Here is a 72089-nt window from a genome sequence, read left to right on the forward strand (position 1 = left end):
AAAATCAATAAGGAAACAAGGCTCTGAATGACAAATTGGATCAGATGGACTTAACAGATATATTCAGAACATTTCATCCAAAAGCAGCAGAATACACATTATTCTCAATTTCACATGGAATATTCTCCAAAATAGATCACATAACTGCCTTCAACAAGTATAAACTAATTGAAATCATATCACACATGTTGTCAGATCACAACACAATGAAACTTGAAATTGACCATAAGAAAAAATTTGGAAAGCCCCCAAATACATGGAGGTTAAAGAACATCCTACTGAAGACTAAATGAGTCAGTCAGAAAATTAAAGAAGAAATTAGAATATATATATTTAATTTCTATATATATAGAGAAGCAAATGCAAATGGAAACACTACAGTCCAAACCCTTTGGGATACAGCAAAGGCAGTCCTAAGAGGAAAATACATTGCAATATAGGCCTATCTCAAGAAGCAAGATAGGTCCCAAATACACAAGTTGACCTTACACCTAAAGGAGCTAGAAAGGCAGCATCAAAGAAAGCACAAAGCCAGCAGAAAAAGAGAAATAATAAAGATTAGAACAGAAATAAACAATATAGAATCCAAAAAAAAAAAAAAAAAGTAGAACAGATCAATGAATCTAACAGCAGATTTTTTGAAACAATAAACAAAATTGATAAATCCCTAAAGAAACTTCTCAAAAAGAAAAGAAAGAGGGCCCAAACACATAAAATCACAAATGAAAGAGGAGAGATCACAACAAATACCACAGAAATACAAACAATTATTAAAGAATACTGTGAAAAATTCTATGCCAATAAACTGGATAATCTGGAAGAAACAGACAAATTCCTAGACACTCAACACACTACCAAAACTCAAATGGCAAGAAATATAAAATTTGAACAGACCCATAACCATCAAAGAAATTGAATCCACTATCAAAAATCTCCCAACAAATAAGAGTCTTGGGCCATATGACTTCCCCAAAAAATCCTATCAGACATTTAAAGCAGAGTTAATACCTATTCTTCTCAAGCTGTTCCAAAAAAAACAGAAACAGAAGAAAGCTTAAAGACTCACTCTAGAATCAGGGAAGATGGCAGCGTAGGAGGACGCAGGGCTCACCGCACGACCTGCTGATCACTTAGATTCCACCTACACCTGCCTAAATAACCCAGAAAACCACCAGAGGATTAGCAGAACGGAGTCTCCGGAGCCAAACGCAGACGAGAGGCCCACGGAAGAGGGTAGGAAGGGCTGCGAGGCGGTGCGCGCTCCACAGACTGGCGGGAGGGAGCCGGGGCTGAGGGGCAGCCTGCCGGCCAAGCAGAGCCCCCGAGTCTGGCTGGCAAAAGCGGAGGGGCCGGAGGAAGTGCGTTCCGACAGCAAGCACGACTTAGCGTCTGGGAGGTCATAAGTTAACAGCTCTGCTCAGAAAGTGGGAAGGCTGGAGGACAAAGGGAGGGAGAGCTGCTGAGCCCCCGGACGACAGAGCTCAGTTTGGTGGGGAACAAAGGTGCTCGCCAGCGCCATCTCCCCCGCCCATCCCCCAGCCAAAATCCCAAAGGGAACCAGTTCCTGCCAGGGAACTTGCTGGCTCCTCGAAAACACCCAACTCTGTGCTTTTGTGGAGCCAAACCTCCGGCAGCGGCTCTGACTCCCTCCTGCTGCCACAGGGCCCCTCCTGAAGTGGATCACCTAAGGAGAAGCGAGCTAAGCCTGCCCCTCCTGCCCCTGTGCACCTTGCCTACCCACCCCAGCTAATACGCCAGATCCCCAGCAACACAAGCCTGGCAGTGTGCAAGTAGCCCAGACGGGCCACGCCACCCCACAGTGAATCCCGCCCCTAGGAGAGGGGAAGAGAAGGCACACACCAGTCTGACTGCGGCCCCAGTGGTGGGCTGGGGGCAGACATCAGGTCGGACTGCGGCCCCGCCCACCAACTCCAGTTATACACCACAGCACAGGGGAAGTGCCCTACAGGTCCTCACCACTCCAGGGACTACCCAAAATGACCAAACGGAAGAATTCCCCTCAGAAGAATCTCCAGGAAATAACAACAACTAATGAACTGATCAAAAAGGATTTAAATAATATAACAGAAAGTGAATTTAGAATAATAGTCATAAAATTAAACGCTGGGCTTGAAAACAGTATACAGGACAGCAGAGAATCTCTTGCTACAGAGATCAAGGGACTAAGGAACAGTCACGAGGAGCTGAAAAACGCTTTAAACGAAATGCAGAACAAAATGGAAACGACGACGGCTCGGATTGAAGAGGCAGAGGAGAGAATAGGTGAACTAGAAGATAAAGTTATGGAAAAAGAGGAAGCTGAGAGAAAGATAAAAAAATCCAGGAGTATGAGGGGAAAATTAGAGAACTAAGTGATACACTAAAAAGAAATAATATATGCATAATTGGTATCCCAGAGGAGGAAGAGAGAGGGAAAGGTGCTGAAGGGGTACTTGAAGAAATAATAGCTGAGAACTTCCCTGAACTGGGGAAGGAAAAAGGCATTGAAATCCAAGAGGCACAGACAACTCCCTTCAGACGTAACTTGAATCGATCTTCTGCACGACATATCATAGTGAAACTGGCAAAATACAAGGATAAAGAGAAAATTCTGAAAGCAGCAAGGGATAAACGTGCCCTCATATATAAAGGGAGACCTATAAGACTTGTGACGGATCTCTCCTTTGAAACTTGGCAGGCCAGAAGGCTTGGCACGATATCTTCAGTGTGCTAAACAGAAAAAAATATGCAGCCGAGAATCCTTTATCCAGCAAGTCTGTCATTCAGAATAGAAGGAGAGATAAAGGTCTTCCCAAACAAACAAAAACTGAAGGAATTTGTCACCACGAAACCAGCCCTACAAGAGATCCTAAGGGGACCCTGTGAGACAAAGTACCAGAGACATCACTACAAGCATAAAACATACAGACATCACAATGACTCTAAACCAGTATCTTTCTATAATAACACTGAATGTAAATGGATTAAATGCGCCAACCAAAAGACATAGGGTATCAGAATGGATAAAAAAGCAAGACCCATCTATTTGCTGTCTACAAGAGACTCATTTTAGACCTGAGGACACCTTTAGATTGAGAGTGAGGGGATGGAGAACTATTTATCATGCTACTGGAAGTCAAAAGAAAGCTGGAGTAGCCATATTTATATCAGACAAACTAGACTTTAAATTAAAGGCTGTAACAAGAGATGAAGAAGGGCATTATATAATAATTACAGGGTCTATCCATCAGGAAGAGCTAACTATTATAAATGTCTATGCGCCGAATACCGGAGCCCCCAGATATATAAAACAATTACTCATAAACATAAGCAACCTTATTGATAAGAATGTGGTAATTGCAGGGGACTTTAACACTCCACTTACAGAAATGGATAGATCATCTAGACACACGATCAATAAAGAAACAAGGGCCCTGAATGATACATTGGATCAGATGGACTTGACAGATATATTTAGAACTCTGCATCCCAAAGCAACAGAATATACTTTCTTCTCGAGTGCACATGGAACATTCTCCAAGATAGATCATATACTGGGTCACAAAACAGCCCTTCATAAGTTTACAAGAATTGAAATTATACCGTGCATACTTTCAGACCACAATGCTATGAAGCTTGAAATCAACCACAGGAAAAAGTCTGGAAAACCTCCAAAAGCATGGAGGTTAAAGAACACCCTACTACAGAATGAATGGGTCAACCAGGCAATTAGAGAAGAAGTTAAAAAATATATGGAAACAAACGAAAATGAAAATATAAGAATCCAAACGCTTTGGGATGCAGCAAAGGCAGTCCTGAGAGGAAAATACATTGCAATCCAGGCCTATCTCAAGAAACAAGAAAAATCTCAAATACAAAATCTAACAGCACACCTAAAGGAAATAGAAGCAGAACAGCAAAGGCAGCCTAAACCCAGCAGAAGAGAAATCATAAAGATCAGAGCAGAAATAAACAATATAGAATCTAAAAAACTGTAGAGCAGATCAACGAAACCAAGAGTTGGTGTTTTGAAAAAATAAACACAATTGATAAACCTCTAGACAGGCTTCTCAAAAAGAAAAGGGAGATGACCCAAATAGATAAAATCATGAATGAAAATGGAATTATTACAACCAATCTCTCAGAGAAACAAACAATTATCAGGGAATACTATGAAAAATTATATGCCAAAAAATTGGACAACCTGGAAGAAATGGACAAATTCCTAAACACCCACACTCTTCCAAAACTCAATCAGGAGGAAATAGAAAGCTTGAACAGACCCATAACCAGCGAAGAAATTGAATCGGTTATCAAAAATCTCCCAACAAATAAGAGTCCAGGACCAGATGGCTTCCCAGGGGAGTTCTACCAGACGTTTAAAGCAGAGATAATACCTATCCTTCTCAAGCTATTCCAAGAAATAGAAAGGGAAGGAAAACTTCCAGACTCATTCTATGAAGCCAGTATTACTTTGATTCCTAAACCAGAGACTCAGTAAAAAAAGAGAACTACAGGCCAATATCCCTGATGAATATGGATGCAAAAATTCTCAATAAGATACTAGAAATCGAATTCAACGGCATATAAAAAGAATTATTCACCATGATCAGGTGAGATTCATTCCTGGGATGCAGGGCTGGTTCAACATTTGCAAATCAATCAACGTGATACAGCACATTAATAAAAAAAAAGAGAAGAACCATATGATCCTGTCCATCGATGCAGAAAAGGCCTTTGACAAAATCCAGCACCCTTTCTTAATAAAAACCCTTGAGAAAGTCGGGATAGAAGGAAAATACTTAAAGATCATAAAAGCCATTTATGAAAAGCCCACAGCTAACATCATCCTCAATGGGGAAAAACTGAGAGCTTTTTCCCTGAGATCAGGAACACGACAGGGATGCCCACTCTCACCGCTGTTGTTTAACATAGTGTTGGAAGTTATAGCATCAGCAATCAGACAACAAAAGGAAATCAAAGGCATCAAAATTGGCAAAGATGAAGTCAAGCTTTCGCTTTTTGCAGATGACATGATATTATACATGGAAAATCCAATAGACTCCACCAAAAGTCTGCTAGAACTGATACATGAATTCAGCAAAGTTGCAGGATACAAAATCAATGTACAGAAATCAGTTGCATTCTTATACACTAACAATGAAGCAACAGAAAGACAAATGAAGAAACTGATCCCATTCACAATTGCACCAAGAAGCATAAAATACCTAGGAATCAATCTAACCAAAGATGTAAAAGATCTGTATGCTGAAAACTATAGAAAGCTTATGAAGGTAATTGAAGAAGATATAAAGAAATGGAAAGACATTCCCTGCTCATGGATTGGAAGAATAAATATTGTCAAAATGTCAATACTACCCAAAGCTATCTACACATTCAATGCAATCCCAATCAAAATTGCACCAGCATTCTTCTCAAAACTAGAACAAGCAATCCTAAACTTCATATGGAACCACAAAAGGCCCCGAATAGCCAAAGTAATTTTGAAGAAGAAGACCAAAGCAGGAGGCATCACAATCCCAGACTTTAGCCTCTACTACAAAGCTGTCATCATCAAGACAGCATGGTATTGGCACAAAAACAGACACATAGACCAAGGGAATAGAATAGAAACCCCAGAACTAGACCCACAAACGTATGGCCAACTCATCTTTGACAAAGCAGGAAAGAACATCCAATGGAAAAAAGACAGTCTCTTTAACAAATGGTGCTGGGAGAACTGGACAGCAACATGCAGAAGGTTGAAACTAGACCACTTTCTCACACCATTCACAAAAATAAACTCAAAATGGATAAAGGACCTGAATGTGAGACAGGAAACCATCAAAACCTTAGAGGAGAAAGCAGGAAAAGACCTCTCTGACCTCAGCTGTAGCAATCTCTTACTTGACACATCCCCAAAGGCAAGGGAATCAAAAGCAAAAGTGAATTACTGGGACCTTATGAAGATAAAAAGCTTCTGCACAGCAAAGGAAACAACCAACAAAACTAAAAGGCAACCAACGGAATGGGAAAAGATATTTGCAAATGACATATCGGACAAAGGGCTAGTATCCAAAATCTATAAAGAGCTCACCAAACTCCACACCCGAAAAACAAGTAACCCAGTGAAGAAATGGGCAGAAAACATGAATAGACACTTCTCTAAAGAAGACATCCGGATGGCCAACAGGCACATGAAAAGATGTTCAACGTCACTCCTTATTAGGGAAATACAAATCAAAACCACACTCAGATATCACCTCACGCCAGTCAGAGTGGCCAAAATGAACAAATCAGGAGACTATAGATGCTGGAGAGGATGTGGAGAAACGGGAACCCTCTTGCACTGTTGGTGGGAATGCAAATTGGTGCAGCCGCTCTGGAAAGCAGTGTGGAGGTTCCTCAGAAAATTAAAAATAGACCTACCCTATGACCCAGCAATAGCACTGCTAGGAATTTATCCAAGGGATACAGGAGTACTGATGCATAGGGGCACTTGTACCCCAATGTTTATAGCAGCACTCTCCACAATAGCCAAATTATGGAAAGAGCCTAAGTGTCCATCAACTGATGAGTGGATAAAGAAATTGTGGTTTATATACACAATGGAATACTACGTGGCAATGAGAAAGAATGAAATATGGCCTTTTGTAGCAACGTGGATGGAACTGGAGAGTGTGATGCTAAGTGAAATAAGCCATACAGAGAAAGACAGATACCATATGGTTTCACTCTTATGTGGATCCTGAGAAACTTAACAGAAACCCATGGGGGAGTGGAAGGAAAAAAAAAAAAAAGAGTTTTGAGTGGGAGAGAGCCAAAGCATTAGAGACTGTTAAAAACTGAGAACAAACTGAGGGTTGATGGGGGGTAGGAGGGAGGGGAGGTTGGGTGATGGGTATTGAGGAGGGCACCTTTTGGGATGAGCACTGGGTTTTGTATGGAAACCAATTTGACAATAAATTTCATATATTGAAAAAAAAAAGAGTCACTCTAAGAAGCCAGCTTACCTTTAATTCCAAACTAGAAAAAAAAAAAACCAATAAAAAGGAGAATTACAGGCCAATATCTTGGATGAACATAGATGCAAAAATTCTATGGGCACCTGGGTGGCTCAGTTGGTTAAGCTTCTGACTTTGTCTCAGGTCATGATCTCAGGGTTCATAAGTTTAGAGCCTTGTGGCAGACTCTGTGCTGACAACTCAGAGCCTGGAGCCTGCTTTGGATTCTGTCTCTGTCTCTCTCTCTCTCTCTCTTCCCCTTACCCACTCGTGCTCTATCTCTCACTCTCAAAAACAAATAAATGTTAAAATTTTTTTTAAAAAAGTTCTCAACAAGATACTAGCAAATAGAATTCAACAGTATAAAAAAATAATTATTCACCATGATCAAGTAGGATTCATTCCTGGGCTGCAGGGCTGTTTCAATATTCTCAAATCAACCATCACAATACATCATATTAATAGAAGAATTGATAAGAACCATATGACCCTGTCAATAGGTGCAGAAAAAACACTTGACAAAATATAGCATCCTTTCTTAATAAAAATCCTCAAGAAAGTCAGGATAGTAGTAATATACCTTAATATCATAAAAGCCATACGTAAAAGGCCCACAGAGAATATCATCCTCAGTGGGGAAAAACTGAGAGCTTTTCCCCTGAGATCAGGAACATGACAGGGATGTCCTCTCTCACCACTGTTATTTAACATAGTGTTGGAAGTCCTAGCATCAGCAATCAGACCACAAAACAAAATAAAAGGCATACAAATTGGCAAAGAATAAGTCAAACTTTCACTCTTCACAGATGACATGATACTCTACATGGAAAACTCAAAAGACTCCACCAAAAAATTGCTAGAGATGATACATGAAATCTGCAAAGTCATAGGACATAAAATCAATGTACAGAAATCAGTTGCATTTCTATACACCAAAATGAAGCAACAGAAAGAGATATCAAGGAATCAATCCCATTTACAATTGCACCAAATCCCATAAAATACCTATGAATAAACCTAACCAAAGAGGTAAAAGATTTGTTTGCTGAAAACTATAGAAAGCCGATAAAAGAAATTGAAGAAGACACAAAGAAATGGAAAAATTTTCCATGGTTATGGATTGGAAGAACAAATATTGTTAAAATGTCAATTCTACCCAAAGCAATCTACACATTCAATGCAATCCAAATCAAAATAGCACCAGCATTCTTCACAGAGCTAGAACAAATAATCCTAAAATGTGTATGGAAGCACAAAGGACCCTGAATAGCCAAAGTAATGTTGAAAAAGAAAACCAAAGCTAGAGGCATCCCAATCCTGGACTTCAGCCTGTATTACAAAGATGTACTCATCAAGACAGTATGGTATTGTCACAGAAACAAACATATAGACCAATGAAATAAAATAGAGAATCCAGAAATGGACCCACAAATGTATGGCCAACTAATCTTCAACAAAGCAAGAAAGAGTATCCAATGGAAAAAAGTCTCTTTAGCAAATGCTGCTGGGAGGACTGGACAGCAACATGCAGGAGAATGAAACTGGACCACTTTTTTACACCTTACACAAAAATAAACTCAAAATGGGAATAAGAACTACATGTGAGACAGGAAATCATCAAAATCATAGGGGAGAACACAGGCAACAACCCATTTGTCCTCAGTTGCAGCAACTTCTTCCTTGACATGTCTCCAGAGGCAAGGGAAATAAAAGCAAAAATTAACTATTGGGACCTCATCAAGATAAAAGGCTTCTGCACAGTGAAGGAAACAGTCAACAAACTAAAAGGAAATTGGCAGAAGATATTTGGAAATGACATATTGGATAAAGGGTTAGTGTCCAAAATCTATAAAGAACTTTCCAAACTCAATACCTGAAAAACAAATAACCCAGTGAAGAAATGGGCAGAAGACATGAATAGACACTTCTCCAAAGAAGATATCCAGGTGGCCAACAGACACATGAAAAGATGCTCAACATCACTCATCATCAGTGAAATACAAATCAAATGTTGGCAAGGATGTGGACAAAGAGGAATCCTCTTGCACTGCTGGTGGAAATGCAAACTGCTGTGCAGGCAATCTGGAAAACATTGTGGACATTTCTCAAAAAATTAAAAATAAAATTACCCAATGACCCAGCAATAGCACTACTAGGACTTTATCCAAAGGATACTCTATTGATCTGAAGGGGCATGTGCACCCCAATGTTTATAGCAGTGCTAACAACAATAGCCAAATTATGGAAAGAGTCCAAATGTCTATCAGCTGAGGAATGGGTAAAGAAGAAGTGGTATGTATATATATATATATATATATATATATATATATATATATATATATATATATGGTGGACATATATATATATATGGTGGACTACTACTCAGTGATGAAAAAGAATGAAATCTTCCCGTTTGCAACAACGTGGATGGAACTGGAGAGTATTATGCTAGGTGAAATAAGTCATTAAGAGAAATACAGATATATGATTTCATTCATGTGTGGAATTTGAGAAACTTAACAAATGACCATAGGAGAAGGGAAGGAAAAATAAGATAAAAACAGAGAAAAGGAGGCAAACCATAAAAGCCTCTTATATACAGAGAACAAACTGAGGGTTGATGGGGGTGGGAGGGTTAGGAGGGTGGGGAAAACAGGTGATGGGCATTGAGGTGGGCACTTCTTGGGATGAGCACTGGGTGTTGTATGTGAGTGATGAATCACGGGAATCTACTCCTGAAGGCAAGATTATACAGTATGTTAGCTAAATTGACAATAAATAAAATAAATGAATAAATAAACAAGTAAATACATACATACATACATACATACATACATACATACATACATACAAAGATTTTTAAAAGCAATAGAGTTAGAACTATAGATGCTGGGCATGTCAGGGTGAATTTGAAAGATGTAAAAACTTTCACGAAATCAGAAAGTGTACTCAACTTGACTAGATGCCAAACTAGGGCACCATGTTGGAATATCAGTTCTTTCTCAAACCCTGGAAAAATATAAATATATACATCAAAACAAAATAAACTTTCTGCATAACTTTAGGGAATTTAAATATTCTTGATGTTTATATATGGCCCTCAACATGAGAGTATTCTACATTATCTAGAAATAGAAACTTTCGAGGAATAAAAAAATGTGTATCTGTCTTCATTGTTTTCAAATTAAATTTCTTAATATTACCACAAATAAGTTTCTTCTGTTTCTGTTAGGTTTATACACAAAAATACTAACACACAGACATGGAAGAATGCCCATACATTCTAGGAAAAATAGTAAAAGCTTTTTTAATAAGTCATTTTAAGAAGCTACCATACCCTTCTCATTTTGTGTTTTTGTATATGTGTATGTGTATTTTGGACAGCAGTTTTGGGAGATTTTAAAAATTTCTTGCCTCCAACTATCCATTCACCATCTAAGATGCTGAAATGTAGAATTATATCTGTGTAGAGTTTCAAAAAAAAAAAAGGAAAAAAGAAATGTCTTAGAGATTTATTAGCCAAAATTTCTGCTCTTTGTTACATGTGTGCACACCTCCCATCGAATGTAATGAGTTATGAAAGTGCTACTGCCTTGCATTTGAAGCTTCTGTTGTGCTATTTTCTGTGTTCAACTTACCAACATCAGCAATAACAGGATAGATACTGCCTTAGTAAGAGCTAGCAATTGGAACTTTCATTGTATGTTTGCTGTGCAATGAATAATATGTGTCACACCAATCAGAGCTATTTCTAACTAATAAATACTGAATACCAAGTCATTTGAACATTTAAAATATTATTTTCAAACATACAAAAAATAAAAATGGAAACAAAAAGAGGGAACCTGGGTGGCTCAGTTGGTTGAGCATCCAACATCAGCTCAGGTCATGATTTCACAGTCCATGGGTTCCAGTGCCGCATTAGGCTCTGTGCTGACAGCTCAGAGCCTGGAGCCTGCTTCAGATTCTGTGTCTCCCCCTCTCTCTGCCCCTCCCCTGTTCACACTCTGTCTCTCTCTCTCAAAAATAAATAAACATAAAAATTTTATATAAATAAACATTGTTTTCATTCTTTAGATCATAAGCATTTAGGATAAAATAAAATATACTGCATATAAGCTGCATCATACCTCTGAAACAATTAAAAGTTGTTCTTTTAACAATTAAAAGTGAAAACTATTTCACTCATCTATGGTTATAATAAAACCTAATTAAAAGTAGGTACAAGATACTCTGCCCACATATGCATAGGTGTAATGTAGCAAAAAGATCCTCATTTAAAATTTAACATTCTTTTTAAGTTGTCTTCTGTATCTCTGTAAGGGAAAGAAAGAAGGAAGGAAGGAAGGAAGGAAGGAAGGAAGGAAGGAAGGAAGGAAGGAAGAAGGAAGGAAGGAGGGAAGGAAGGAAGGATAGAAAGAAGGGAAGATAGAAAGAAGGGAGGGAAGGAGGGAGGAAATAAGAGATAGAGGAAATAAGGGAGAGAAAAGAAAGAAGACAACAGGGGACAAAAAAAGAGCAGGCCTTATTTCTATCAGTTAGTTGATGTTCCATGAAAGATTAATACAGTTAAAGATTCAGGATGTTGGAACTTTTCCTTAAAATTGGTGGTTTATTTTATAAATATATAAAATTAAGAAAACAAGTATTTGTTTTTTTATTACTATAATAGAACTTCATGGAACTCTATTACAATATTTTTAATTTTCCAAGTTTTTACTTTTTTTCATTTAAAGGAATTTTATTCATAGGGCGCCTGGAAAGCGCCAGTTAAGTGTCCAACTTTGGCTCAAGTCATGATCTCAGGGTTCATGAGTTTGAGCGCTACATCAGGTTGGTTCTCTGCTATCAGTGCAGAGCCCATTTTGGATCCTCTGTCTGTCTGTCTCTGCCCCTCCTCTGCTCACATGTGTATTCTTTTGCTCTCTCAAAAATAAGCAAGATTTAAAAAAATTATTTATTCCCTCAAGAAAATATTAAATATGAAGTATTACTTAAGAGCAGCTTAGTTTTTAATCATATTTGCCAATAATCATGTATTAATAGTTAAAACACTCAGTATTTTCTAAAGACCTACCTACTAACACACAGTCTCACCACCAGCCTAACTAAAAAACATTTATGTTAAAAATGTTACTATCACACTCTTTCCAAAAGAAATTCATTGTGTTAGTCTCGTATAAATAACTCAAGGTTCATCTCAAGATAGGACATATATTCCTTTCTTTCTTAAAGCTAGTAAAATTCTGTGAGAAAGGATGAGGAAAACTACACAGCTTTACCTATAGTTTAAGGAATATTCAATACAGCAATGATATGTAAAAAATATTACAAACTGTGATGGCTAATTTTATGTGTCAACATGGCTGGCCACAATATCCATATATTTGGTCAAACACCAGTCTAGATGTTGCTGTAAAGGTATATTTTAGATGAGATTAACATTTAAATCAGTAGTTTGAGTAAAGCAAATTACCCTCCATAATGTAGGTGGGCCTCATGCAATCAGCTTGAGAAGACTAAGGTCCCTTGAGGAAGAGGGAATTCTGCCTCCAGACTGCCTTTGGACCCCAAGCTGCAAAATCAACTGTCCCCTAGGTTTCCAGTCTGTCACTTTACCCTGCAGATTTTGGAATGGCCAGTCTCCATAATCACATGAGCCAATTCTTTAAAACAAATATTTTATGAACATGTACACATTCTAATTGGCTCTGTTTCTCTAAAACTCTTGGCTAATATATAAATACTTTTGCATGTTATGTCCAAAAAATTCATCTGGCAAAATTCACAACAAAGCCAATTAAAAATTTCAAAAACTAGTAAATTAATAACTAGATGACTAAATGAGCATTGCAAATGATACATTCAAAATTTTTCCTATGATTATTCTTCATGTCATTTATTTCTCAAATATTTGAAATATTTTTCTACATCAAATTGTTGTATATTACTTACCTTGTTTTATGTGACACAACACCCATATATTTCACATAAATTACACATAAAATGATGAATAGTCAACCATAGGAATTCAGCAAATTGGGTAACAAAGCTTTCTTTTCCCAGTTTTTTTTTCTTTTGAAGCAGAAAAATCTTAACATATACATTCACAAATTCAGAACTAATTAAAAACTATACAAAGCTTCCCACCTTTATATTTCAAACAATATAAAATGATTATGTATCTATGATAAACTGTAAAAAATGTTAGTCAGTATTAACTCTCAATGAATAGAATTACAATTATGTGTATTAAATATGAGCACTTTAAAAATTATATTCCACAGTAGTTACTTTGTTTCAATCACAATTAGATAGAGATGCATCTCTTTATTACTTAATATATTAAAAAATGTTGGTATTAAAGAATAAAAAAATAATTTTTTAAACATTTTAAAACATCTACCACTACTATGCAAAAGTAACAGGAGTCACAATATACATAGCCAAATATGTTAATAAAAATTTATTCCTTCAAAAGACATTCTTCTGGATAGGATCTTTGGAAAGTACTTATAAATTTAGAATGCTATGGCATTAATGGTGTTTAATATAATAAATACCATATTGCTTTTTAATAATATATCTGCCACTTTTGAGATATAATCATTTTTAAAGGAAATTTGAAGATGTATTCTTCTGGGACCAGTAAAGAGAGAGACCAATATTCATGTAAGGAACTTCTTCTCTAATTTCCATATATTTTATAAATTTTCCCTTTACTTTTGCTCTAAGAAAGTTCAGATAAGATATTTAGTTATGTAGCAGCACCTGGGTGGCTGAGTGAGTTAGGTGCCTGACTCTTGATTTCCGCTCAGGTCATGATCTCACAGTTCGTGGGATGGAGCCGTGTGTCAGGCTCCAGGCTGATAAGGTGGAGTCGGGTTGGGATTCTCCCTCTCCCTCTCTCTCTTTTCCCCTATCCTCTCTCTCAAAATAAATAAACTTAAAAAAAAAGATACTTAGTCATGTATTAAAACTTAATTTAGAAACTAAATGATTGAATACTTTCATAGCTACATTATCTAGCTAATTAATGTCAATGACCTCTAACCAAAGACTAAAGGAATACAGCTGTAGTTACAGTTAGGAACTACACACACACTAGAATGAACTGTCCAACATCCCAATAAGAGGGTACTCAAATAAACTTACTATAGGTTTGGATTTATGTTTTGTGACTTTAGGGAGAGGTTAGGAAGCAAGGCTTTGCTCTTTGATTGGATTGGTTTTAATGTCAGGAAGTGAGGGGAATGTGTGACTCCAGTGAGGCTAAAACTATTCAGTAGAGGCAGGAGTCACTCGTTTTAGCCAGGATAAGGTGAAGTTTGGTTATTTTTATGGTTTGGATAATGTCCTTTGTTTGTATTCAGACATGAGTACAGAGTGGTCTTGTTTTTATCTTGAACCATTATGGTCAGAGTAACTTTACTGATGTTGGTACTCTGTGAAATTGTTTATGTGCCACAGAACACCAAGACCTAGCTATCACGTCTCAGATATCAGGGGTTACTTTTCTATTTCTCAGTAATCTGCATAAAATTTCTATTAATCTATATATCTCTATCCATTGTCAATCTCCTAACTTGCTCTCTGCTTTTTAATCTTACTCTTTTCTCATTCAGCCTTTACAGTGATTTTAGGAAACACACTCTGATCATTCCCATTTCTCTTATTACTCTTCAGTGACATCCCTCTACCTTCAGAACATGGTCCAACCTCCTTAACAAGGATTAGAAAGATCCTCAGTGCCTTGGCCCAGCCAATTTATCCACAAGGATTTGAGAAAAAACAAAGCTGGAGAAGTTTTACTTCATCAACCTGACTTAGCTAACACTCTGATATAGAAAACTGGCATTTACTCATTTTATGAAAAGGGCAAAGCAAATATATCCTCCTGCTTTTCTTTCCAGATTCTTGCTCTTAAACTAAGACCTCCAGTACAAATGAAGGTGCACCCGTGTATGAGTGTCACATGCATACACGCACAGGTACACACACTATCACCCCATCCTCTTCCAATTGTTATATAATTATTTCATTTCTCCTAATATGACATTCTTTCCTTTGCCTCAGAGAATTAGTTCATCATTTACAATAGATTAGAGTATTCACTGCTATTGCCCTTGTTCTACTGCCCCACCCCTCCTCCAAACTCGGGATATTCTGACTCAACATTCATAGCTCAGTTTAGAAGTCACTCCCTTCTATTTGTGGAACAAACTACCATAACAGGTCTTTCTCCTTGATTAATTTGGAAGCTTATTCAGAGCCCATGACATTTATGCCTTTGTATTTTCAATATCCAGAACTGCATTTGACCTGTAGAAGGGGTAGTTAATAAAGTTAGTTTAATATTAGTAAGACTTTAGAGTCCTGAGAAAACACAAAGTGAAATTATTTTCACCTATTTCCAACCTACAGTTATTAACATATTTCATGGAGGGATGTACAATAATTATACCTTTATTTTATTGATTTAGCTTATCTGTTCAATGTAACATATCTAAGTATTGTTCTGTGCTCACATTGGTCAATCAACATTAATCTTTATATTTTCCGAGTTAATGATAATCAGGGATCATGGCTCCTTTATTTTGGCTCACATCAGTTTCCTTTCTTTGTGAAACATAAATACATAAACCTATATCATTTTTAAAAAATGAAATTTGGAAGAAAAATATAGGAAATTTCCCAAAAGTCTTGTCACTAAAATACGGGCGAAATATTTTTGGTCACTGCAAAAATTATCCATAATATGAAATAAAAAAAAGATGTCTTTCACAACCTTACTTTATCTGTTTTTTTTTTTTTAATTATTTTTGGTAGTAAAATTAGTCTGCTTTCCACAAAAGAAATCAATTGACAAAAGAAGTTATCTTTTTGAAAAAAGCAGAGAACAACAGTGTAATATTTAAGTCTCTGCTTCAGGTTCCAGAAAAGTTTGTTAAAATCATAATTATTAGAAGAAGAGTGATAGTAAATTTCAAAAGCAATCTAAGCTGTTAAAAAGATTATAGGAATCCTTTCCCCACCCACTCCCCCCAAAAGAACAGCCAGGTTTTTTGCCCCTAACAATAAAAATACATTCTTCACTAGTTTAAATAATAAATTTAAATAGAAATGAAGACAATATGCTCATTGGTTACAAGTAAATTTAATACACTTTATATCTCAAACAAAGGTCTTCAGGCAAAATCATAGTATATACATACCTCAACATTTTATTTTACTTTATGCATATGTATGTGTGTGGATGTATATAATACTGAAATGTGTATACTGATATGTATATATATACATACATGTCTGTGTATATTCAAAAAGGCCCCCTTTTTTTTTTTAATTCTTTTTAACGTTTATTTATTTTTGAGACAGAGAGAGACAGAGCATGAACGGGGGAGGGTCAGAGAAAGGGAGACACAGAATCTGAAGCAGGATCCAGGCTCTGAGCTGTCAGCACAGAGCCCGATGCGGGGCTTGAACTCACAGACCGTGAGATCATGACCTGAGCCGAAGTCGGCCGCTTAACCGACTGAGCCACCCAGGCGCCCCAAAAAGGCCCCTTTTTAAGTCAAGTTCCGCATTGTCTAGTTTTTAAACATCACGTACTAAACATGATACATCCTAACGTATCATGTACATATTCTTGTCTGGGTACCTTTGAAGTGACAAAAGAGTTAAAAAAATGCTCTGAGAGTTTGAATGCAGAATCTTTCTAAGTTTTTATTATAATTTTCTTAGTATTTCTTGGTTAAAGTATTTACACCCACAACTTTTGTTGAAATCTCACATTATATTTACATTAATATGGATCAACTATTTAGTTTAATGCATATCAAGGACTCTACCAATTCCTTACCAAGTTTGAAAACTTGCAAAAGTTTGGAAAGGAGAGATCAAGACCAATTTCCTTTGATAATGTTACCATAATTATCTTCCTCTTTCAGATCATACTTGGCAAACTGCTTGGCCTTCTCATTCGGTTTCTTTTGTAAAATGAAGTGTTGGACTATATGACATTTATAAACATTTATGTCTCCAAAATTCTATAATACAACATTTACAATACCTTTCCTTCAACATTCCATATTTGGATTGAAATAATTTATGGGATTCATTTATTTATTGATTTTTACTTTAGTTTTAGTTTCCTCTTGTGAGTATCTTCAAACTAGGAATCTTTTCTACTGGATTTTCCCAGTCCTGCTGTTGAATGAACAATTCAGTAAGAACCTTCTTAAAAGCTAAAGGAATTGGATGTGTAATGTGGAATCTCAATATCCAAGGAAAAAAAGAGAAGTTCATAGCAGGAGAATCAATAAGGAACAAAAAAGTATAAAAAAGTGTGAATACAGTCCCAGGGAGAGGAATCAAAGTGGCTCACACAAAGACACAGCACTGACCACATTAATCAACTGGAAAAGGTTCAGAGAAAAGACTTCACAATTCTCATAATAAAGGTAGAAGTTCAGAAAAGGCTTTAAGAAAATACTCTGAGGTTCGTTGATCTCCCAGAGGGCATAAGACAGCTAAATGTGGAAGTGTTCATAAAACAAAGAGATAAAAGAAAACACAGTCTGAAAGATCTCTCTACTGCACACTGACCCAACTTACCACCTTGGAAGTTTTGTTCGAACATTGATTTTAAATAGCTAAATAGAGGGAAAGGGACATTATACTAAGCTAAGTCTAAAAAAAACAAGACTACTGAGGCTGCGGAGAGCTCTTCAGGTATACCAAGATTTATTTTATACTTAGAGCTATATGGTTATACTTTATAGAATTTTGAAATGTGTACCACACTCTTGCTATTAAAATAGTAAGAAGCTCTTTGTGAATTGATAAATATCTTGCTCTTTTCTCAAGCCTAACAATGCTTTGAAATTCATAGAACCTAAAAAAAAAAAGGAAAACAAAATAAAAAACAAGAACCTGATTTTGTAATGTTAAAGGAACAAAAGATAAAACATGATTGAAATATCTAAATTGTATGATCCATTTATTTTAAAAATCCAGACTGGGAACCACCAGGGAATGTATAAACACAGACCTATTTTAATGTAGATGGATAAAGACAGACATGCAGAGATAAGAAAAGATTTGGTAAAACTCAAGGGAATGTTATTTCTGTCTCAACTTTAAAAAACACACAAAATGTCCCTTTTCTAAATTTACAGAGTTTCTATTGTTTAAGGAGTTGAAAAAGATTCATGGTTGGCATCAAAACTGAATGTCCTATAATCTCATTGAGAAGGGGAGGGAGTAAGAGGAGAGGAAGGAAAGAAGGGAGGAGCAGAGGGAGGGAAGGAGAGAGGGAGACAGACATAAAGAGAAAAAGAGAGAGGGGGAATTATTTGAGATGAACAAAGGTATCCTATGATGGGCAGAAAATAATGTGGTAGATTCCCTATAAATGAAAATCAATACTTCAGCAGGGATACTTATAGTTTAAAATTTAAGAGAACTCATATCCTCCCAAAGTCACCCTACAGGGTACATTTTGTTTTGAGAGAGGCCAATTTAAGTCTCCAATTTAGCCAGTTCATAAATAAGATTCATGAATATTCATTAAAATTTAAGGTAGTATGTTTTTCAGTAAGAGTTAATATTTATTTTGCAATGGACACTTGAGTTTAGAGTGCTTACTATTGTAAACCTTAAGAAAGGACTGCAATTTAAATAAAAAATACAAAGATAAATGTTAAATACATAGAATTCACTTTCATACTGGAAATGTTAGACAAAGTAAAACCAGCTTAATCTTGATACATGACCCTAATTATAAACAGTTTGAACACTCTTTAAGTTTGAAAAAGATTAAAATTATAGACATTTATTTACATTGTATAATGGATGAATAGCAGAATTAACTCATTGAGCTACAATTAAGTTGTCTTTAGAGAATATGGCAATAAGAATGATAAAAGGAATAATAAATTGGCCTATGGTTTTCATTCCACATGAATAGTTAGCTATGAGGTGTCATGAAGATGCCAAGAAATTCTCAAAATCCAATTCATTTTAATTAAAAGAAATAATACATTACTAGGAACTTTTTAGAAGGCTGTAAAAGGATAGTGTATCTAAACAAAGAAAGGGTATTGCAGTGTCTAATACTGAAAAAAATCAGGAAACAATGCTTTAATTGAATTTGTACTTATTGTTTTAATTAGTTAAATAGGATCATATTAGTCTACAGCTATATACTTTGTGGATGCATTTTTTTTTTTCAGTTGAAACACATGCTGAGTAGCTTAAGGACAAAAATAGGAATAAGAAAGGTTTTATTCTTGAACTTTGTATCTTTTCTTTCCTTTTAAATAATTTTTAAAGGTTTGTTCATTCATTCATTCATTCATTCATTAATTTATTTATTTGAGAGAGAGAGAGAGAGAGTAAGCATGAGCAGGGAGGGCCAGAGAGAGAGAGGGAGAGAATCCCAAGCAGATTCCATGCTGTCAGCACACAGCTGGATGCAGGGCTCTATTTCACCAACCTCCTGGTTTATCTCATGACTTGAGCCGCTAAGATCAAGAGTCAGACACTTAACTGACTGAGGCACCCAGGTGCCCCACTTGTATCTTTTCTTATTCATATCACATTTCCTAAAAATTGTAATTTTTAATACAGCAAAGTAAGGTGCACTCCTTTTTCTGTTGTTCATTAAACAATTTTCAGGTGTCATTTATTAAGTACTAATTTTATTTTGCATAATTCCTTTGCCAATAGTTATATGATAACCAAGTCTGAATTTCCTGCCAGAGTTAATATTTAGCTGTACAAAATGACCAAATAAAATATATCTAAATCATTTTACTTAAGAAACTATTGTTTGAAATGTAATGTTCCAAGGTAATGTAATACCTACAATAAACCAAATACAGAATTAAAATAATGATAATTCTATCTTTTTACATAGTAATGAAGTTAGATTAATTCACTTAAAGATTCCAGAGAATCCCCTCAGAGTACACAATAGCTATGTTCTCAATAAATGAATTGCCTAATCACTATTGGTTTTGGATATATTTTATATAGGTAACACTATGCTACCATTCCCCATTATTTGATTATCAATATTCCATATAGAAAAGTTTTTTTTAATTTCCATGTTAAATTTATTTAAGATAGAAATAACATTTTTTCTTTTTCTTTTTTAAAGTTTATTTATTTTGAGAGAGGGAGAGAGAGAGCACAAGCAGGGAAGAGGCAGAATGAGAGAATCCCGAGCAGGCTGCACTGTCAGTGTGGAGCCCAACACAGGGCTGGAACTGACAAACTGTGTGATCATGACCTGAGACAAAACCAAGAGTTAGACGTTTACCCGACTAAGCCACTCAGGCACCCAGTAAAAATTTTCCTATGTTATTTTCATGTTATTCATCTGTGCAGGTTTTTAACTTCAAGAAGATCATTGTATTTACGTATCAAATACTTACATTAACCTTATACATAGTTACTTGATTATTTATAAGGCAGCTGCGATCATTTAACCTAGATACTAATACAAGACCAATTATAATTTATTCAATTAGTCCCTTATTGAAGGATATCTGAATTGGATACATTATTTCACCATTGGTTTACAATGCTTCCCTTTCTGGCTTTACTCAATCATTACATGTTTAATTTCTTTTCATTTTTTGTTTTTATTTTTTGTTTAATATAAATCTGTTTACTATAAATGTTCTTATAATTACATATTATGCTGTAAATTCTAGTTGATTTCTTTTATATATTTCCAAAATGTTCTGAAATATTAGTCTGTATTTTCCCTTAGGCCCAACAGTTGATTAATAACATGTTTAAAATTTCGATTTGAATTTGAAAATCCAAAATTTGAATTTTGTCATGGATTTCTAATTTTATTGTATTGTGGTCAGAGAATATGCTGTCTAGTATTATCTTTTTTACTTGTTATTATGAATCTCTTTAGGTGGTTTGAAGGATAATCAATCCTCATACATATGCCATTTGCAATTGAAATCCCAAATAAGAGAGAAAACACCATCATTGCTACAGAAATCTCCTTCATGCCTTCTCTTTCAATCTTGTATCCACTTACCCAGAGAAAACAATAATTCTGATTATTTTCTGGCACATATTCACCTAGCTTCCTCTAGAAATTCATCTAAGTGGATTATACAGTGAGTAATCCTATCTGTCACGCTATAAATTTACTTCCAAATTTTTTTCTGACCTAAAATTTACAACTATAAATTTACCCAATTATTTTTATAGCCAGCATCACATTGACTTTGATATGTTATGCTTCCTAGTTCAAATTATTTTCATGTGTATCCGTGTCTGTATATGTGTATGCAAGGATGAGAGACAGATCTCCTTTGTCCTATGAATTATTTATTTATATCTATGGTTAAACTTAACAAAATTTGTAGTTTTCAGAGATGTTATTGATTACTCTAATTGCATTTTACTCATAAAAATAACTGCACAATATTTGGATTTTTAAATTATTTGATGTTGTATTAAGTTTCATCAAGTGATATATCTTGCTGAACATACCATGTTCAACTGAGATGACTGCATCTTGTGAAGCTATTAGATTGAATGTTCTACACATCACAGTCAATTCCAGGTGATTAAGAGTGTTTTTCAGATTTTCTATGTATTCCCTAACTTTTTTTTCTAGTTGTTTTTATCAATTTCTGAAAGATAAATTTAACATTGCAATCTGCTTATGATATATTTTATTTCTCCATATCTATCCAGTCATGCTTCATATACTTAGAAGCTCTATTATTTGAACATACATATTTTTAGTTGTTTGGTCTTTCTTCATCTCTCATCATTATTAAATACTGCCCTTTATTTGTTGTGGAAATCTACTCTCCCCATATTTTCTAGCACACACAGTCTACGTAAGCTTCTTATGCTTTTCAACATCCCTATACCACTTTATTTAAATACATCATTTGTAGAATTATTTTTCTCCATTCTGTTATCATTACATTTAATTGGTATGTTTAGTTCATTGCTACTTAGTGCAATTATTGTTGAGGTTGGATTTAATTTGCTTAATTTATTTATTTTCCCCTTTTTTAATTTAAATTATAGTTTACATACAGTACAATATTGGTTTCAGGGTAGAATTTATTGATTCATCACATACATACAATACCCAGTGTTCACCACAAGTGCCCTCCTTAGTACCCATCACCCTTCTAGCCCATCTCCCACCCACCTCCCTCGGTCAACCCATAGTTTGTTCTGTATCATTAAGAGTCTCTTGTCCATTGTTTCTCTTTCTTCTCTTCCCCGCCCTTTCCATATGTTCATCTGTTTTGTTTCTTAAATTCCACATATGAGTGAAATCATATGGTATTTGCCTTTCTCAGATTGACTTATTTTGCTTAGCATAATACATTCTGACTTCATCCATGTCATTATAAATGGCAAGATTTCATTTTTTTGATGGCTGATTAATATTCCATTGTATACATATACTACATCTTTATCCATTCATCAATCATGGACATTTGGGCTCTCTCCGTAGTTTGGCTATTGTTAATAATGTTGCTATAAACATTGGGGTGCATTCACCCCTTCAAATCTGTATTTTTTTTATCCTTCGGGTAAATACCTAATAGTGCAAATGCTGGATCTTAAGGTAGTTATTTTCTTAGTTTTTTGAGGAACCTCCATACCGTCTGGGACATCTTTGATACGAATGTTATCATGATTTAATAAATTACTGAGTTCCTTAAGTCTGCCTTTGTGATCCCTGACACTTGCTTCCCTCTTCTTCTCAGCTTCATTGTTTTCCATAATTTTATCTTCTGTATTGCTAATTTGCTCCTCTGACTCATCCATCCTCATTTCAACAGCCTCCCTCTGGGTTTGCATTTCGGTTATAACATTTTTAATTTCAGCCTGACTAGATTTAGTTCTTTTATCTCTGCAGAAAGGGGTTCTCTGTTATCTTCTGTGCTTTTTTAAAATTTTTTAATGTTTATTTATTTTTGAGAGAGACAGAGACAGAATGCGAGTGGGTTGGGGGCAGAGAGAGAGGAAGACACAGAATCCGAAGCAGGCTCCAGGCTCCAAGCCATCAGCATAGAGCCCAATGTGGGGCTCGAACTCTCAGATCATGACCTGAGCCGAAGTCAGACGCTCAACCGACTGGGCCACCTAGGCACCCCCTTCTGTGCTTTTTCAAAGCCCAGCTAATATCTTTATAATCGTTTTAAATTCTAGTTCAGACATCTTACTTATATTTGCATTGACTAAATCCCTGGCTGTCATTTCTTCCTGTTCTCTCTCTCTCTCTTTTTTTTTTTTTTTAGGTGAATTCTTCCATCTTGTCATCTTGGAGAAAGAAATAACAACAACAGACTGAAATAAAAATTTAAAAATTAAAAAAAAAAAATAAATGAAGCCAGATCATAGGTGTGTTTTGGTTTGCATGTTAAGAGAAGGTTGACAAAAAAGAGAAAACAGGAAAGAATGGAAAAAAAATAAAAATTAAAAAAATAAAAAATAAATAAAAATCAAATAAAAAATTTTACTCTTTCTGTATCCAAGAAACAAAAGAACAAGAATAACAAAAACAAAAACAGAAGTAACAATAAAAAATGAATAAATAAGCAAACAAACAAACAAAAAAACAAATGAAGCTAGATCCAGTTTCCCCTAGATCTCAAACTTTGCAGAAGTCTATAGTCAATGGACTAAGCTTGTGTAAGGGATTTGTGCTGGTCCTCCGGGGCGAGGCCTGCTTTTCTGATTTTCAGGCTGACTTGCCCTAGTGGAGATGTGCCTGGAGGGCACAGGGAAACAGAGCTTAGTGTCAGGTTTCCATTCTCCATTCAGTGGTCCTGTTTAGCTTATGGGGGTCGATCAGTATTGGTAAGCTAAAGGTGAAAATGACTTCAACCTGCACTCTAGTCTCCAGAACAGGAAGTCTGAGCACTCACCGATGCACAGTCACCTCTCCTGTGTGCCCCATTTCCCATCTGCCCTCCCCACCTTCCCCCTGCCTGTGTCCAAGCTGTCTACTTACCAGGCAGCATCTCTCTCCAAAGTTTTATGTCAGGCATAGCTGCATTTCAAAACCCCACACTCAGAGACCCCCACAGTTTGGACCTGCAGTGATGTGGAGGAAGAGCTCACTATGCTGTGGCCAGCTTGTCCCAGGAAACAGTGGTGCCAGTAGGCATAGCAGAGGTTTAGAGCTTATGGTAAATCACAACATACAGCTGGCTCCAGGGTTTGCTGCCTTCAGCCCATGTCTTTGTTTCTATATGTGTGAACATGGCGGCTTGATGGTGCTCACTGGGTCTTTTGCCCATGGTGAGGCTGTATCACCTCTACCAAATGCACTCCAACCAGGGGAACTGCTTCTGCCAGGCTGACCCAGGGGATCCTTAGACCATGCTGCCCACTCCTGGGGCTCTGCTCAGCTTCCTTTCTGGAGGACCACCAGTGGCTAACCTCTGAAACTTCAGATTCTTCTGTTTATAAAAAACTGGTAGTATTGAAACCCTCTCCTATTTCCCCATCAACGGTTTTGGAGAACAGTTTTCTTGTGCAGTTTCCTGTGTTTGTTTTCACTCTTTCTCTCTAGCTGCTTTCAGGGGGAGGACTTTCTTCTGCAAACCTGATGCACTGCTCTCTCTCTCCTTCTGTCTTTCTCTTCTGTGAAAACAGCTCCCTCCCCTCTGCAGCACCACAACTCTTCTCTCTCTCCCATTTCACCTTTCTGCACTTTGTACCTGACATATTCTGTCCCTCAAATTATGCAGATTGTTCTGTTAATGCTTAGATTGATTTCCTGGGTGGTCAAAATGGTTCGATGTTGATCCAGCTGTGTTCGAGGGATGAGACAAGCCTAGACTCCCCTTACTACTCTGCTATCTTAACTCAGATTTAATTTTAGAGTTTTGTTTTATATTGCTTATTTTTCTCTTTTTTATTTCTGTACCCTTTGTCTTCTTTTGAACTCCTGGAATACTTTTAGACTTTCATTTTAGTTTATGTAATGACATTTTAGATAAAACTATTTGCACACATTTTTAGTACTTGCTCTATGAATTAAAATATACCTCCATACATTTTCATAGTCCATGAGAAAGAACATATTTACACCTAATATAAAATGTGAAAGCCTTGTGACTATATTTAACAATTTACCCATCCTAAGTTCTTTATATTGCAGTTGTTATATATACATATATTATGACTATGTATGTTTTAAATCCCACAAGACAATAATATAATTTTTCTTCAAAACAATTATATACTGTTAAATATATTAATAAGGAAATAAATCATTTTATTCATCATTTTTTTCTGTTAATATCTCTTCCATATTCAAGCTTCCATTTAATATCATTATCCTTCATTTTATCTTTGTACTTTTTTATCTTTTTTTTAAAGAACTACTTTTAGCATTTCTTAAAGTACAGGTTTTCTGCAAAAAATTCTCTTTGTTTTTTCTACCTGAAAACATCTTCATATCAACTTAATTTTTAAAAGATCTCAGTGGATGGAGAAATAAATTTTGGTGGCACTTAGAAATACATTGTTCCACTGTCTTCAGGCCTCTGTTGTTTCTGATGAGAAGTCAATGAGTGTTCAAATCATTATCCTTTTGTGCAAAACATGTTGTTTTTCTCTAGCTACTCAAGATTCATCTTCATTTGGTCTTTTTCTTTGATTTTAGTATTTTGACAATATGCCTAGGTTATTTTCTTTGTTTTCATTCTGTGTTTTGCTCGGTTTCTCAAATCTGTAAATTTGTATCCATCAATGCTTTTGCAAATATTTCAGCCTTTATTTCTTCAAATATTATGTCTCTCTCTCTGAGACTCTAATTACAGATATATTGGAGTTTTTAATATTGTTCCACATGTCCCTAAAACACTGTTCACTTATTTTCCAATCTTTCCTCACTCTTGAATTTGCACAGAAAAAATCAAAACCAAACCAAACCAGAATAGTTTGTTAGTCTAGGTTTATAAATTGATTTTAAAGAATCAAATTTTTCTGGTGAGATAACCTGTAGGACATGAATGTTAAGTTTTAGCATTAAAAATAGTTAAGTTTATTATAGTGTTTTCTACATTGCAATAACTTCAATCTGTTTGCTGATTTACAGGTGAGATAACCTGTAGTACATGAATATTAAGTTTTAGCATTAAAAACAGTTAAGTTTATTATAGTGTTTTCTACTTTGCCATAACTTCAATCTGTTTGCTGATATATATATATATATATATATATATATATATATATATATATATATATATAAAATGAATCTATATCTATCTATATCTATATCTATATCTATATCTATATCTATAATGAATCTACAGCAGAGGCCAGTAAACTATGGCTCATGGACTGGCCATCTTTTTTTAAAATAAGTTTTATTATGTTACAGCTAGATTCTTTTATTTTCATATTTTCCATGGCAACTTTTGTACTACAATGCAAGAGTTAAGTAGTTATAACATAGACCAGAAGAACCAGATGCCTAAAATATTATTATCTGGTTATCGTTAAAGGAAACGTTTGACAACTCCAGATCTAGAATAAAGACAATTGAAAAATATACCAAAATATTTTTATAAATGAGCTCAAAAGATTCAGACTACAAATGATTTTTGACAATCATTTTCAGATAATTCATAAACAACATATCTAAGGAATATGCCCCCCTAAGAAAAGCCATTATCTGATGTAGAATACAAAAGATGTTAAAAATATTTTTTTCAAATATGAAAACAAAATGATCACTGATATTAAATGAAATAGTAATAATTGAAAATTAGTCTAGTGAAATCTTTATGGGCTAATTGTTGCTTAAGGAAGAAACAATACACTTTAAAATAAATTGGCCCCATAGTTCATTTTTGCTTTTGCTTCCCCTGCCTCCAGAGACGAATTGAGTAAGATGTTGCTGGGGATGAGGTCAAAGAGGTTTCTGTCTGCTTTCTCCTCTAGGATTTTGATGGCTTCCTGTCTTATGTTTAGGTCTTGAGACCTCATCAAGATAAAAACCTTCTTCACAGCGAAGGAAATAATCAGCAAAACTAACAGGCAACCAACAGAATAGGACAAGTCTTTGCAAATGACATAACAGATAAAGGATTAGTATCAAAAATCTATAAAGAACTTCTCAAACTCAACACCCAAAACACAAACAGTCAGTGAAGAAACGGGCAAAAGACATGAATGCATACTTTTGCAAAGAAGACATCCAGATGGCAAACAGATACATGAAAAAATGGTCAACATCACTCATCATCAGGGAAATACAAATCAAAACCTCAAGGAGATACCACCTCACACCTGTCAGAATGGCTAGCATTAACAACTCTGGCAACAACAGATGTTGGCGAGGATGTGGAGAAAGAGGATCTCTTTGGCACTGCTGGTGGGAATGCAAACTGGTGCAGCCACTCTGGAAAACAGTATGGAGTTTCCTCAAAAAATAAAAAAATAGAACTACTCTATGACCCAGCAATAGCACTTCTAGGTATTTATCCAAGGGATACAGGTGTGCTGTTTAAATGGGCACACGCACCCTAATGTTTATAGCAGCTCTACTGACAATAGCCAAAGTATAGAAAGAGCCCAAATATCCACCGATAGATGAGTGGATAAAGAAGATGTGGAGGGGGACAAAACATAAAAGATTTAAATACAGAAAACAAACTGAGGGTTGCTGGAGGGGTCGTGGGTGGGTGGGGGATGGGCTAAATGGGTAAGAGGCATTAAGAGACACTTGTTGGGATGAGTACTGGATGTTACACATTGGGGGAGGGGCATTACCGGAATCTACTCCTGAAATAATTATTGGACTATGTGCTAACTTCGATGTAAATTAAAAAATTAATTAATTAATTAACTAATTAAATTAAAAAAATAAACTGGCAAGCAGTCAGGAAATGTACTAATGCTTGTCACTTGTCTGTTGTCTGAATGAATTCACTTTAAAAATTGAAAATAAAAATTGTGGTTATATTGTAAATATATATTAAAGATTTATAAAAACAGTAAAAATGTGTTTTCCTAAATAAAAAGCTAATGTGCATTATCATTAAAAGACAAAAATATGCAAAGAATTGTTTCAAATAAGTCAAAGTAAACCATACATAAGGCATTATATAAATAATAATTCAGAAGGCATCATCAGATTTATAGGTACTGAATTTAACCATCATGTAAAGATTATCAAGTAGTTAAAGATATTAATATGAGAGAGAAGATCCAATGCATCTATTATACACAAATAACAAAAAAGTCAACATATCATTTTATATGAATAAAAAATACAAAGTTTCTGATAATGTTCAAAAGTTGGACAGAAAATAACTGTCCTAGTTGAAGAAACTAATGTTTGGCTGATTACCTCAGGAAAATATCCAGAAAAATAGATTTACTCAGATCTATGGATGTTAAGTTCAAGAACAAAAATGTCATCACATCAACAGGAAAGGTGATTCTAGAACAAAGAACCTTGAACTGTAAATTCAATCCCTTCATTTAGAGAGTGAATGGAGGAGACAGATGAGTAGAGGCTCTATGGCAGTTGACCAAAATCAACAAAAATCAATTAAGATCTTAACAGTGACTGACTGTACACACTTCTTTAACTAGTGCTTGCTATATTAAAGTCATACTTAAAAGACTTTATTTATGTCAAAAATTAAGACAAGAGATAATATTTATGTAGTGCTTAATTTGCTTTAAGAACTATTCTAAGTGCTATAAAACATTAAATTAGGTAATTTTCACAAGATTTTGGCAGCTTCTTTATATGCCCAGACCCACACTAACTGTCCTAGAAGTCTGTTACTAACTCCTACTCTACTCCAAAGCCAAATTTTAAAGAGATATTTAGTTGTGTAAAGTTTGTAAGTCCCCAAGCCATTTTCACTTCTCATACATAACCATAAGTCTAGGGGTCCCCCAAACCACCTTCATTCAGACTCACAGAACTCACCAAAAGCTATTATCCTCATAGCTACTATTTGATAAAGAAAAAAGATACAGATTATTATCACCTACAGGAAGAAGTTCATAGGATAGAATCTAGGGAATTTCCAAGTTTGAAGCTTCTAGTAGTACTGTTGCAGTGGAGTTATGAACAATACTAACAGCTCCAGGATTGAGGTGTAATAATATACGTGTAATATGACCAACAAGGAAAGTCATCCAAGGTCTGGTGTCCAGAATTTAATTGGGGTTTGGTCATGTGTCAAGCCTGACTGGCCATGTGGCTGACAGAGGCCTCTAAATTCTCCATAGGTCCAAAGCTGTCACCATAAATGACTGTCAGCCTAGACTATAAGGCATGTTCCAAGGACCCCTGGCCAATAAAGACATTTTATCAGGCAGGATGTCCCAAGCATTAGAGATTACTTTTCAGAAAATTAAGGCAAAGGACAACCTCTCTTTGGGTAAGGTTAATTTTTTAACAACACTAGTCCACAGCTACAATTCATCTTGGTTGGGCTCTTTGTAATCATAAAAATATGTAAGGTACAGAAGTAAAGTACATTTTCAGATTTTTATTAAAGGAAATAGTAGTAGAACTAAATGACAGACACACAAAAAATTATATCTAGTTGCACATTCTTAACCAAACCATCTTAACCAAATATGCTACCTCTTTAAATGGCAAACTTACACTCCCTTTCAAATTATTGTTACTTCAAAAGTATCCTGCATATATTTCTGTGCTTGAAAATGCAAAATGTATTTGGTAAGGAAATACATACTCAAAGCTATTGTTACAATTTGTCCCCTTCCTGTCATACATGCAAGATATTTATAAGAAGAATATAGCCTAAAATATAGTAACAAGTAAGCATGCTGCAATTTCATGTCTTAGGAAATTATCATTTTCCTTAATCATGAATAACATTCTTATTAATAAGTTGTAAGGGACAAATATACACGCTTACTTTATGTCAACATAGGTATAAGAATGACAAAGTAAGGAAAAGCATAGTGAAAAGTAGCTAAACTATGTAAGCACAATTTGCAATGCCTTATATAAATGTGGGCTTTGGCTTTATGAGTTGAAATTAAAAAGTAAACATACCTTTAAATAAGCTTAGTATGCCAAACTAACCATGGTAAACTCCATGTACCAGAGAAGAAACATGCCTATTTGTATTATGTTATAAACATGCATAAATAAAATATTTTGCTTGTTCTAGGTAATATACAGAATGTGGTAATGTAGAATTTCCTTTCAATATTTTCAATACAGTTATTAGGATATAGTAGCTGCTAGCATTGTGATGTTTAGCCTTAATGATTACTTGCACTGACAATAAAATGCATCATTTTGGATATTCATTTCAATTTCATCTTCCAAATGGAATGGTATCATGTACAAGATCAATAGAGTGATCTGACCAAACACACAAATCAGATTATACTCTCTTATCACCACTAAAATTTTAAATTATCAGGAGCACATAATGCATCATTCAAAGGTTTCCAATTTTTTGCAACATTTTTCTACAGTACACAAGAGAATGTCTTTCAGCAAGCTAATGAAATCCAACTAATTGGATATTTTATTTAATATTAGCTTTATTAAGGTCATGTTTATAATGTCATTAATCAACTTCCTCATTTTTATTAACATATTCATGGTAAATATCATATATCTTATATTGTCTATTTGGTGCATTGAACCTCTATTAAAAATATATTTATTTTCCATAGGTGTTTCATATAAATCTCAGAGGGATAATTACTACTTAGAACTCATAATGTATTCCAATTCTTTGTCTAAACTCTAAAATTATAAATTCTGATTATTATTTTTTTTGAGAGAGAGAGAGAGAGTGAGCACATGCACATGCACATGCTTGTGAGCAGGGGAGGGGCAGAAGGAGAGGAAGAGAGAGAATCTTAAGCAGGCTCCAAGCCCAGAACAGAGCCCAACGCAGAGCTTGATCTCACACTGTAAGATCAAGACCTCAGCTGAAATCAAGAGTCAGATGCTCTACTGACTGAGCCACTGAGGCACCCTATAATTTCTGATTATTAAGCCAAAAACATATATATATATATATATATATATATATATATATATATATATATATATATATATATATTTAAGGTATTGTGTTGAAAATTTATCTCTTAAACCACACAGTGGTATTGAGAGAATCATTCTTTTTCAAAGGTATTTTCAGCTCCTGGTAAAAACTGGGCATACAAAAGGTGGTGAATGAATAGATTTTGAATAAAATTAATTTAGATATATGCTACAGGACTTCAATAAAAGATATCTATGAGCTGCCTCAGGCTTGTGCAAAGTGTTAAACATTTCTCATGATAACTAATCTAATAACCACCCAATAATAGAATGAAAGATTTAATCACAGTCTATTAGTTTCCCTTCCTTTCAGAAAATTCATTCTGCTCACAGTTATCAAAGGGCAACTATCAGGTATGTATATCTCTCAACAGTTTCTTACAATAACAGTAAATACAAACTACAGGCCAAAGTAAAATGTAGGCCACAGTTGATGCTTCTAAATATGTCTCATTGTAAGTATCAGAAAAGTACATAATTTTAAAACTATGAGAAGAAATTTAAGTGGAAACAGCATGTTTGTCATCTCAGAGATTTTTATATTTTTTAGATGGAAAGGTCACAAATGTATTAATTTGTATAAACTCTCTACAGGCAAAGTCAGGCAGACTTCAATAGTAGGGAAAATTCTTATTAGCAGCAAGTAATTAGTAAGACAGCCAGGCAAAATACTTTATTTTCTAATTTCTAATTTGAATTTCATTTATTTGGTAATATATTAATTTATTTGCATTATTATTTTCTACATGTGTGACTGCTTAACACAGTAAACAGATTAAAGTATTTTTGCTTTTTTGAAGACTGATAGAACTCTCTTTTGTTGCAAATTTCTTTCCTCTCCTCTCCTCTCCCCTCCTCTCCTCTCCTCTCCTCTCCTCTCCTCTCCTCTCCTCTCCTCTCCTCTCCTCTCCTCTATTCCCCTCCCAAAAGTTCATTTTTTTGCAAAAGGCAGAAAAATTAGTTTTTCTAGAAGAAAATATGTTTCTAAATGCCATGAAAGTCTTAATATATATTATATATTAAAAAAGACAAAAATAATGGGTAAGTGGAAATAACAGATTGAGTAATTGTAACTTTATGAAGGTATGATTAAATTAAGAAACAGCGCATACACATACCTAAGTTATGTAAATTAGAAATGTATATCAACAGTACAAATACGTTGATACTGAATCTTGATACATTACTTGTATATATAACTACTACTGTTATTAGTAAACCTTTGGGACTCAGTTTTATGCCTAAGACAGCATCAGTATGTCTTTAAAATCTTCTCTTCTTCCTGTATGGGAGGGTATTTCTAGATACTAATTTTCCTATCTAATATTCAAACACAGAAAACCTACTCTACAAGATACTTCAATTAATGAGACTTTAAGTGTTTGTTTATTAAACTTTTGGACAGTAAACACTCCATGGGCACCACATACAAATACTATGTCAAAAGCGTTGTTACATTAAGCCTTTTGATAGGGCTTGATTGGTGATGAAACTTTATGACATGCTTGAGCCTCCTACTGAAGGGATCACATGTGAGGTAATACTTTGTCCAACCACTGTAGAGGTCCATTCAGAGGAAGTTCAATCCAGTGAGCAGTCTTTACCATCTGCCTTCTGTATTCTGCTTCCCACCCTTTCACAAAACTCATGGTACATATTCTAGTCAGCTGATACACAACTTCAAAACTGATTAGCACACTGAGTAAGAAGAGAAGTAAATTCCTGGTTGGTGAAGATCTTCAAATTGCAGCCTGGTGGAATTTTACACTCTTGCTGCAGGGTGCCAGCTCTATATCTGACTACCCTTGAGGCTCTGCACAAAGATTGCACTATCACTTAGGCACTCGGCAAAAACTTCCCACCTATATAATATAAGCACACTCCTCTTCCTATATGTCTTTCTGTCATTCTTATGTAGCTTTTTGGTTGACATTGGAGAATAACCCTATGCAGAACCTTTCTTAATTGGATGGATCTGTGAAGCCATCTACAGCGAGTGAGAGCTATGATGTATGGAAGTTCTCTTCAACCCTCTGGTTTAATTCATAACATGATACTGAACACCAAAATGCAGGTTCTGAGTAACTGGATGCAAATCCAACTATGATTAACAGGCAAAGAGTAGTAGGATTTTTTTTTGCTGTAGATCCTATATCCATACATGTGTTCCATTGTTGATCACCTGTTCTTCCATCTTCACTGATACATCCAGAGGATGGAGTTTTTAGGATATAATTTATTCTGTGGCTCAATTCCCACTAGGAAATTAGTGTTTTCTGTAAAGGAATAGGTATAATTATCTAGAGGTACCAGTTATGTTATTTCAATACCAAAGGCAACACTTGTGTTTCCAATCTATGGTAGTAGTGAAGTTAAACATACTTCATACCTTTAAAGACTAAAAGCACATTTTCAGTTTACATTGCTTTGAGTCCACGATGACTATGAATACCAGGCCAGAACCATAATCAGGAACATATAAAATATGGCAGTCCTTTCCAATGAGATACTTGAAGATGACCATTGAGAGGCCCTGTTTGCTCAAAGCAGCTGTAAAGGCCATTGTATCCCACTGATCTATCACATATGGTGTACTTAGTCTCCAAATTTCAGAGTGAGGGCTTGGTATGGTAACATGTTTAGCATTACAATTTTGAGTAGTGATGCCTTCGTCAAGTTCATCTAATTGTCCTGTTTTCTTTAGTTTCTTCTTCAAACTTTTAACTACTTCCTCATACCACTATTCTTCCTGTCAATTCTTCTCTCCTCTACCTGTTCCTCTAGATTCACCAGATGATTTCTTCTGTCCCAGCAGTCTCTTCACAACTGGTGGAGTGAATGACATGATGGACATTTTCTTACCAAAGGCAGCAATCCACACTAAGAAAATATCTTCTTTTTTTTAATGTTTATTTATTTTTGAGACAGAGAGAGACAGAGAATGAACGGGGGAGGGTCAGAGAGAAAAGGAGACACAGAATTGGAAACAGGCTCCAGGCTCTGAGCTGTCATCACAGAGCCCAACGCAGGGCTCAAACTCACAGAGCGTGATATCATGACCTGAACCGAAGTTGGACGCTCAACCGACTAAGCCACCCAGGTGTCCCAGAAAATATCTTCTTTATCTAACCTGAAGCATTGCTGACCACCATGCCTCAGTGTCTCAGCCTAGGGCCCCTTCCATTGTCTCTTGTCTCATCATTGGATAAGGTCTATTGAGGACCACTGCCCTGGTCCACCTTCTGTAGTCAAGCCAGGAGTAGACACTTGTTTACCCCTTGGGAAAGCATGGGGGCTGCCCCATGGAGTACCTTGAGGACTGGACAAACTTTGGCCAAAGAAGGTTTCACAGAAGCCCTGGTGTAAAGTTTATTTTTTAAAATGTCATACACTACACATTCATTTTTAAAGATTATAAAAAGCAGACTGTTTTGAAGTACATAATCAATAAACCACCATTTTGTCACATAAATCATAAGAACTTCTGTAAAATTAACTCTACATAATGCTTTGATTTGAATTCAGATTTTTAAAAAATTGAATTGAAAATCTAAAAACAGTATAATATTTATAGCAGAATCCAACTTGTCTCCATGCTTTCACATATACAAAATCTCCCACATTATAACTCAAATCAGTTTGTCAGTACCTGAAGTCATTTATCCTCCAACCAAATTTGCCAGTGCTGGTGCTTTTACCTTTCACTTTGTCTAAATAAATGATTGTCTATAGGAACTACCCTAGTGCCTAGCCCAGAAGCCTATGTGTCATTATTCAGTGGCCCATTTTCTACTTCATGCCGATATCTAACAAACCACAAGTGGATTTCACTTTCTAAATACTCCCTAATTTTTCTCTTGCTACTTGCCACTAATTTCGTCTTGCTATCATTAATTTGCCTCTGAATTTCTGCAAATTATCATTGTTGCCTGACAATCCATTCTCTGCACTTTATTCAAATTGTGTAATTCCCCCTCCTTGAAAATACTCAGTAATGCCATTCTTACCAAATTACCGTATATATTATTTGCTTGACTGACCTCTTATGTAATTTACCACATAATACCAAAAAAACATTGTGATTGCCTATTTGTTTTCTTTGTGTTTAGGTATTTAAGAAGATCATGCCTCAAGATAGACTGCCTTCTTAAGGTAGATGACTTCAAAAGAATCCTGAATAGTTTCCTATACCTAAAAATTGGAAAGTATCTTTGGTAAAAATAAATAAATTACATAATACTCTTTCCACATTTACTAGCTGTGTAATCTTGGCCAGTTATTTAAACACCGTACCTCAGTCTTCTCATTTATTAAATGGAGATAGTAATAGAATTTATCACACAGGATTGCTGTAAAGATTGCATATATCTATGTTAAAGCACACAGAACAGTGTTGGGAGCCTGTTAAGTACTATAGAAATATTAGCTCTTATTTCATAAGTAGTATATGAAAACAAGAAATGTTTCTTACTCATAATTATCTAGGAAAGTAGTTTTTAAAGTTTATGCTAAATTACTATACATTAACAGATATACACACAATAAGTTAATTTATGAATAAACTCAAAATGATTATTAAATGAAGCAACAGATGTTACTTTCCCCACACACATACAAAAAGCTGGAGGATATGGTGAAATTCTACGTAACTACAGAAGAGTTATCCAAAAAACTAAATACTTAATGTCAGTTATGTTTACATGCTATAGATATATTATACTAAATTAGTTTTTATCTTTATCAATTCCATCATCTTGTTCAAAAAATAAACATTAGCAGTTTTATTTCAACCATTTTTATAATTGTTTGTATTTTTACTCAAGATAACCAAACTACCATGCTAATCTATAACTACAGGCATTAACTTTCAAGAGATACAGATTTTTATCAATTACCATTAAAATAATAATACTGAATTTCTCCTTACTCTTTATTTTATAAGGCATCGCTCTATATTAATTTAGGATTAGAATGACCCTTTTATATAACTAAGCTACATATGTTAATGGTGAAATTTTTTTAGTGTTGTGCACAAAAGTCCTTTTAGAAGTACAAACTCCACTGTGAAATTATCATTCAGATATAGACTAAAGTGTGTGAAATAAAATATTATACTATTAGCTTTCAAATATTTTTGTAAATTTCTTTTACCGATCTCTTCTCAAAACATTATCCTAAAGCATCTTCTCTGGAAGAATGCCAGGTCTTATTATAGTAAGTTGGAGTAAATATCTTAGAATGTGACACACTCTCTCTAAAAGGCTGACCCATCTGTGAGGTTCCAGGTAGCCAGAAAGCAGCAGGAGATGTCAATATACAGTAACATTTAAAATTCTCATTTAGAGGGGCACCTAGGTGGCTCAACCGATTGTGTCCAAATCTTGATTTCGGCTCAGGTCATGATCTTGCAGTTTGTGAGATCAAGCCCTATATCAGTCTCTGTGCTGACAGTGCAGAGCTTGCTTAGGATTCTCTCTCTGTGTGTTGCTCTGCCCTCCCCACTCCAGCTTGTACCCCCCCCCCCCAAATACATAAACTTTTAAAAAAAGAATTCTCATTTAGAGATTTATTTTTGTTTTTACAAGTATAATTAATAAATAAGCTATATCAGCTTCCAGCAGGCCCAATCTCTGTTCACCTAAAGATGTCACCTTAGGGAAGATCATTCTGGAATCCCTTCCCTACTGCTGAAACAACCCGAGTTCTCATTCCCATTGCTTAGTTGGGGGAAAAAAGACCTGCCTTCTCTGATAGAATTCTGAATATACTTTCTAGAGGAATCAGTTTACGAGCTGTGGTTAATAATAATGGAAATGTTACAGTCAATAATAGTCTTCTATAACATCATGGTAAATAGTATTTAACTTGTTTCAACAATCACCTTTTGTGGTATTGTTAATAGGAGGAATTTAAGAAATCTGCATTTCAAAGTGCTAAACTTCTCTGTGTCAGCTTTTAGAAAATAACAGAAATGTAAGTTGGGGAATATTCCTAAATTCATATTCAACAATTTGAACATTCTACCATAATGTTGACAACATATAATAAACTATTTGTCAGTTTTAACTGCACCAAAATCATGACTGAGAAAATTATTGAATCTGAGTGTTTACAGCTGCTTTTAATTTCTCATTAGTTCCTGTTGTTTAAGAAATAGAGAAGTGAAATACAGTGAAATACATCAAATATACTTGGCTAAAATCTTAAAGGGGGGAAATTTAAAACATCAGAACAATTCAACTGAAAAAAAATTATGGATAGATTTAATATAGTGAAAATATCACTAACAAATAACATAGATCATTAAAATTTACTACGCATGGTAGTGGGGGGGGACAAGTCAATACATAAACTCCTAAGGGATGAGGAAATTTTGTGTTTTTCTTATCAGCAAACATATATATATTAAATATTATTTAAAAAATTTGCCAAGAAAACACACATATTAATGGATGTTCACTAATGTTCTTCTCATCATCCAAGAACCATGCTACAATTACTTTACTACAACACCTCAGGTTTTGAAGTTTTATTAACTGTGAAAGAAATATATAGGGATTATTGGCCAGAGCTTGCCACAGTTATTTCTACCTCACCAACTCCTCATCAATCAAGAAATTGTCATTTTTTTTTCCCCATGGAGTATACTGAAGTTCATATTGCCTAAATGTCAGTGTGAAAGAGACTTAACTCTCTTTGGGACGAAGATCATGTACTTTCACTCTTACTCATCATTTTGAACCATTTGACTAGATTTTGGCACCTTCTTTGTAGAAATGTGTGCACACATGAAGTAGCAGGAGTAAAATGCCAGAGGCTTCTTTATATTCCAGAGATATGAAATTCCCAATGTGCTACAAGCAGTATCTTAAACAAAATAAATTCCAACATTAATTCATAAAAATAATTTAAGGAATTTTCTTGGTTTGTTCTGACAGTTTCTATGCAAATAATTCAAGCTTACGAGACATTACTTGGCATCTCTATAGACAAAAGATGACTGTTGGTATTATATGTAGCATATTCTTTGCTTTACAAATTTTCCTAATAATAAGCCTAAGTATCCTTATCACTTAGCCAATATGTTATATCTCTGACACTTTTGTCCTAATTCTGGAATAATGAAAACTATTTTTACATTTTGTCATTAGGTTTCCTTGGGTTCAGATTTTTTTTTTTTTTAGTAAAGTGCTAGCATTTTTATATATTGTATATGATGCATCTATTCTTTGAAAATTCAAGGATCACTGACATATTTTATCTTTTATACCACAAACTTTATAGTGTACGATAATTTCGAGGAAGATTTACTTGACTAATTACTTAACTACTATAAAACCCACTATAAAATTTCATACAAGCCTGTGAAATTCCACACTGATGATTTTACTAAAAATATAAACTTATACAAGAAGGTATGAATGTGCATATACATATACCCAGATAGTCTTAAAATGTGGGACTTCATTTATTGTATTGTATAGGAAAATAATCCATAATTTATTACTTTTCTGTGCATATGGAAAGTAGGAGAAGGTGTTTTTTCGTGATATTTGGTGCAAGAGCACAGTGTGTTGTGTTTGTTTAGCACCTGCTGTGCTGCCACATGCCAATCCATGCTCTCCTCACCACTTTTCACTTGTACACACATCAAACAGAAGGGACATTGAGTAGGATGATTTTATTTGAAATAAATGTCCTTGTTACTAAATAGCACTTTAAGTCATTATTAAAACCTACTCATATTTCAAGTTCTAGTTCATCTCCTACACTCTTAATAGTGCATTTCCAGATACTGATAATCCTATTGAAGATTCCTTTCTCAGAAATGTAATGTTTTTAAGAATCAGTAAGCTCTTCAAATGTGCCAGTCCTTAAGTGTCTTTTTTGATTGTTTAATTCTAAAAGGTTGACTGCTTGATGGGGCTATAGCCCCATATCTATTCTTTTTAACCTGATATTTTGAGAATTTATCTGAAATATTTATTGAGTAGTTCATATATAATTTTCCCTCAACTTCATTTGAGGTATAATTCGCATATATTGTGTAAGTGATGTACAGCTTGTTGATTTGATACATTTACATATCGCATAATGATTATTACCTTACCTTTAGCTAACACGTCCATCTCATCATCTCATCACATAATTACCATTTCTTTCTTTCTTTCTTTCTTTTTTTTTTTTTTTGGTGATAATGTTTAAGATATACTCTTTCAGCAACTTTCAAGTATATAATCCTGTATTGTGGGTTTTTTTTTTCTTTTTTTTTTTTTGAGAGAGAGCATGAGTTGGGGAGAGGGGCAGAGGGAGAGAGCGAATCCCAAGCAGTTTCCATGTTTGGCACAGAGCCCAATGCAGAGCTCAGTTCCACAACCCTGGGATCATGACCTGAGCCAAAACCAAGAGTCAGATGCTCAACCGACTGAGTCACCCAGGTGCCCTTAATTCAGTATTGTTAACCATAATCACCATGATGTGCATTGTATCCCTCAAACTTATTCATTTATAACTGGAAGTCTGTACCCTTTGACCAACATCTCCCCATTTCTTTCACCATGCTCCCCCAGCCTGTGGTAAACACCATTCTATTCTCTGTTTCTATGAGTTCAGCTTTTTTAAAGATTCTAACACAAAAGTGATATATAACATTTGTTCTTTTTCTGATTTATTTCATTTAACATAATGTTTTCAAATTCCATCCATGTTCTTACAAATGGTAGAATTTCCTTTTTCATCATGGCTAAATAATATTCCACTGTGTGTGTGTGTGTGTGTGTGTGTGTGTGTGTGTACTACATCTTTATTCATTTATCCATTATTGAACACTTAGGTTGTTTCCATATCTTGGCTATTATGATAATGGTGTAATAAACATGTGTGTCGATGTCTTCAAGATTATGTTTTCATTTCCTTTGGATATATAAAAGAAGTGAAATATTGATGGTAGTCCTATTTTTAATGTTTTGAGGAGCCTCCATATTATTTTCCACAGTGGTTGCACTAATTCATTCCCACCAACAGTGCACTAAAAGGAACCACAAAAGACCAAAGCTGGAGGCATCATACTTCCTTCCTTATATCAAACTATGCTACCAAATTATAGTAATCAAAACAGTATGGGACTGGCATACAAATGGACACATAGGTTAAGGGAATAGAACACAAACCCCAGAAATAAACCCTTGCGTATACAGTGAACTAATATTTAGAAGGAAGCCAAGAGTATTCAATGGGAAAGGATAGGCTCATCAATAAATGGGAAAACTGGATATCCACATACAGAAAAATGATACTGGACTCCAATTTACACCACTCAAAAAATCAATCCAAAATTGATTAAACACTTAACCATAAAACCTGAAACCACACAGTTCCTAGAAATTTAAGAAAAACAGGGAAAAATTTCCTTGATACTGGTCTTGGCAATGATTTTTTTCATATGACACCAAAAGCACAAGCAACAGAAGCACAAATCAATAAGCAGGACACATCAAACTAAAATACTTCTACAAAGCAAAAGAAAGAATCAACAAAATAAAAAGGAACCTAGGACATAGGAAAAATCTTTGCAAATAATATATCTGATAAAGGGTTAATATCCAAAATATATAATGAATTCATACAAATCAACCACAACAACAATAAAAACCAACATTCTGATTAAAAACTGGGCAGAGGAACTGAATAGACATTTTCTCAAAACAGACATACAAATGGCCGACAGCACATTTAAAAGATGTTCAATGAATGTTCAGAGAAATGCAAATCAAAACCACAATGAGACATTACCTCACACCTACTGAGGTGGCTGTCATCAAAAAGGCATGAGATAACAAATATTGGTGAGGATGTGGAGAAAAGGAAACCCTCCACACATACTTTGGGAGGAACAGTGAACAAGTAGAATACTCTCAGCAAAGGTGACCTCAATTGTAGGAAATTATGTCTAGTTAAGAAAAGTTGAAGAAACAGGTTGTATTTAGTCTGAAAATAAGACCTAGAGGGCAACTTGATCATTGCATTGATACCATTTAAGATGTTCCACATGAGTAAGAGCTTAGGTTTATTCTGTGTTGCTTCAGAGGGTAACAGATGAGCTATTAATACCAATGTACAATTACATTTTAGAGGAAGGAGAAAATAAAGTATTCTCCAAGATTTAATTAAGTCACTGGACAGCCTGGAAACTAAACAGTGAACAGTGAGAAAATGTATTAGGAAGGCATAAGAACTAAAGGCATAAGAAGACAGTCATTAGTCAATAAATTTGAGTCAATATTCCAGGAAATATCAAGCACCAATAATGCAAGAACAGATAATTTTTCTAGTTTTGCCCTCTGATTTACAACACTGCTGCTCTCAGGAAGGCTTAATCCCTCTCCACAGTCCTTCAGAATAAATGAGATTTACGAACTCGGTGGGGAACAACAGGAAACCAACTGAGGCCTGCTATCAACAAGGCACATGGCCCATCAGTTGCTCATCTTCTTCAAATGGCTGAAAAGCACAGTTCAGATATGAAGCCATATTTTATGAATTCCTGAGACTTACCTCATCTCCACAGGGAATGCAATTGTCAGTGTTCCCAAAAAGGCCTGTTTTAAGGTAAAATTTGAAAAGTAGCTGGTTGAAATCAATCTTGGTCTATGGAAAAATACATATGATAATTAACATTAACATCTTGTACAAAAAATAATAAAAACTACCATTCTTAAGTTAACAATCATCTGAAATTTACTTCAGTTGTAAAAAGTCTAATATTTTAGAAATAAATTAATTTAGGGTTTAGGTAAGTAGTTTATAAAAAAAAAGATATATACAAGAAACTACCTGAAAACGAAGTGAAAAACACAGGGTGGGCATAGTCTCATTATAGTCAAGGTTTCACAGATGAAATACTCTGGAAAGAAGATAAAAAATAGTAAATTAGTCATGCAAATGTATAAAATTATTACTAAAATATATCTTAGCATATACATATACAAATATAACATATCAAGGTAATTTAGGTAGCCTCCCTTTAGCGCTTAAATCAATAAATATATTACATATCCAGTCTTTCTCTCTGTTTTTCTCTCCATCTTTTTCTCTCTCTCCCTGTCTCTAAGTAATACATTTCATTGTTTTTGTTATTGAGAATTTTTTAATGTTTATTTGTTATTTTTGAGACAAACAGACAGAGAGAGAGAGAGTGCCAGTCGGGGAGGGGTGGAGAGAGAGGAGGACAGAGGATCCAAAGTGGGCTCTGTGCTGACAGCAGCAAGCCAGATGCCTGGGCTCGAACTCATGATCCTCACTGTGAGATCATGACCTGAGCCGGTTTTGAAGGCTCAACCAACTGAGCCACCAAGATGCCCCAGTTGTTGAGAATTTTTAAAAACCACTATTTCTGTATTTAATATATGTCCTTTCAGTTTTTTCATAAATAATTTCTTATAATTAAATCAAAATGCTCGTGTAGTGCTGCTATCTTCTCATTAAACATTACTTGCTGTTATAAGAATATGGATTGCAATCAAACATATAAAAATGTTCAATGTAATTAGTTATTAACACTCACTAGTATGGCTAAATTAAAAAGACTGACCATAACAAGTATTGGAGAAAATGTAGAATAAAAATTGTAGTACTTTGAAAAGTTTAACAAAATTAAATAATCCCTTAGAGACTAAGCAAAAAAAGAAACAGAGAAAAAGGAAAATAGGAAATGTAAGAGAGGATAGATATTACCATAGATCTCACAGACATTAAAAGGATAAAGTGAGCTCTTTTCTTTTGCAGCCATGGATGAAGGAAGCACCGGCAGCCAAAATAAATTTCAATCCCTTTGTGACTTCTGACTCAAGCAAGAACTGTAACAGGCATTTAAATTCACCTTCCTACATTTGCAGCAAGATTATGTTTTCTGCTCTTTGCAAAGAGCTGATACAGAAGTACAATGTTCTACCCATGCCCATTTGAAAGGATGATGATATACAAGTTTTGTGAAAACACACAAATTGGCAATTAGTCCAGGTGTGCAGGAAGAAATACATAATCTACATTGAACAAGTGCAGCGAGAGATGGTAGATGGCACAAATGTCCATGTGGGCATTCACCCTAGCAAGGTGGTTATCACTAGACTAAAACTAACTGCAAAAAGATCCTTGAACGTAAAGGCAAATCTCACCAAGTGGGAAAGGAAAAGGGCAAATATAAGGAAGCAACAATTGGGAAGATGCAGGAATAAAGTCATCTTATATATGACTTTAAATAAAAAACAGAATGAAAAAAAAAAGATAAAGTGAAAAATATTATGAACACCTATTTGCAAAATAAGTTCAATAACTTGAATAGAACAGACAATTCCTACAAACACAGCTTACCAAAATTAAAAAAGTAGACATCTGAATAGCTATATATTCTTTAAAAAGAACTCATAATCAAATTATTCTCACAAAGAAAATATCCCCAGATGGTTATAAACTGTATCAAATTTCAAAGAAGAAATAGAATAAATTTCATAAAAGGTCTTTGAGAAAGTAGTTGGGGACGGAGCAAAGTTTATTATAAGCAAATACATTTCTGTCCTTTTCATGTACAAAAAAAAATAAGAACAAACATCTGAATGATGTTTATTGAAATGATGAACATGTTTCTGCTTAATTTTCTTCTCATGATTTTAGAAGTAGATATTTTTCTAATATTTGTGCCAAGACATGTTTAGAAGCATCAACTGTGACCTACATTTTACTTTGGCCTGCATTTTGTATTACTGTTAGGTTAAGAAAATATTGATGGGGCGCCTGGGTGGCGCAGTCGGTTAAGCGTCCGACTTCAGCCAGGTCACGATCTCGCGGTCCGTGAGTTCGAGCCCCGCGTCAGGCTCTGGGCTGATGGCTCGGAGCCTGGAGCCTGTTTCCGATTCTGTGTCTCCCTCTCTCTCTGCCCCTCCCCCGTTCATGCTCTGTCTCTCTCTGTCCCAAAAATAAAATAAAAAAACGTTGAAAAAAAAAAAAAAAAAAGAAAATATTGAGATATGCAGACATCAGACGGTTGCCCTTTGATAAGTGTGAGCTGAGCAAAATGAATGTTGTGAAAACGAAAGTTTTCGTTATTAGGTTGTGATGAAATCTTCCATTCTATTGTTGGTCATTATTAGATTAGTTATCATAAGAAAAGTTTAACACTTTCCAGAAGGCTGAGGCAGCCTATAGATATCTCCTTACTGACGTCCATTAGCAAATAACTAGGTGAATTTCATTTAAAATCTATTCATTCAATAACTTTTGTCTGACCAATTCTTACTTGGAACTGAAGGTATCAATAAAAACATCAATTCCCAGCCACAGTATCACAGATATTGTTTAAGAGAGGATTAATAGATATTTTAAAAATTTCAATACGTACTATACGTACTATAACATGCATATACGTGGAAAAGCAATTCATCTCATCTGGAGAAAATTAAATCAAGATTCAACTTAAAAGCTATAATCCTGATGAAAACACAATTTACTAATGGTTTTGAATTTAATAATTGTTCTAAAAATATTTTTGAGATGAAAAAATATCGAGTGCCTGTGATAAATGTCTTTCATAACTTTATTTATAAAGTATAGTTAAGTTTTGCATGATATCAATGATCTTTGTTAGCAATGTTTTTAATGGCAAAATGAGTAACATTTATTTTTTGCTTAATATTCTGATTGTTTTCAATTTTCCACTATTAGAAATAATACTACATTTATATTTCTATATATAAACTCCTGTTTTTCTCATTTCTTTGTGATAATGTTCCAGAATAGGATTAGTAACATTACCAAAATTTAAAATTAGAAGTGTAATGGATATAACACATTAGGGGGCTCTATGCATATTACTAAAACAATTTCCTAGTAACTGTTAACCAATTTATAGCCCCATCATACAATTAGTTGCATTCTTACCAACATTAAGAATTGCACTTAGGGGCATCTGGGTGGCTCAGTCAATTAAGCGTCCAACCTCGGCTCAGGTCGTGATTTCACAGTTCATAGGTTCGAGCCTTGCTTCGGGTTCTGTGCTGACAGCTCAGAGCCTGGAGCTTGGTTGTTTCAGATTCTGTGTCTCCCTCTCTCTCTGCCCCTCCCCCTGCTAGTGCTCTGTCTTTCTCCCTCTCTCTCTATCTCTCTCTCTCTGTCACAAAAATAAACAAACATTAAAAAGTTTCACTTAGATAATATTGTATAGTTTATAGAATATAAAAATATATAATAAAGGAAAAATAGAATATTAATGATAGAAGTAAAATTTTATCACAGTAATGTGTTAACCCATCAATGAAGATAAAGAAAGGAGATTTGGGATATGAATGGAGAATTAGTAACTACTAGCTGTGTAAGGTTAAGAAAATTAATGCATAAATGACATTCTAACTTTCAAAAACATTACGATCTATTGAATATTTTTATAAATCTCTATGATCCAAGCTAGAAAGCACTATGTCCTCTAAGGTAAATAAAAATAGATACATGATCACTGGGGAGGAGAGAATACATCAAACTTAGACCATGGAAGGTTTTGCGGAAAAGAGGAAACTTTACAAGACTTTTAACAATCTCATAGGATTTTTCACTTTAAAACATTAAATATTGAGAATATATGATTTTTAATAAACAGTGAATTTCGACATACTGATAATATACAGCAAATCTTTAGTTTAGAGAGGCACTTGAATGTAGAGGGTAATGGCACAGATTCTGGAGAGAGATGCTCTCTTCAAATCCAGCTCATCTAACTTCTCTGTTAGATCAAAACCTCCTCTGGCACTCCCTGGTGTAGTCTGAAACTAGCCCCCCATACTTGGAAGGCAAAGACGTACCACGGAAAGAGGCAGTCCACTTCATGTTAGTAGGTAGCAGGTTTAATAAGCAAGGGAACTTACTTATGAGGCTAAGTCAGGTGGCCACAAGACCAGTAGATCTCCACACCCACTCATCCGAATCTTAAACATTTACAGAGAGGCCTTAACTGGGTTCAATCATGTACCCAGTCCAGATAGCGTCAACACCACATTTCTATCTTAAAATGTACGCATGGAGCAGCTTCAGGGAGTGGGGAAGGCAAGCTGATCACACAACCCAAGGATACAAGAGGGGCTAGACAGCCTCCCAATTGCAAGGGTCCAGCTTGCAGGTTTCCTGGTGGCCACATTTTCTTTATACCTTCTTCAACAATCTCTGTAAGTTTGAGCAAGTTATTTAGGTAATCTCTGCTTCAGTTGCCTCTTGTATAAAGTGGTGAATATAATTGTATGTGCCTCTTTGAATAGGGACAAATTAAATAAAGATTAAATTTAATTTAATTTAAATAAGGATTAAATTAAAATTAAAATTTTAATACATGTAAAAGGCTCAGAATAATGTCTGGCAAATGTTATATATGCCTAGACATCATTATTATTACTATCATCATCATCATCATGATTATTACAAATAGCTTAATCACTGAAAGTAAAATCAGAAGATATATTTTAACCTAATGGAAGTCCTGGAATAACAAATGTATGAATTTAAATTATGTTCTAAAGGTAATGGAAAGACATTAAAATGTTTTCAATAGAAATACAATCAATTAAGAAATGGATGAGTGTAGTAGTAATGGGATAAAACAATAAGAATGTAATGTTCTCATCTGTATTTTTCCTAGCATATACCTTGAGCACAAACTACTTAGCAGATATTATGCATACAATGGAGATGATCATTTTAAACTCTGTTCTTTTAGAAAAAAAAATGGGCATCTAAACGCCTATTGAGACTTCAGGTCATAGACCAAGAGAAAAATGGAACGAATACACTTGCCATGTAAAATGTCAAAATTTAGGGGATGCCTAGCTGGCTCAGTTGGTAGAGCATGTGACTTTTGATCTCAGGGTCATGAGTTTGAGCACCATGTTGGAGAATAGAGATTATTTAACAGAAAAAGATTTTTTTTATAATTTTTTTTTACATTTATTTATTTTTGAGAGACAGAGAGAGACAGCACAAGCGGGGGAGGGGCGAGAGAGAGGGAGACACAGAACCCGAAGCAGGCTCCAGGCTTCGAACTGTCAGCACAGAGCCCGATGCGGGGCTCAAACCCACAAACCTCAAGATCATGACCAGATACTTTATAAATGATTCCAAGATGTCAAACCATTAAAACTTCATTCTCCAAATTCTATGCCTATCCAGTACAGCGACACTTAACAATCACTTTGATGCTCTTGCGACACCCTCCCCCTTTTATCTCTTTTAAACAGATCTTTGTCCCCCATGGCATTTACACTTTAGAAAAAAAAAATAAACAATGTTTACTTATTTTGAGACAGAGAGAGAGAGAGACAGGGACCATGAGCAGAGGAGGGGCAAAGAGAGAAGGAGACACAGAATCTGAAGCAGGCTCCAGGCTCTGAACTTTCAGCAAAGAGCCCAACACAGGGCTTAAACTCACAAATTGTGAGATCATGACCTGAGTCACCCAGATGGCCCTACACTTTTTTTTTTAATAGAATACAGCCTCTAAAAGAGCCTTCACCCTTTCTAAGACTTGATCAGTGGAAATATAAGTCCTAACTATCTTCCAAGAAAATCTTGCTTTTAAAATCTTAGATTTTATGACAAAGTTGAGCACATTAAGACCAAAATGAAATATGAAATTTCCCTAGGTTAGCTCTTGGTTTGGAAAATAAGTATGGATCAGAAGTAAATCTTATTGTCACTAATATCCATGTAGAAAGTGAGTAGGGTTTGGTCTGTTTTTGTGGCCCATGGCTTTATGTTTTTCACATGATGCATATAAAAGCTAAAAGGTCTCTCATAAAAGAGAAAAACTAAAATTACAACTATAAAAGTATATAGTTTCTTTTTTCTGGTAGACTGCAAAGTTTTGAAAACCAAAATGGCCTGATAATTAACTCAAACATAAAATTAACCTAACTAAAAAAAAGTTTGGTTGGTCTAATTTTAACAAATAAAACAAGCTGATAATTTATTATTAAATTATTCCCATTGTTAAGTTGGCTGCTTTGGTATCAATAAATATAAATAAATGTCATTTTATGAAAAGATACTTGTTAAAAGGAATTAAATTTAAACATGTATATTATCATTAATTTTTAATACCTAATATTAATATTAGCAAATAAGGATTATCTCTTGTTAAGGAAAAAATGGTACTATCTATATAACAAATTATTACAAGGAAAAAATAAATTACAAAGAAATATTTATTATATATCTTAAAGATACCATTAAATGCAAAAGCTTAAACTGATTGGAGAACTTCTGCATCTGGAGAGAGGAAATAGCCATACTTTCTTCTACTTTTCCCACCAATACAACTAAAAATCCTGAATATTACATACAAAACAACACATGAAAATTCTGAAAGGAGGAGAGAAGAAGCCAACTCATCTAGGGACATTGAGACCAGAAAAATATTGCTATGGTGAGTTCCTTGGATATTCTTTTTGTCTCACGTATTCCAGATATGGAGGTAAAGAAGCCAACAACCTGGAAATGACAGTGGACATAGAAAAAAAAGAAAAAAAATCCAAACAAATGCTTGCTTTTTCTAGCCAAAGGACCAGGAAAGGGGCAACTTTTCAAGAAAGACAATTTTTAGATAATACACAATATACTCTGCTGAACACCATAAGAAACAGTTGCCCCATCACCACCCATGCCAACAAAGCCCAACTGGGGAGCTTGGAATTCCATCTTCATAAGGGTATAATGAGATACATGGACACCTCACTAGGATGCTGTCAGAGAAAGGTCAGTAAGATTCTGGTCTTTTATCATCACTTAGAGGCAGCAAGGACAGCCCTGATGTGGTATCAGTGAAGAATACATACGAAGACAGAAATCCCATTCCTGCTAAGTGGCAATGAAAAGACCTACCACCTTGAATATAGCAGAGGCCAAGCAGCGAATCTAGACATTTAAGTCTACCTGGAAATATCATGGTGATGTTTCCCTTCCTCCCAGTCCTTTGAACGGGTGTCAAATAGCTAGCTAAAGCAAAAAGTTTAGATAAGATCAAGTCTTATAATATCCAAAATGTCTTGGGTTTCAGTAAAAAATAACCTGTTATATGAAGAAACAGGAAGATCTCAAAATGAATGTAAAAAGAGAATCAATAGATGCCATCATCGAAATGACACTAATGGAAGATTTATGTGACCATTATTTTAAAGCAGCCACAATAAAAGTGTTTCCATGACTAATTATGAATATCTTTGAAACAAATATAAAAATAGAAAGCTTCAGCAAAGAAAGAAAAAGAAGTAATCAATAAATGAGAACATAGAGAAAGAGATACTAATCAATGTGAGCAAGAGAGAAAATCAAATGTAAAAAGCAGACTAGAAACCTATGCGATCATAACAAAAAAATGCATAACATTCATGCCATTGGTTCCAGAAAGAGAAAAAAAGACGGTGGAGATAAATAAATAAATAAATAAATAAATAAATAAATAAATAAATAAATGTATTTGAAAAAATAATGCCTGAGAACTTCCTATTTTTGGCAAGAGACATAAAGATACAGATTTGAGAAGCTAAGCAGGTTGATTACACTGGATTGCTTCCATCATGGAAGGGGCAGCATTTTGTTCTTACTGGAACAAACACATTCTTGATACAGATTTGCATTTCCTGCATGCAATGCTTCTACAAAACCTGCTATCTGTGGATTTATAGAATATCTTATCCATTATTATCGTATTCCACCTAGCATTGCTTCTGATCAAGAAACTGTTGATAGCAAATGCAGTAGTACTGCCATGGACCCATGCTCATGAAATTAACTGGTCTTATGTTCCCCACCATCCTGAAGCAGCTGGCTTGATAAAATTGTGTAATGGCCCTTTGAAGGTCCAATTATAGTGCCAGCTAGGTTGCAATATCTTGCAAGGTTGGGCCAAGGTTCTCTAAGAGATGGTAAATGCTCTGAATAAGCTCTAATAAATGGTGCTCTTTCTCCAATATCCAAGATTCATGGATCCAGGAATAAAGAGGTAGAAATGGGAATGACACCACTTATATTACCATAAGAAACCCCTAGGAAAAATTTTGTTTCCTGATTTCATGATTTTACATTCTGCTGGCCTAGAGGTCTTAGTTCCAAATGGAGGGATACTCCTAGCAAGACATAATAATAATTCCATTGGACTGGAAGTTAAGACTGCTACCTGGTCACTTTGGGTTCCTCATAATTCTGAATCAACAGGCAAAGAAGAGAGTTACTAAGCTGGCTGGGGTGTGTGATACTGAACAACTCCGGAAAAAATGGATTGCAACTCCACATTGGAGGTAAGGAAGAGTATATAGAAGTACAGGAGATCCCTTAGGCTGTCTCTTAGTATCATTATGCCCTATGATTAAAATCAATGGAAAAATAAAGCAACCCAATTCAGGCAGAACTACTAATAGCCCATACCCTTCAGGAATGAAGGTTTAGGTCTTATTTCCAGGTAAAGTGACACTACATTATAGTATATAAATAAATAGTATATATATTGTTAAATATTGTTAAATTTACTGCTAAATATTGTTAATTTTACTTAACACCATTAAGTTAAATGCTGTTAACTTTACTTCATAGTTAAAAATTGCTAAATGTACTTTAAATACTGGTAAACATCATTAATTTTACTTCATAGCATTTAAGTTACAGGACAAGGGAGAGTGAAAAATCTTCCAAGGACTTCTCATTAACTTCTGGAGAAAGGCTTAGTGTATTTTGGTTATACACAGGGTTATTATATTATGATAAGTACAAGTATGGCCTTGTTATTGTCTTTATTTAGAGACTACGTATTATTTAAAGAAATGCATATGGGTGCCAAATTTCTAAGAGGTGGACTTGTAATATTTAATTTTGTGTGTCAACATGCCTAGGGCAAAGTACCAAGATATTTGGTCAAACAATATTCTAAATGTTTGTATGATGGTATTTTTAAAATGAGATTAACATTTAAATCACTAGACTTTGAGTAAAGCAGATTACTCTTGATCATGTGAGTGGGTCTTATCTAATCAACTGAAAGCCTTAAGAGAAAGACTGAGGTCCCTTGAGGACAAGAGAATTCTGCTTTCAGACTGCCTTCATATTTGAACTACAATACCAACTCTTCCCTGACTCTCCAGCCTACTAGATATGTGATTGTTTGCAATCCCTGACTATTACATCATACAAGCAGAATCATACAGAATTTGTCCTTTTATTATTGTCTTATTTCTCTTAGCATAATTTCTTTAAGGTTTATCTATTTGTAGCATGTGCCAAGAATTCCTTCATTTTTAAGGCTGAATGATATCCCATTTCATGTATACAACACATTTTGTTTATCTCTTCCATCCATCAATGAATGGAAAGCAACTTGGGTTATTTCCATCTTTTTTGGCTAATAATTCTCCTATAAACATGGGTATACAAATATCTGTTTGATTCTCAGATTTCAATTCTTGTGGGTATTCTCAGATGTAGAATAACTGAATCACATGGAAACTTCAGTTTTAACTTTTTGAGGAATTGCCTGCCATATTGTTTTCCATAGCAGCTGCACTATTTTACCTTCCTATCAACAATACACAAAAGGTACAATTTCTCCACATCATTGTCAACAATTATTTTCTGTTTTGTTTTGTGTTTTAATAATAGCCATCCTAATGGATGTTAAGTGGTATCTCTTTGTTTGATTTGTATTCTCCTAATGATTAGTGATTTTGAGCACCTTTTCATGTGCTTATGGGCCATTTATATATTTTCTCTGTAGAAATGTCTATTCAAATCATTTGCCCATTTTTAAATGGGATTTATATTTTTTTAGTCACAGGAGCTCTTTTTATTTTCTGAGTGTCACTGTTTATGAGATATATTATTTGCAAGTATTTTTTCCCTTCTATGGGTAGTCTTTTCACCCTGTTGATAGTGTACTGTTATGCACCAAAGTTTTTAATTTTGATATAACCTAATTTATCTACTTTTATTTTTGTTGGCTGTGCTTTGGTGTCATATCCAAGAAATCATCGCCATATCTAGTGTGAAGGTATCCCATGTATTTTCCTCTAAGAGTGCTATAGTATTAGTGTTTTCACTTAGGTCTTTGATCTATTTTGAATTAATTTTTGTATATAGTGTAAGTTAATGGTCCAATTTCATTCTTTTCCATGTGGATATCCAGTTTTCTCAAAATTATTTGTTGAAAACACTGTTCTTTTCCCATTGAATAATCTTAGCAATCTCGTTAAAATTGTTTAAACATATATGTGAGGGATTATTTCTGGGATCTCTATTCTATTCTATTGGTATATATGTCTGCCTTTATATCAGTACTACATACTATTATATTACTTAATTTTGTAAGAGGTTTTGAAATCAGGAAATGTGAGACCTCTAACTTTGTTCTTCTTTTTCAAGGTAATTTTAGCAACTTGGGTTCTCTTGAGATTTCATATTAATATTAGGATTTTTTTTTCTGCAAAAAATGTAATTTTGATAGAGATTCAACTGAATCATGGATTGCTTTGGGTGGTACTGACATTTTAAGAAATTTAAGTCATCTAATCCATAAACATTGGATGCCTTTTCATTTGTTGGTGTCTTCTTTAATTTCTTTCAGCCAACATTTTAGAGTTTTCTGTACATGTCTTTTACTTCCTTGGTTAAATTCATTTCTGAGCACTTTATTCTTTTTTGATGCTACTGTAAATGGAATAGCTTTATTTATGTTGTTTTCATATTTTTCATGGTTCAAGTATACAAATGAAACTGATTTTTTATGAACTGATTTTGTATCCTGCAACCTTGCTGAATTATTACTTTTTTATTCTAACAGATGTGTGTGTGTGTGTGTGTGTGTGTGTGTAGCTTTTACAGTTTTCTACATAAAGGATCATATCCTCTGTGTACAGAGATAGTGTTAATTTTTTACTTTCCAATTTGAATTTTCTTCATTTTTCTAGACTAATTTCTCTGCCTGGGACTTCCAGTACTATGTTGAATATAAGTGGCAAAAGCAAGTAGCCTTGTCCTGTTGCTGATATTACAGGATTATAAGAAAATATTTTAGCCCTTCACCATCAAGTATGATGTTCACTGAGGATTTTTCAAGTATGATCTTTATAATATTGATGTATTTTTCTTCTATTTCTTAGTCTGTTGTTGAGTGTTTTTATCCTGAAAGATTGTTGAATTTTGTCAAATGCTTTCCCAGCATCAATTCAGGTGAGCATGTGTTTTTGTTGTTGTTTTTCATCATTCTGTTACCGTGGTGTACTATGTTGATTGATTTTAGTATGCTGAAACATCCTTCCATTCCAGGAATAAATCCCATTTGGTTTATAATTTTTTTTACTACACTGCTGAGTATGATTCCTCCAAACTATGCCATGCCACCATAGAAAATGGTTTAGGGAAGTCTGAGTAAAAATCTCATAAAATTTCCTACTATTTTGAATGGTGTTTTCTTGGTTGAGAATTTTTTGTTGTTGTTGTTGCTGTAGGTCTTTGAATGACTTCCAGAGATCCCATAAAGTTATTTCCACCAGTCTCTAATGGTTTATTTAATGCTTTTGTGGGAGAATAAGGACTGAAACTTCCTAGTCTACTATCTTGCTGATGTCACCCAAATCTGTTAATTCTTAAAAAATGGTATTAATATATGCTAGCAATAAGCATACACAAAGTGAAATTAAAAGTTCAATATCATTTGCAACTACATAAAAAAATGAAATACTTAAATGTAAATATATCAAACCTATACAGAGCTTGTAGGCTGCAAACCACATGAAGGTGATGTAAGAAATACAGGATGAAAATAAATGGGGAGACATTCTGTATCTATGGACTGGAAAACTCAACATAGTAAAGATGTTGATTCTCTCCAAATTGATCCACAGATTTAATACAATTGCTAGGATAATTCCCTCAAGATTTTTTTGTACATATGGACAAGTTTATCATAAAATCTATATGGAAAGGCAAAGATATAATGCAGCAAAGTCATTTTAAAAAATAAGCATGAAGGGGAAAAATCAATCTACTAAATTTCAAAACTTGTTATATAGCTACAGTAATCAAGAGTCTGTAGTATTGGCAGAGGAAGAGAAACATAGATCAATGCAACAGAACAAAGAATTCAGACATATCCCACCAATATTCTCAATTAATTTTTGACAAAGGTAAAAAGGCAATTGAGGAAGGATAGTCTTTTCAAAAATGGGTTGTTGAACATCCATATCCCAAAAAAGAAAAAGAAAAAAACTTCAGTCACATATCATACCTTATATAAAATTAACACAAAATGGATCACAGATTTAAATATAAAATGTAAACTTATGAGAGTATAGGCTATGAAAAAAGAGAGAGAATACTTTGGAATCTAGAGCAAGGTAACAAGTTCTTACAAGTTCAGTCTCTAGAATTGAAACCAAAAGTATAATTAATAAAGGGAAAAGACCAATAAATTAAACTGCATTAAAATTAAAAATGTTTGCTATTTGAAATAATCTGTTAATAGAACAAAAGGCAATTTACAGAGTGGAAAGAATATTCGAAAACCTTATATCCAACAAAATATTACAATCTAGAGTATATAAGGAACTCTCCAAGCTTTCTAGTGAAAATAACCAAATTAGAAAATTGACAAGAGCACCTGGGTGGCTCAGTCGGTTAAGCATCCGACTTCGGCTCAGGTCATGATTTCATGGTTTGTGAGCTTGAGCCCCACGTCAGGCTCTGTGCTGACAGCTTGGAGCCTGCTTCGGATTCTGTGTCTCCTTCTCTCTCTGCCCCTCCCCAACTTATGCTCTGCCACTCTATGTCTCTCAAAAAATAAATAAATGTAAAAAAAAAAAAGAAAATGGACAAAAGACATGAAGAGACACTTAATAGAAGAGAACGCATAACAGAAAAAGAACACCTGGGAAGATGTGCAACATTATTAGATGTTAGGGAAATGCAAATGAAATATCACTCTATGCCCATCAGAATAACTAAAATAAAAAAAAAATAGTGACAACACCAAATGCAAGAGAGAATGTGGGAAACTGGATCACTCACACATTTCTGATGGGAATGTAAAATGGTATAACCATTCTGGAAAACAGTTGGCAGTTTTTTAAAAAAACTGAACATGCAACTACCATACAGTCCCACAGTTACACTCCTCATCATTTATCCCAGAGAAATAAAATTTATGTTTCCATCAAAACCTGTACAAGAATATTGCAGTGTTATTCTTAATAGCCAAAAGCTGGGATGTTTTCTATGTGGTGAATGGCTAAGCAAACTTTGTTATATCCATACCAGGGAATACTAGTCAGAAATAAGAACAATCTATTGATACATTTATAAACCTGATGGAATCTCCATAGAATTTTGCTCAATGAAAGAAGCCAATCCCTAAGGTTTTCCATTTTGTATTATTCCATTTATATAATAAGATTCTTGACCTGAAAATATTATAGAAATGGACAACTTATTAGTGGTTGCCAGAATTTAAGGAATGGGGTGGTGGCTGGAGAGAAGTGATTGTGGTTACAAACAGCAATATGAGAGATACTTGAGATGATGGAAATATTTTGTATTTTGATTTATCACAATATTATTATTCTGATTGTGCTACTGTACTATAATTTTGCAAGATAATATTATTGGGGGAACAGGTAACGGCTACAAGGGACCCCTCTATATTACTTCTTAAAATTGCATGATAATCTATTATCTCAAGTACATTATCTCAAATAAACAGTTTAAATTAAAGAACAGCTTCATGTTTACAGCACAAGGTAAGATGTCATCTATTAAAAACTATAAAAGTAGAAATATTTTTTAAAAACATGAAAATAATATCAGCTGAGCATCCTTAACTTCCTTGTTTTATATAGAAACATGCAAAAATAAAATGCCATATGGTTAAAAAATTAAATTTCTTTGTTGTGGAAATGACCTAAAATAAAAACAAAATATCAGAATTTCAAATTAGTTACCAATGTCATTCCTTCATTTGATGACTATAACATGAATATGTTGTTAAATTATATTTTTAAAATCTTGAAATAAGAGACTTTAAAAACTAGAATAAAACCAAACTGAATAAATTTGATGACTAATCTATTTTTCCTTAAGTTTTAGCAGTAATTAAAAGAAATAAAATCATATTATATTTATGGTCATAAAACAATCTGAAATTTAATTTAAATTTTGTATTTATATTCAGAAACTAACAAAATAATCATTTGAAACCACTATATTAAACACTTGTATATTTTGGGGCACCTAGGTGGCACAGTCGGTTGAGCATCTGACTTCAGCTCAGGTCATGATCTCGCAGTTGACAAGTTGGAGCCCCGCGTCGGGCTCTGTGCTGACAGCTCAGAGCCTGGAGCCTGTTTCAGATCTGTGTCTCCCTTTCTCTCTGCCCCTCCCCTGCTCATGCTCTGTCTCTCTCTGTCTCAAAAATAAAGATAAACATTAAAAAAATTCAAATATTTGTATATTTCATAAAAATGATACCAGATATAATGGAGATAATTATTGTGCTCAAGTGGCAGAATTGGAGGCATTTTAAAATGTTTTGTAAATGTTCTTAAGCATCAACATGTTAATATAATTATATTTAATTCTATGTATCATCCAATCTAATTTTTTTTTTTGAGAGACAGAGTGAGTGCATGCAAGTGGGGGGGGAGGGGCAGAGAGAGAAGATCCAAAGCAGACTCTGCACTCAATGCACAGCCCCACATGGGGCTCCAACTCACGACCTTGGGATCATAACCTGAGCCAAAATCAAGAGTCAACATTTAACTGATTGGGACACCTAGGCATCCCTCCAATCTAATATTTTATGAAGTTAATATTTTATGACATTAAAAGAAGTAGTTTGGCTATGAAATTGGAAAAAGTTAATCCAGTCTTTAGTCAGATGAAGATACCATTCATAAAGTGTATTATTAATTTATGAGTATTTGTCATTTAAAACACATTTTCTGAATTCTACACATAATCTTGATGTTATTCAATATCCTAATGGATTACACAGTGAATAGCTGAATTTCTGTTCTCTAGGAGATCATCATCCAAGATAAAAATTTATGTTCTCTACTTCCTTTCTCTCTAATAAACTGTAACTGCTCAAAAAGACCCTCCCCTTTCCAAGAAAAATCAAAGAAAACCAGTTCAAATTAAATTTTTTTCCCAACAATTCAAAAACACTGACTCTCACATTTTCCTCCAACTTTTCTTCTCCAGCACTTCTTTTTCTCTTCCTCTCTCCCTTCCTTCCTTCCTTCCTTTTCCTTCCTTCCTCCCCTTCCCTTCCTTCTTCTTTCTTTTCTTCCTTCTTTCCTTTCTCTATTTTTTCTTTCTTTCCTCTTTATCCTTCCTTTCTTCCTTCCTTCCTTCCTTCCTTCCTTCCTTCCTTCCTTCCTTCATCTTTCCTCCTCATATTGTTGTTGTTGAATTGTGTCACCCTAAAGATTAAGTTTTATCTGATGTATCTAGTTAACTGAGTTGATACTGAATTAAGGTGAGCTTTAAATCCAATATAACTATGTCCTCATAAGGAGAGACACAATGGCACAGGGAGGAATACCAAGTGACAAGGCAGGCAGAGATTAGAGTGATGTGTCTACAAATCCAGTAATGCCAGATTGCCAGATACCATCAGAAGCTGAGAAGAGGCAAGGAAGGAGCTTCCTCTAAAACCTTTAGAGAGAGCATGGCCCCACCAACACTTTAATTTCAGACTCACAGCCTTTTGAAAGGTGAAAGAATAAATTTGTGTCGTTTTAAGCCAGTATGTGGTAATTGTCAACACATACTATATTTGAACCTACAGACATTTCAGTTCTTAATATATTAAAGGCACTGTGCTAAATTTTCCTTTTCTAGAAATGGATGCAGGCAAAGCTGAAACCTGGGCCTACTGAGGCTCGATAGACAATTAAATTACCTTTGCTTCACTCAGTCTTTCAGTAATTGCTCAGGGTTGGAGAGGTCTGGTTGTCTGCTCCTTGCACTTGGAAATGGGCAAGCATGTTGTCAGTTTTCCCAGTAGCGAATCCCTGAGAGGAGAATAAAGACAAACTTCTTAATCGGACATAACAAGACCATCTCTCTGCTCAGGGGTTATCAGAAGCACGGGGCAAATTTATGAAGACTTGAAGGTCAGAGAAAATGGTTCTTCCAACAGGTATGCCCTGCTTTAAGTAACAATGTCATATAATAAATCTCATTTTTCACTTTAGCTTTGTGTCTCACTGGTTTTTAAAGGTCTGTGGATATCTTTTCAATAATTATATTAAATCTTTGGGCAAACTGTGTAAATGAAACCAAAAAATATAATAAGGTTTAATGTCTCCCTCAACTGGCTTGTATTCTATCTAGTGACTCAGAAACACCAGCCTTATCATACTTGCAAATTCACATAAAAAATTAAAAATGCCACATGAGTTCTGACTATAGAGTGCTCAATTCTAGCTGTCAAAGAAATTCTATAGAAGATGAGAACTGATCTGCTTTTAAGAGGAGGGACATGGGAGATAGAAATTTGCACGAAGAAATTTATAGGGTAAAACATACATGTCAGAGAAAAGAAGTAGATCAGTGTGGATGGAAGGCTTATGCTTTCTCTATCATACTAGTAATATCTGATCTTTTAGTTGACTAACAACTGATGGCTCCTATATGCTTCATTTTAAATATAAACAAAATGCAAATATTTAATGAAAATATATATTTTATTAATATAGAATCAAGGTTTGCTATTTAACCAAGTGTCTGGTTATATCCCTATTCAACAGTTTGTCTTTTACAGAACAAACATATGCCTTTTTAGAACTACAGAATTCTGTATTGGTACAAATACAGTAAGAGCCACTAATTAACCTATTTTGCCAGTAAAATTTAATACTGAAGTTGGCATTATTTTTTCTCATAAAGTATTGATAATATATCCCCTTCATTAATATAATTTATAATATTTAAAGAAATAGACATTTGTTTATATATTTAAGTAAATGATTTAATCCATATATGGAGATAAATCAATGTATCATAAAAATCACCTGGTTATATGGAAAATTTTTGTGTGGTTCTTTTCCCAAAATCAGTGGAGAAATTTTTTAAAACCGGCTGAATTAATTCTCAGAAATATTACAGCTTTAGCACCTGTTAATATATAGTGACAGAGGCAACTGCTAGATGGTCTTTAGGGTCAAACATTTGATGTGTCTGTGGTTCAAGATGTGATAATTCGTTGGCCATAGTACATGATAGCTTGAGGCTTTTATTCACTGTGTGGAGAGAGTGGAGAATGTGAAAGATCTCTTTATCAAGTTCCCAAATATTAACCCAAATGCAGGTGAAAGGGTCTCCAATAATGTTCATACCTTGGGAGGAATATACTAGAGCAACAAAAGAAGTGACTAAAGAATAAATGTCCTTGGACCACGTGGATTAGAAGACTTTTACAAGGTGAACAATTATAGGGAAGCTTCAGAGGTAATGAGAAAGGTGTGATTCTCAATTATTAAATGTTAATAAAAATGATCCAGGAACACAACAAGTTAGCTACAAAGATTTTTAGCAGAAACAAATATAATCTGGTAAATTAATCAAAGCTATAGGTTGGATATTCAAAATGAGAATGTGGAAGAGTCTGATGAATAATCATACAATTTAATGGGTGAAATCCAAGCTGTTGCCTTTTTTTTTATTTTATTTGCCCTTGAGAAATTAGAACCATAGCATTAAAGAATTTGACAAAAGATCAACTGTCTTTTGTTACTGATGAATTAAGTGGACAATAAAAAATTGCCTGCATTTGGAAAATAGATACTTGATATAAACACTGTCTCTAGAACTTTGAGAAAAATGAAACTAACCAGTACCAGAAAGGGAAAAAATCTCCTGTCTCTTGCTTTATTGTGACTATTTCATCAACATAATAGAGACTCTGACTGGAAATATTTTAAAATATGAAGGATTAATTTTGGTTATCTACTTCTGCAAAGAAAGTAAATCAACCCCAGTGGCTTAAAATAATAGTTTGTTCTCTTTGGTGTTTCTCTGGGTTGACTGAACTCAACTATGTGATTCTCTCTTGGGTTACATCAAGTGGTTGTGGTCAGATATTGCAGTCATCTGAAGTGTTCTCAGGAGAGGACACTGAAGAGAACTTACTCATCTGTGGCAGTTGATTTGTAATCTTGTCTGGAAACTCTTATGATGCTGTCCACAAGAGCACCTTTATAACCTCTCCATAAGATTTTGATTTCTTATAATATGGCAGTTAGATTCTAAAGGGGAGTGTCACAAAGTAAATATTCCAAGAGATACTTTGCTGCTACTTTCTTAAGTATTGGGCCCAGATACAGGCACATGGTCACCTCTTGATATTCTGTTTCACTGAGAAGTCATGAAATTTTCCAGATTTCCAAGAGAAATGGCCTAAGTCATATCTCTCAATAAAAGAAATGTCAGAAAATTTGTGGTAATTTTTAATTTTCTTTAAAACTTATTTATTTTGAGAGAGACAGAAACAGTGCAAGTGGGCCAGGGGCAGAGAGAAAGGGAGAGAGAATCCAAAGCAGGTTCCTTGGTGCCAGTGCAGAGCCTGATGTGGGGCTCAAACCCACAAAACTGTGAGATTTTTGACCTGAGCTGAAACCAAGAGTCAGATGCTTAATCACCTGAGCCACCCAGGTGCCTCTAATTTTTTATAAGTAACATCTTATGGTGACTTTTAAAACTCATTGTATTCAAATAAGCAATTGAAAACAAAAATCTTGCTGACTTTGGAGAATTTAGTTTTCTTCAGCCAAAAAGAAAATAACATTAGTGTCAATAACATATCATGTACCCATTTTTCATGCTTCATCTGTGATGGCATAAATCAATTGTGTTGGTATGTCCAACCCATTGCACCATTGCTGGAGTTTCTGCTCACCTTTAACAAAGGAAAATATATTTAATATTAATAGCTGATTATTGTAGACAGAAATGCAATACCAAACTTATCCTGACTTGCCTTCCTGGAATTTGATTGTAAGGAACACAGCCATGTTTCTTCCATGTATATATAACAAAAGATTTTAGTGTGAGAAAACATTATTTTCTGTTTACCCTGAGAAATTTCATTTCAGTGACTCCACAGGATTTGTAGAATAGAAGACATGTCTACGGTCTAAACTTACTGTTTTGTCTTCATCGTCTCTGACTCAATAAGGGGACTTAGAATGTACCCAGGAACATGAGTTCACTATTTAACTGTATCCCTGTGTTCTCTGAGAGAGATCTCCATGAGGGCTTTCAAGTAATACATACTAATATAAATTCAGGACAAGAAGGAAACCTTTTTATGTTTTGTTGTGTTTTGTTTTGTTTCTCTCCAGAGAATTTTACCAAAGTTATGCACAAGGTATTTCTTGAGCCATCTAATGAAATAATGGGGAATTAGTCAATGCTAGATTCCACTGATCTAAAGGGATGACATCAGTGAATTTTTGAAACCTGGAAGAGCAGGAGTTAGAAACACTGATAGCATTAGGTCAGACGAAAATGTTGGGTTAAGACATGCATTTTGAGAAGCATCTATTGTTATTTTCTTTGGATTGTTGTTAGAGAATGTAAGCTGTTTCTAATTTCAAAAGGACTCCAGTTATTTTCAGAACTTGAAGGGAATAAATAACAAAAGAAGAGAGAGAGAGAAATGACTGAAAGATAGTCTTAACTACATATCAATTCAAAGAAGATTATTGTGGGAATTTGGAATTTAAGAAAGTAAATCAGATTCTCAGTTACACAGTTGATAAAAACTGATTTGTGGGAGTAAATGTAGCAATTAAAAAAAAAGAAAATGTAAAATGTATATCCGTTTAGTGGCTTTGTTCAGAATCTGAGGACATCTTCATAATCTTTGAAAATAAACACAAATATGTTGTCCTTCAACTGAATGTAAACTCCATGGAGGCAGAATTTTTTTTTCTGTTGTTTATACATTAATGTCTGATTTTTAAAGCAGTGTCTGGCATATAGTAGGTTATCAAAAAAATACCTGTTGGAAATATTTTTAATGAACATAGGAATATGAAAACAAAAAAAATGTAATGCAAACTTCACTACTGAAATCTTCATTAAATTTATTTTAATTTATTATTATTAGTAGCAATAGTATTAGTTAGTATTACTCTTATTATTATTTGGAAACCACTGGAAAGAACTTTTTAAAAGTAAATAAAATAGCCAAACCATCATCAGAGTTAATGTTTGCTAATATGAAATCTATCTATCCACCCATCCTTCTACATACACGTGTACACACACACACACACACACACACACACACACACACACACAGATATAACAAAGAAGAAAGTCTTACACAATAAAGTTTTATTTGTTAAAAACCAGATGCTCAGCCTCAAAATCTTAACAGTATTATCAGATGAGGACTATCTGTAAAAGACATTTTCATTGTATATATTCTTATCGTCCCTGATTCAAAATTGCTGAATATCAGACTTCACTCCTTTCACATCAAGATTGGCCTAGGAGGTCTGCCTCTCAATGTGCCTCTCAAAGGTCTTGACACATAGGAAGTCCAGAGAAGGAACCATGACTCTTGAAACCCAAGGACCTTTGTGCACTTTCTTCCTCTCTTTGTCTCTCCCCCCTGATAATCTTCTCTTCAATGTTATTACATATTCTTTCTCTGTATGTGGGTCTGTATATATTTTCCTTCAAATAGCATAAACTGCACTGTAAGGAGGTCTTTCAGGGTCCCTAAAATGAAAGTTCTCTGAAGGGAGGAAACATTGTTTCTTGGCTAGTATTATTGAAAAAGTCAACCGTAAGTATTCTATCACAGTAAGACAAACAAAATTAAATATAAACCCAAAATTCATTCCATTGACTCTTACATAGGTGCTATATTGGGCCACAAATTTGTCTCTATGAATTCTATGATGCAATGTATACAGGAACATTACCTTTTATAATATTTATTCATAGTGTTCAAAGTAAATTTAAAACAAATATGCAAAGAAGAAGTAAGATTTTGTGTTTGAGGAAGAAATAATTATCTATAGTATGTTAACACTTTCTAAAATAATGCTAAATATTTTAATTTCATAATCAAGCTTGTGAATATACAAGCACTTAGTGAAGAGGAAATAGTTAAACCTGCTTGACAATGGAGGCAAAATCAGTGAGATGGAAACAGCCTCATGGCAAGCACTAGTCCTAGCCTTGGTGCCAGGTGCTGGAGTCTATAATCCTTTATGGATGGTCTTTCTATGTCTCAAGTACTGCTGTAGAAACTTCTTAAGGCAATATTATGGAGTAATATTATGGTTTGCTTATATTGTTTCTTGTCTCTTTAGGGCTCACCTTCCTTCATTGCCAGATATTCAATGTTTAGAAAAAAGTTTCATATATTTTGCATCATTTTTGGTTTTTGTATTTTCGTTTGTTTTGTTTGGTATTTGTTTTGTTTTGAGCAGGATAGTAACTTTGACCCTATTGCTTCAGGAGGAATTAAAGCAGAAGTTTCTTTTATCTAAGTTCTATATACCTCAAGAGTAAGTACACTATTATTTTCTACCTCCTGGGAGTGTTGAACTCTCAAATTATTATATAATTATAATTTACTATTTTTATTTTATTTATAATTTATTATTTAATTTACAATTAATATTAGGTAATAAAAAGAAGATAATCTTACTAGTATCTGAAACAGATTAAATGTTCCATAAATATTATGTTATTAAGTTACCCATTCTAGGCCTTATTCTCAAGTACATTATACCCTCTGACAAAGACTTTCCTTGACCAAACGTTGGATAGGTTCTTCTTAGCCCTTTTCTCAAGCCTTTACATTTGGCTCCTGCGTTGCTCCTTGCCTAGTCCAGTTTTAGCAAAAGTCTTGCTAAATCAGTATGATGAGAATGCACCCATCGTTAATAGGTGACCACCGCCAAATCTGATCAAATTCTTCATATCCACCTTGTTACCTGATCACCCTCGTCTACATTCATCAAGAATCCTGTTAAGTTTCATTAGCAAGAATCCTCCCATCCTTGATGATGTCTTCAGTAATTTTCTAAACACTGACCTCTCACTCTGCTGTTGGCCATATATTCCTACCTATCTTTGCTGTATTTAGAGTTGACTCTGGTCTTTCTCCCCTATTATTATACTCCTATTACAATAACTTTGAATAAAATCTTTCTTACTTCTTAACAAGTGTAAGAATATTTTTTTTATTTAACACTACATTTTTTTCCTCAGTTCAATTCTCACTTAATATTATATTCTAGTCTATTTGCCCTCTACTTCGGTTGCTATTTCCTATTTTTACTGAAAATATTTCCACCTATTCCTTCAGTAAATTTAGGGGCTCCCTTGTCCCTGTCAGTCTCTCATGCCTGAGAAGGAAACTTTGAATCTGTATACGATAGCCTGGATATTTTGTCCAATGGCGGAATATCTCTTCTCCCCCATCCATTTAATTCTAATGAAAATCTGATCCCACTACCACCCTACTGCACATGTACAATTCAAACAGAAGGTTTTGCCACTAAAGTGTGGTCCTTCCTTTACATATACCCATGTTGACTAAAATTCAAGTGTTATTTCTCATCAATATACCTCAAGATCTACTATGAATTTCACCTATATATCTTCTAGATTTTCAAATAGGTATTCAATTCCTTTGTAGTTCTGAGACTATAGAAGTGAAAAAAAATCACTAAAATTAAGCTTGTCATATATTTAGTTTTCAATTTTACCATTCCATGAAGCACATATCATTAACAATGACTTCCTAATTATATTTTAAATACAAGATACAATCATAATCAAATATAGACAGCCTATAGACATATTTCTATGAGTAAATCAACTTATAAGAGTGGAGTCAAATTACAAAATTGCTTATTTTATGACAATGACCCAGTTCCTTTATTTCTTGGTATATATATCCGTATCTTTGTCCTGGTCTTTTGTTTATTAGATTGTATAATACTTCAAAGTATAGCAAGAAAATTCTTAGGTTTGAACAGTACCTTGGACTTATGAGAGAAAAATATACACCAATTATTTGTAGCTCAAATTGTATTTGTAAATTCTGATACTGAATATATTACTTTCTTACAAGGAAAAATGTTACAAGCCAGTTGGAGACTACTTGTCTCCACAAAGTGTTCTCCTTTTGTCCTTTAAATACTATTATAACTTATACAAGCAGCATTTAAGATCCTGCCTTTAAATCAGTGCATATTCAATATCAACATTTGCTTTATGTCATGTCAGTGCAAATTTTGTTGGGCCGTAGAGAAAGAATGTAAGTGGAGATGACCACAGTCCAACTGAACATTCTCACATTTATAGGATGAATTTGTACCTTATAATTATTGAAGAGTAGTTTTGTGTGTCTGATATTCTTTTTTTTTTTTTTTAGGTATTATTGCATAAAACAAGAAAATAGCCTTTCATTGACCTTATGTTGAGTTATAATTTACATGCTTTTGTGTGAATTGAGACTGCCTTAATTAACATGTTCTTTTGAACTGAGCAATTCCAAGATCCACAGGCAGCCACTTTTGTGTAATATTCAATGGCACAGAAATTTATAGGATATGTTCCAAGGGTACATTCTGCTTTGTAATAATCAGTCATTCATCATAATCCAAGAACAGATTTTTCTTCCTCCACAAAGTTTACCATATGTTGAATATTAGGAAGGAAATCAAATCATACCTCATTGCTGAGAGGACCAGAGTACTATTTAGACAACGTGACCACAATTTCCAAGTCTCTCTGATAAACCATCATACTACATTAAGCAGATTAAAATATTAATTGTCTGATGTAGAATGTGGTGATTATAAATTTTATGGCCGATTATCTTTTGCATTCATACCCTAATGCCCTAAGAAAGAGATAAAACATCTCCTAAATGGAAACAGCTTTTATAGGTAAGAGGAAATAATAGTGACTTCTTTCTTTCCATAAGTGTCTCTCATACAACATAAATTTAGAGACGGTACTTTGTACTACATACTTTCAAGGCAAAAGATAGATAGGAATCCTAGTATCATTCTGTGGAAAGAAAAAAATGATAGGTGGTGTTTCAGTTTCTATGCTTACCACAAAAATGTATTTTTTTACAGTTATATAGGCTAGAACACTGAAGTGCAAGTGTTGGCAAGGTTAGTTCCTTTTGAGGACTGTGAGGGATAAATCTACTTCATGCTTCTCTCCTAGCTTCTGCTAGCCTCACCCATTTGTGGCCTGTAGATAGCATCATCCTTGTGTCTTCACATAATCTTCCATCTATACATTTCTCTGTGCCCAGATTTACCCCAACTTTTATAAGGGCATAGCACTGGATCAAGGTCCACTCTAAGGACACTGTTTCTAAGCTCAGATTCATAGCTATTAGGGTTAAGCCTTCAACATCTTTTTGGATGACACAATTCAAGCTATAATAGGTACTAAAAGAAAAAAGGAAAAACCTGCCCAGCAATACACTCTGGAGTTATAGTTGCCAACGTCTTCTAGGAAAGATCTACTGCCTTCATGAAATATTCAGGACAATATTTAGGAGATTTATGCTCATTATGTTCCTAAATAATGAAGAATTCTGCTAGAGAACTTTGAAAATTAATTTATCATTTAACTTAAAGTATAAGAAAAATAGATTTTCCAAAAAAAAAAAAAAAACAGTATCAAGGTGACCCCTCATCTGTCACCTGAAAGAAACAAAATCCCCACCCTCCACCCAAAAGTGATAACTGAATGGTCACCAGAAGAAGAAAGGAGCAAAAGATCTACAAATAAAGCAACCAGAAAGCAATGAATAAAATAGCAACAATAAGCTTTTACCCATCAATAATTACTTTAAAAGTAAATGGACTAAATTGTCCAGTTAAAAGACATAAAATAGCTGAATGGAAAAAAAAATAAGGTAAATTACATGCTGCCTACAAAAGACTAACTTCAGTTTAAGAGAAGCGTTGGAAAAGATATCCCATGCAAATGGAAACCAAAAGAAAGCACGGGTAGCTATTCTTCTATCAACAAAGTAGACTTTAAGTAAAAAACTGTAACAAGAGACAAAGAATGATAGAGGGGTCAATTCATTAAGAAGATATAAAAACCATAAATATTTATATACCCCAAACTGGTCTTGAGAATATAAAATTCCTAGAAGAAAATATAAGGGAAAAGCTCCTTGATGTTGGTTTTGCAATGAGTTTTTGGATTTGACACCAAACGCAAAGATAACAAAAGCAAAAATCACAAGTGTGAGGTATTTCATTGTGGTGTTGATTTGCATTTTCCCTGATAATTAGTGATGTTGAGCACCTTTTCATGTACTTGGCTCAATACTTGGCCATTTGTATGTCTTCTGTAGAAAAAATGTTTATTCAGTTCCTTTGCCTATTTTGAAATTGAGCTGTTGAGGTTTTTTTGCTATTGAGTTGTAGGAGTTCCTTATATATTTTGTATATATATGGTTTGCAAATATTTTTTTCCTATTCCTTAGGTTGCCTCTTCATTTTGTTGATTATTTCCCTTGCTGGACAGAAGCTTTTTAGTTTGCTGCAGTTCTATTTTCTGAGTTTTGTGTTTGTTGTCTTTCCTTTTGGTGTGTAATCTAAAAAATCATTGCCAAGGCCAATGTCAAAGAGCTGTTTTCTTTTATTTTCTTTGTGTAAATGGATAGCCAGTAGTTGATCCTCAGATATCCTTGACTATATTGTAAACAAGCGAAATGTTCATGTTGATTGCTTTAATAAAATTAGCTAGAATTGTTTGTTGTGATATATAATAGTTAATATTTAACAGTGTACTGAAAAATGGATACTATAATCCATATTTGCAGAGATAAAGAATAAAGAACTGGTAGGAAATGTTAAAATTTCAAACTAATTATTTTGGTGACAGGAAAAACTCACAGTTCCTCTGTCAGCTCCATGTCAGTCACCCTATAATGAAGATACATGCCAATGTAATTTGGTGATTTCAAGACATTTAGGCGATAAGATAGTAATCTAAGTATGTATAACACATACTGTGGCATATTCTCTGTCATGTGCATTCTCAGCACTGTAGGGACTCACTTTTCTCATCTTCTACCAAGAATTTGATTGGTTTACAGAAAAGGGACCACAATGATTTAGTCTGCATCCTATACTACAGTCCATTGTTTCTTTATGTTATTGATATGAGTTAGTCTGCAACTTTAGTACGAATCAAAATCATATATATATGTTTTTATTTATACTATGGTTAATCTTTAACTTATACAATATATATGTGTGTGTGTGTGTGTGTATATACACACACACACACACACATACACAGACACACAGCATATATAGCCAAGATAAAAGTTGTGTACAATGAGAACTTGTTATTCTATTTTTAAATTTAGTGCTGACTTTAATAGCAAAAAATCTGATGATTTAACTTTCTGCTAGATAGTATACTACAAATTATATTCTGCATAAGAATCAATTCATATACTTTATGGAATTATTAAAAATAGAGATTCCAATGATCCATAACAAAAAAATTAAATCAGTATGTATGAGAGGTTAGGCATTAAATCTGTATATTAAACAAACTACCACAGTATTTGAGAATCAGAGATTGAGAAGATTAACTGAAATGTCCCTTACTAAGATATTTTAAATGAACATCCACTGCCAGTACTTAAATTCCTTCTTAAAATTAATCTAAACAGCTGGATAAAAAAGACATGCTCAGGCCATATGCTCAGAGGCTCATATAGCATATCTGCATTCTAACCAGAAGTCTGTATTTTTTAAAAGTCCGGTAGGGACCCCTTTGTAGAAGCAAGATTAAGAATCATTTTTTTTAAATAAAATTGTTGGGGTCTATATGGAATTGACGGTTTATTCTAGCATCAAAAATGTAAAATAAAAAATAAATTTATTTATTAATTTGACTGACTAGGACCATCTTTGATACATTTCAGATTTAGGAATAATTAAATGTATTATCTAAATTAGTATAAATGTAATATTCGTTCACTTTAAAATTGTACTTGAGAGAAAATACCAAATGGTATAATATGAAAGGTTAAATTCCTCTTTCAAATCCCCACTTTTCAATTCTGTGCATCAAAGGCGAGTTAACAATTTTTCAAGCATTTGTTTTCAATGTTCTATAGTTAAATAGAAATGTGGCAAACAAATACACAATAACAACAACAAATAAGAACAAGAACATATATGCATTAAAGTAAATCCTTCTTCCATATCAGATGACTCAATGTTCAGAAACATTCAGAGTGTCTACACATATGATTTGTTTTCCTTTTTCACAGAAAGAGATCATAATATTCCTATTGTTCTGTATATTACCAACTTTCCACACATCTTGGCAGTCTTCTCATACAGGAACATATGAGTCTAATTGCTTTACTGGTCACATATTTAATACACTTTACAATTATAAAACAATGTACTTAACCATCCCTTCATTTGTAAATATTTACATTGTTTCCACTTTTTGATATCAACATCTCAATAAGGTAAAAATAAACATGTTTACTTTTACACATTTGAGTATATGTCTAAAAATTAAATTTCTACTCTGCTAAACCTAAAGGTTTTTGTACTTTAACTATGGCAAGCTAGTGACAAACCACCCTCCAAAAATACCCACAGATATGAGTCCCTTCCCCATAAGGCAAAAAAGTTCATTTTTCCACATGCTTCTACCAATAATGATGATTAGAAAAAGGATTTAGCTTTTGCCATTCACTTTAAAAGGTGTCTTATTGTAGTTTCAATTTTCATTGCTATAAGTAAAATTAAGCCTTTCTGCCTGTTTATTGATGGTATGACTTTTTCTGTGAATTGCCTGTTTGTGTTATTTTGTAATTTATGAGTGCTCCTATTGTGTATGCACTTTACACATAGTGGTTAAAAAAAATCAAAAAGCACTAGTCAGTGCTCTATTACCCATAATAACTGAGTACTTCATAAAATTATATGCCTCATATATTAGAAAAATAGATATTACATAATTTTTTATTTTTTTGTCAAAATTCTTCCCCCTTCATATATGCCTGCATAAATTTCCACCACCAGGAGCATGCCCTATTTTTAATAAAATCTAGGCTTGGAGATGTTTGACTTTGCTCTTATAGCTGTTTGTGCTGATTTAGTGAAGTGTACTCAATGTGCTTAGATAAAATGTTTTCTGACAGAAAAAATAATATTGTTCCCATCGAAAATGCTTTGTCTCAAGGTAAAAATAGCCAATTTCAGTCTTTCTTTAGAAAAAAAATCATAGCATCTTATATAATAACAATGTGAGAGTCAGAGGGGTGGCTTACCAGGCTGTATTTCTAGGAGACTTCCTAAAGCCAGAGTTTCCAATCACAGAGGGCCAGTTAAGCCCTTCATCTTCTTCTAGGTAGATAAATTGAGTGCCATGCACTTTGCTGTGCAGGGAACTTTTGAATGAAACCTTTTAAAACAAAGGTCTTGTTTGCTGTGAGTGAAAATCAAAAGAGAGACTTGAATTTTTTATTAATAAAATAGGTTTACTTGGGAGCTGTTCTTGCCTTAGAAATTGCTTGATATTATTGAGTATTTATATAAATTGGTAATATGATAAAAATTTACAAAGCAACCCCTAATCAACTTCTTCCAGATATAATTTGATTTTTAGCTATATGTTATTTAAAGTCATCATTATTTATAGTAATAGAAATGCAAATAAAAATATTTTTAGGGTTAGTTTTTCTGGTAATGCTGACAAACAATGAATGAAATCACAGTTATAGTGGTATCCACAAAGGTAAAGTTATTTTTAGGAAAACTAACATCATGACTAAGACAGAATAAAAGGAAGTAAAGAGTAAATATAAACAAATAAAAAATATAGAACATAACATGTATATTATACATCTCATGCATTTGTAAAAATGACTCATGTTAAAATAATAAATACCACGGAACTGATCTATTGTACTTGTATTATAATTTAAGTTGCCAAAAATAAGTGACTCTGATTTTAGAATTTTCTCCTTTAAAAAAATAGAATCATCATGCAATATTTAGGTATTCAATTCTAAAATCACTAGAACTGAACCCTTTCTCATCTAATTATTATGCAAATTATTTAAACAACTAAACTTCAACCTCACAAGGTTGCTATAAGAATTAAATCATATTTGTAAACACAAAATTATTTAGCATACTGCTTACCACGTTACTAAGGGCTCAAGAAATGTTAGCTATTATTATCAATGTGGTAAATAGCTGCCAATTTCTATATGAAAGGTCTAAATTTTCTGTGACAGAACTGGGAAAGAGAATGTTGGTAGGTGTATTAAGCAATTGTGTGTGTGTGTGTGTGTGTGCACACGTATGTGTTTTGTTTCTTCAAAAAATGGAGATATCTGGAAGGTAAGTTCTAGTTTAAGATGAAAGATTAGAGTTTAAAAAGCAATGCCAAGCAGAACAAAGAATAAAAGGCTGATAAAATGAATTAAGACACAGTTAACAAGAAGCAAAAATAAAAGGGAGATTAAATATCAGAAGAGGAATAAATGAATTTAACTTTACAATATGTAATTTTGAAATTATATTAAAAGAATTAAAAGAAAAAAGAAAAAAAACACAAATCTATAAAACTTTTAAAATTGTATATGGGGCACCTGGGTGGCTCAGTCAGTTAAGAGGCCGACCTGGGCTCGGGTCATGATCTCACAGTCAGTCCCTGGTTTCGAGCTTCGCATCCGGCTCTGTTTTGACACCTCAGAGCCTGGAGTCTGCTTCTTATTATGTGTCTCCTCTCTTTGCCCCTTCCCCGCTCATTCTCTCTCTCTCTCTCTCTCTCTCTGTTTCAAAAATAAACATTAAAATTGTATAATGTTTAATTGTTTGTAAATCATTTTAACCATTCTTTTCTATAGTAATCTT

At 34.2% G+C, this 72089-nt stretch overlaps 1 long non-coding RNA gene and 2 pseudogenes across 1 annotated transcript; 1 reads left to right on the forward strand and 2 right to left on the reverse strand.

Annotated features, from left to right (window-relative positions):
• Positions 1–32533: 32533 nt before the first annotated feature.
• On the reverse strand, positions 32534–33661 carry LOC132684341 (SMAD family member 2 pseudogene; annotated as a pseudogene).
• A 7997-nt stretch (positions 33662–41658) lies between these two features.
• Positions 41659–58173, reverse strand: LOC144617354 (uncharacterized). The gene is made up of 3 exons (XR_013557756.2): positions 58070–58173; positions 41932–42001; positions 41659–41745 (listed from the first exon to the last, which is right to left on the reverse strand). It is a non-coding gene; the product is annotated as an uncharacterized LOC144617354 (long non-coding RNA).
• LOC132684340 (large ribosomal subunit protein uL24 pseudogene) lies at positions 42889–43331 on the forward strand (annotated as a pseudogene).
• Positions 58174–72089: the final 13916 nt, after the last annotated feature.

Source organism: Panthera onca, chromosome C2, assembly GCF_046562875.1.
Source record: "Panthera onca isolate mPanOnc1 chromosome C2, mPanOnc1 haplotype 2, whole genome shotgun sequence".
NCBI classification, from domain to species: domain Eukaryota; kingdom Metazoa; phylum Chordata; class Mammalia; order Carnivora; family Felidae; genus Panthera; species Panthera onca.